Below are 72,089 nucleotides of genomic sequence, written 5' to 3'. Positions count from 1 at the left end.
TCTTGATGGGAACTTGCTTAGTTTACTTTTGGCAATAGATGAGTGACTCATTAGTTTAAGTTTCAACTTCATCTAGTCTAATTCATTTTATTCCTTACAATTTTGATTTTCTTATTTGGTTTCTTAGTGACTAATTTAGTTTTACATTTTACTTTATAGGACACCATGCCGCCAAGGAGACCTGCATCTTCCCAAAACAGTCAAGCTAACGATGATATACCTCCTCTACTTGAGGCTTTGCCCCCTATGAGTACCGAAGGGCTTTATAGATATTTAGGGACTTTGGCTAGCTTGGTTGAGCATTAGGCTAGAGCTACTGGAAGTAACGGTCAAGGACAATCCTCATCTACTAGGGGTGACTCATTTGACGACTTTAAGAACTTGGGTCACCCTTACTTTTCTGGTACTTCAGATCCAACAGAGGTAGAGGCTTGGATTATGAAGATAGAGAAATTCTTTGATGTCATTGATTATTATGTGGAACAAAAAGCCTCTTATGTAGCATTTATGTTAGACAAAGAGGTAGACCATTGGTGGCACATGACTAAGAGGCTTTTGGAGGATCAAGGGCCTATTGTTTGGAGTCAGTTTATGGAGGCTTTTTATAAGAAATACTTTCCTGACAGTGTTCGACGACAAAATGTGGGAGAGTTTGTCCATTTGGAACAGGGAAATCTAACTGTGGCCTAGTATGAGGCTAAGTTTACCGAACTATCACGTTTTGCCCCACAGTTGATTGATACAGATGAGGAAAAAACATTAAAGTTTCAGGATGGACTGAAGACTTATCTAAAGAATAAGATATCAATTCTGAAGCTTAGTGTTTATTCAAAGGTGGTAGACAAAGCCCTTATTGCAGAGAAGGATAATGAAGAGCTTCACCAGTATAGGGAACAACAAAGGAAGCGGAATAAAAATGATGGTGCTCATGGTAACCAAGCATAGAAAAAGTATGCTCCAAGTAGAAATCAAAATAAAGGAAAAACAACACAAAATTTAGATGGGATTTGTCTTACTTGTGGCAAGAAACATAGGGGTAGGCCATGCTATAGAGAGACAGGAGCTTGCTTTAGTTATGGAAAACAGGGACATATGGTTTCGGGATTGTCCAAAGAATAAGAAGTTTGTATTTGGGAAGCCTAAGGAGGAGAATAAAGAGGATAGACAAAAGTCCAGGGCTCAAGGGCAGGTATTTGCTATGCCTCATAGAGATGCTCAGGCTACTTCTGATGTTGTGACAAGTACTCTTCGAATTCACACCTTATTTGCTAGAGCCTTAATTAATCTTGGTTCAACGCACTATTTTGTTTCCGTATCTTTTGATAGTTTGTTGGGTATGCCGATTGATAACATGGACTTTGATTTATTTGTTGCTACTCCTTTGGGAGATTTTGTTGTGGTTAATAAAATACTTAGAGATTGTTGTGTGATGATTGGGTATAGAGAGATGACAGTTGACTTAGTACTTCTTGACTTCCAGGATTTTGATGTGATTTTGGGGATGGATTGGTTAGCTTCATACTATGCATCTGTTGATTATTTTGGGAAAAGAGTGACATTTAGCATTCTTGGTCAGCCTGATTTTAGTTTTGAGGAGAAGCATGTGGACAAACCACTGTATATGATCTTAGCCTTGCGAGCTAGTTCTTTGCTTAGGAAATGTTGTCAAGGCTTTCTAGCTTATGTTGTGAATGAGGAAAATGATTTAAAGTTGGAAGACATACCCATTGTAAGGGACTATCCTGATGTCTTTCCAAATGATCTACCTATTTTGCCACCAGAGAGAGAGGTGGAGTTCACCATTGATTGGGCACCAGGGTCAGTTCCTATCTCTAAGGCCCCTTATAAGATGGCACCTATGGAGCTTAAGGAGTTGAAGATTCAACTTCAGGAGTTGTTAGATAAGGGCTTTACTAGGCCTAGTGTTTCACCTTGGGGAGCTCCTATTTTATTTGTAAAGAAGAAGGATGGATCTATGAGACTCTGCATTGATTATAGAGAGTTTAATAAGGTGATGGTGAGGAACAAGTATCCTCTTCCTCGGATTGATGATTTGTTTGATCAACTTCGAGGTACATGTGTGTTTTCTAAGATTGATCTTCATTCTGGTTATCATCAGTTAAGGTTTAAAAGTGAAGATGTACCCAAGACTACTTTTTGAACTAGATATGGGCATTATGAGTTTTTGGTTATGCCTTTTGGTTTGACTAATGCACTTGCTGCTTTTATGGACTTAATGAATAAGGTATTCAAGCTCTATCTAGATCAGTTTGTGGTGGTTTTTATAGATGATATTTTGGTGTACTCAAAGAGTAAGGAGGAGCATGAGCATCATTTGAGTATTGTATTGCAGACTCTCAAAGATAAGTAATTGTATGCTAAACTAAAGAAGTATGAGTTCTGGTTAGACAAAGTCTCTTTCCTTAGGCATGTGGTGACCAAGGATGACATCTTTTTTTACCCTAGAAAGGTAGATGTTGTGTCAAATTGGAGGAGACCTAATACTGTGACTGAGATTTGAAGTTTCTTAGGACTAGCTGGTTATTATAGGCGATTTATTGAGGGGTTCTCTGAGATTGCCCTACCTCTGACCAGGTTGACTCAGAAAAGGGTTAAGTTTGAGTGGTTTAATGATTGTGAACGTAGTTTCCAAGAGTTAAAGAACAGATTAGTGGCAGCTCCTATTTTGACTATCCCTTCAGGCTTAGGAGGGTTTGTGGTGTATATTGATGCCTTTCATCAGGGTTTGGGTTATGTTCTTATGCAACATGGGAAAGTTGTAGCTCATGCTTCTAGACAGTTGAAGCCTTATGAACGAAATTATCCTACTCATGATTTGGAGTTAGTTGTAGTGGTTTTTGCACTTAAGATCTGAGACATTTTCTTTTTGGTGAAACTTGTGAGATATTCACGGATCATAAGAGTTTGAAGTATTTATTTTCCCAAAAGGAATTGAACATGTGATTACTACCCAAAAAGTGCTATTTTGCGCCTTTAATTCATTATGTTTTAAGCACTTTTGTGTAGTAGTTCTCCATTCTTATTCCAATTGGCATGTTAAGGACCTAGCAATGACTTCTAATCATATTTGTGGCTAGTTTTAGTGTTTTGACAGCTTTTTGGATCATTAAGACAAGCCAAGCAAAGGAGAGAAGCAAAGAGAAGCAAAGAGGAAAACAGAGGACAGCAGCTGCAGTCTTCCTTCGCACTTTTGGAGCACTTCCCGAAGTCCATTTTCTACATGCTATATACCATTTCAAAGCTCAGGAAGTCAAGAATCCAATGCTTCAAACCGTGTATGATTTGGAGCTGAAATGAGGAAGATATGGCCTTCGGAAGACAACTGCATCAAGCCATGGGAACACCATTTCGCAAGGTGAATTTCACCTTGCGAAAATTTCGCAAGGAGATTTTCTTCATGGTGCGAAATTTGGCCATTTCGCACCATGAAGAACGACCTTGTGAAATTTTGCAAGGTGGATTTAGGCACCTTGCGAAATGCCAAAATTTGGCAAGGTGAATTTTCACCTTGCGAAATTTGGACCCTTCATCTTTCCCCTTGTGAAAATGCCTTTGAAATCCCCTGTTTTGAGACGCTGTTGATGATATTCCACTGCCGGTTCTCCAAGATATTTTCCTTGATTTTTAGCTTTGTAAATACCTATTTTACCCTTGTAATCAACCAATGAAAAGGTTGCTTTTGTAATAGCTCTTGTAATTTAGCTTGTTATTGTCTTTAAATAGAGGTGAGGAGTCTCAGACAAAAATATCTTGTAACCTGTAACTTTATAAGTTATAAGAGCACTTTTGTTCATACGCTTCTTTTCTCTTTTCTTTCTCATTTTCTTAGTAGCCAAACATCCTTGGAGGATGAAATCCCCAAGGATGAGAGGCTAAAACCTTTTAGTTTCTTGAAGTAATGGATGCCATGTGAAGCTCCCGTGTCAGGATGGAGATTTCCAAGCCATAAATGTAAGTAGCTGAGCGTCATAAATGTTTTCATTTAAAGTAAAGCTTTTAATCCCTCTGACTTGCTTTGAATGGCCAATACTTGATAACCTTTTGGTCTCAGTGGATTCTTATTGTTAGATCTACTGACGTTCATTAGTTATCTCCTACGAGCCATTGTATTAAAAGTCGAGGAGATGACCTATACCAATAAAAGAACATTTATGAGGTTCAGCTACCCTTTTTGTAAGTTTTCAAGGACTAAAACTCAGTTGTTAAACTCATACCGGTTTGGGAAGTAAGCATCACCTTAGTTGCTTCCCCAACTCGAGGTGAAAAGTCCCAAAATCTCCATTTTTACACAATGAGTTAAGCATGGCTATCCAAAGCTTTGAGAAACTTCTTTTTCCATCTTTTAACCTATTTTCATGTTAGTTTAGTTTACAACACCTTCATCTTTTTATGTTTTCATCTTAACCTAATTTTTATTAAGAAAAGTTCACTCCATCCTCCGAACTTCACCAGTTAAAGTAAAAATCTTTCCCAGTGTTCGATCCTAGAGCCACTATGCTATAGTAGCGTTGCTACTTTAGTGTAAGGACCTTAGGTATAAATTTTGTTGATACCCTTACATGCCAAGCTACCAAGAGTCGGGTTATCAACATGAGACAGAGAAGGTGGATTGAACTACTTAAAGACTATGACTACATTATTCAGTATCACCTTGGGAAGGCGAATGCTATGGTTGACGCCTTGAGCAGGAAATCTATTGGTTCCTTAGTAGCTATTAGAGGTTGTTAGAGGCAATTATTGGAAGATTTGAGGAGTTTGCAACTCCATATAAGAGTTTTGGACTCGGGATCTCTTGTAGCGAACTTTAGAGTGCAACCATACTTGGTTGGGAGAATTAAGACTCTACAATGGAAAGATATGCAATTAGTGCAACTTATGGAGAAAGTTAAAAGGGGTAGTAAGCCTGACTTTGTCTTATCAGATGATGGGATTTTAAGATTTGGGACTAGACTTTGTGTCCTAAATGATGGAGATTTAAGGAGAGATCTATTAGAGGAAGCTCATTGTTATAAGTTTATGATCCACCTAGGAAGGACGAAGATGTATAGAGATTTGAAGCAAAATTATTGGTGGCCATGTATGAGGCGAGATATTGCAAGATTTGTGGCTCAGTGTTTAGTGTGCCAATAGGTGAAAGCTGAGCATCAACGACCAGTAGGATCATTACAACCACTTTCTATTCCTAAATGGAAATAGGAACATATTACCATGGACTTTGTGGCAAGGTTGCCAAGAACCTTAGGGGGTAATAATGTGATTTGGGTAATTGTGGATCGACTGACAAAGTCCACTCATTTTTTGCCTATGAAAGTCAATTTTTCTATGGATCGTTTGGTTTCTCTTTATATTAAGGAGATTGTGAGAATGCATGGTGTACTTGTTTCTATAGTATTTGACAAAGTTCCTCATTTCACTTCTAGATTTTGGCATAGTTTACAGAAAGCATTAGGTACTAAGTTGAGTTTTAGTACTGTTTTTCATCCGCAGACTGATGGTCAATCAGAGAGGGTAATTGAGGCCTTGGAAGATTTGTTGAGAGCTTGTGCTTTGGACCTAAAAGGTAATTGGGATGATTATTTGCCCTTAGTGGAGTTTGCCTATAATAATAGCTTTCAAGCTAGCATTGGGATGACACCTTTTGAGGCGTTATATGGTAGGAGATGTCGATCTCCTGTTTGTTGGGATGATGTTGGAGAGAAGAAACATTTGGGGCCTGAACTTGTGCAGTTGACTTTTGAAAAGGTCTCTTTAATTAAAGAAAGATTGAAAGCAGCACAAAGTAGACAGAAGAGTTATGTTGATAATCGCAGACGAGATTTGGAGTTTGAGGTGGGTGATCATGTTTTCTTGAAAGTTTCACCTATGAATTCTATAATGAGATTTGGAAGAAAAGAGAAATTCAGGCCTTGTTTTGTGGGACCATTTGAGGTATTAGAAAGAGTAGGCACTTTGGCTTATAAAGTGGCCTTGCCCCTAAGTCTATCTAAGATTCATAATGTATTCCATGTTTCGACTTTGAGGAAATATATTTATGATCCCTCTCATGTTGTGGAGTTGGAGCCTATTCAAATTTCTAAGGACTTGACCTATGAAAAGGTGCCCGTTCAAATTGTGAATGTGATGGATAAGGTACTACGACATGCTGTTGTCAAGTTAGTAAAAATCCAATGGAGCAATCATAGTATTCGAGAAGCCACTTGGGAATTAGAAGAAGATATGAGAGAAAAACATCCTCAATTATTTCAAGACTCAGGTATGTCAAGTTTAGAGGACTAAACTTTTGTTAAGGAGGGGAGGATGTAACGCCCAATTTTTTTTTTTTTTTTTTGGGATAAGTTAGGAAAATAAAAATAATATTTAAATTAATTAATTTAATAAAATGAAAGAGGGGTAAAAATTTAATTTTATAAATAAATACCCTAGGTATAAATTAGAAATTTATGTTCTTCCTGTTCTTTTCTGAACAGTGTTCCTGTTCACAAAATTCTAGAGAAAGTAAGGTTAGAGTCATAATTTAGGGTTTGAAGAACAAATCTCTATAGGTAAGATTTTTTTTTTCTTCTAATTCTTCAATTTTATGTTCTTAGATTCGTCACTTTTTATGAAAAACTTTAGGTAATTTTTTAAGAAACCTCAATCTAGATTAGAGTTTGTTTTTTTTAAAAGAAGAATAGATCTCTATAGGTAAGATTTTTTTTCTTCTAATTCTTCAATCTTATTTTCTTAGATCCGTCACTTTTTGTGAAAAACTTTAGATAATTTTTGAAGAAACCCCAATCTAGATTAGAGTTTGTTTTTTTTTTTAAAAGAAGAACAAATCTCTATAGGTAAGATTTTTTCTTCTTATTCTTCAATCTTATTTTCTTAGATCCATCACTTTTTGTGAAAAACTTTTGGTAATTTTTGAAGAAACCCCAATCTAGATTAGGGTTTGTTTTAAAAAAAAAAAAAAATTGAAAATTTTGATTTTTTATTTTTGTTAGTACTATTGAAGATTAAAAAAAAAACATGGAAGAAGTCTTTGAGGGAGGACTTGAGACGTGATTGGGTATATAAAAGAAAAAAAAAATGAATGAATGAATGATGAAGAAATTTTGAAGATGGTGTCGTTTGGTGTGTGTGATTTGGAAAGTCAAATGACATGTAGAGTTGGTGTGTGTACTTTGAAAAGTTAAATGACATGTAGAATCTGGGATGAAAAAAAAGAACCTTATATTTGTTTACAACAGAGAAATGTAGAGATATTATGTTTTGCAAATTTGAATAATTAAAATAAGTGTTTGACTCTGGTTTGTTTAGCCCTTGTCAAAGGGATATAATAGTTGACTTATGACTTTTTGACCCTTGTCAACATGATATAATATTTGACCTTTACATTTCTTGGTGGGGAATGTAATTGATTTGGACCACAACCTCTAGGGGTTTGGTTAGAGGTTACTAGTACTAGTAGTGTTTGGTTTCGTCCACCTTAAAAGAACAATTTGAGGCTAGCCACCTATTTGAAAAGTCTCACCCTACTAGACACTATTTGATGTTTGATGACCAGAGTAAATAAATGATTTGAATGTTTTAACTGAATTTGATATGAAAATGTTTGAATAAAAAATGAAAGTGTACGGTTAAAAGTTTTGAATGTATTGGCAAAACTGACTCAAAGGTTTATGAAAATAATTAGTTATAATATCTTCTATTTTGCAAGTGAACTTGAAATATTTGATCTATAGACTGCATTAATGTTCTTTATTGGGCTTTGAGCTCATTCCTATTTGTTAATTACTTTTCAGGTACCCTTACTTCAGGAGAGGAGTGATGGCTAGGTTGAGGAATGGTCATCATTAGGATTTTGCTTATGAGGTTATTTTTGGACTTTGTTAGCTTATAAGTTTATGTTCATTTGGATTATTTGGTTTTTGGAAGCTATTTAGATTTTAAACTTTAATTTTTTTTATTTTTTATGATAGTCTGAAGTTGAGATTTGGAGATTATGAAAATTTTGTTAGCACTTGAATGGTTTGAGTTTGCAATCTATTTGGATAATGGATTTTGGTTGATAGATGTTTAGTTTTAAAGTTAAGTTTTGAAGATTTTAGAATTTTGTTTCGCTACTCTGAACATGTATTTTGTAATTGGTAACTTCCAGTTACAAGATAATTATTTGGGTCAGGTTACACTTTAAGCCTTTGGGTTTGAGGTGTGAAATGACCGTCACGCCCTTGGAGTGGGTCTTGGGGTGTGACAATACTAATATAAGGTTCCAACCTTACTTAGAAAATTGATTTTTAAACCTTAAATCCTCAAATCTTTAATCCTACAATGTCCTGTTCTTTAATCTCTTTAATTTTTGTGCAAAAAAAAGTTTTGTAAAGAGAAGATAAAAAAAATATAATTTATGCTTAAGGTTTTTAATTATGAAAAGACATTTTTTTTCCTTATTAAATTTATTTACTATTATTTTTTTATTCTAATTTACTGTTTTACCCTACCAATAAATTTGGGCCGTTACAGAAAATCTGTGACATGCCCTTGTTGCATCTATGTTTTGCCCTATCGAAGTGCGTTTACTATTATAGCAGGTACTTGATTAAGGATGCCTATCATCTTGTTGTAAGTCGAGTAGGACGCAGTTGGAATCGACCATATGGACCTTACCTTGGCCTAGATCCGCCCAGGTCAAGGAATTAATGAGCTTCAAGCTACACATCATTTTGTTCCTCCACCACCGAGTTCCGCCCGTTTGACTTGCCCTAGCACTTTTTGGAAACTTTACAGCTTCTGACAGTTGGATAATAGTTTTAAAAGTCAACCAATCATGCTCGTCTTTCAAACTTGGACTCAACCTCATGATGGCTTTCACTTGAAAGCTGCACTCACATACAAGGCAGCCATGAGAAGATCTTACAATATAACATGGATAAAACCACAAGGAAATTTGCTTGGTAACACAAAGAAACTGCTTGCTGGGTAAGTGTTGAAATTCCTCTATCTCTTATTCTTATAGAACAATCCAGGGTCACCCATTTATTATCTAAATTATTTATCAAGTTTTCCTAATCATTTTGCTATGATAATTTCTTCCTACTGATGAAATTTTGACTTTTCAATCCATTTTGCCAAAAATCAGACATGACATGCATTATTAATTTTTTTTCTTATGATATCATTCAATATATAGACTGAAACATAGCCTGCTATTCATCAATTTTGTCTTCTTCCAACTCAAGAAAACTTCTGTTCCTCATTGAAATTTCCAATTATGACTCTCCAATTCCAAAACCAAAACTATTTTTCTTCTGTTGTTTCAATAGTCATAGATGAATTGAACTTCATAATTGTTCAACAAACTCTAAATCTAACAAATAAAAAATAATGGTAAGAGAGAGAGAGAGAGAGAGAGAGAGAGAAAGAGGAGGAGGAGGAGGAGGAGGAGAAAAAGAAGAAAAAGAAGAATTGCAAACTGAGATAAATAATTGCCACATGCATGCAAATAGATTGTTAAATTCAAATGAGTGGTTGATATTATGTATGCTGATCAGAGCCACAGGCATCAAACTGGAGATATTTCCTAGTTGCATGTTAAAGAGATTCACCTCTAAAGCATTTTTATGCTTCGGTCATTATGTATGTGTGTGTATATAGATAGATAGAGAGAAAGAGAGAGAGAGGGAGAGGGAGAGAGAGAGAGAGAGGGAGAGAGAGAGAGAGAGAGAGATTTGAGAGATTTGGAAGTGCTCAAACCACGGTTCTCCACTACCAATACTCATTTTCTGGAAATATATACATATATACTCAGAATTTCAAAATCTGCTGATGATATACTTAAACCAATTACATTCACCATAAAAATATAAGCTATATTTAAAAATTATAGATCCATGTGAATTAGATATAGCATAATTGAACTTGAAGGGTAGAACTAACTCAATCTAAACTTGAAAAGAAGAATATGCTGGTTGACATACCCACCTGATGTAAATTCTCTTATTTGACATGAAATGGATGCTATTTCCAGTGAAGCAATTGGAAACTCTAAGTTTAATTACAAGCTCAACAACATGTAACTGCTAGCATTTAGATTAATATAAGCCAAGTATATATGATTATATATCTGTGATTTACAGTATATTATTGAGAAGTAGCACACCATAAATCAACCTCAAAAGACCCTTGAACCCACTCACTTTCAACTATTTCAAGCCTTCATCCATATTTTTCAGTTTTTCTATCACCAAACTGTATATACAGTTCTTACTTGAGAAGCAGGAAAAGAAGGGACATGGCGTTGCTGAACAAAATTCACCCCTTATCAGTTATGAATTGGGGGCTTTTTCCTTGCTGGAGTGTAATCCACTGAGATTAAGTCTTCCGCGTCTGGTACACCTTCTTCTTTTGGTACAAACGCATCATAGCCTTTTTCAGCTTTAATACCATTGCTGAGAGTCCTCAAACTCCTTGCTGTGAGAACAAAGAGAAAAAAAAACGCAAAAATGACAAAAATTCAGAAACTGCTTGGTCTGTATCAAAATTTCAAGTTTTGCAAGAGAAATTCATAGAAGTAAAAGCATACCACTAGTCATAGTTGAGATGGTGCAGAACAAGAAGAAAGCCACCAGAACAAATCGCTTGCATGGAGCCGGAGCCATCTTGCTTTCTTTTTTGCTTTTAAGATTGCTTCTTCTTTGGTGTATATAGCCTCTTCATCTTGCTGTCTTATATAGACTGATGGACTTGGAGACAAGTTCATTAATGGACAATGACCTCAATGATATTCTAGTAATTCTACATAGATAGCTAATATTTGTGGAAGAACTGCATCTGGGGTGTGGAAAATACGCTGCTATACCAACGATCATCTGACTCAATGTTTACCATACACATTACATCCACTTCAAAGATGACTTTTTATTTTTTATTTTTTATTATTTATTTTTTGTTTTTATTTTAACAGGTATTCTAGACATGCTTAGCAGAGAGTAGAATAGCACTCGAGAATTTTAAGATCGGCTAACTTGAAATGGATCAAAAAGTACTTCAGTCGCACGGAGTTTCTTTTGGCAGATTGTGTGAAAAGTAAACTACATCACATGATTAAATTTTCAACCTTAATCAAAATTATGAATCAAGTAAAAGTTTTTTGTAGAAAAACAAATGGTTGTACGAACCTCAGCTTAATTAAACTACGTACTGATCAAACACAAAGTTTAAATTTTCTCCTCGAGGGAAAGTGCCATGATAGCGTAAATATCAAAGCCTGTGGTTGGAACTTTAGGTCACATCTGTCGGCAATTTTTTGATGTATGAGCAAGTCCCTTGTATATTATTTACATCCAGGTTTGGAGAAAAGCACATTGGATGTTAGATTTGGTATGAAGTATGGTGCATCTCAGGTGAATTTTTCTAAAGAATGTGCTTCTCTCCTTGCCTTCTCGCGTTTTGTTGCCATAAAGAGTATCAATTAAGCAATAGGGGCCAGGAAACAGCTTAAAGCATGGAAGATCTGTGGCACCCACTCATCTGAGTGGCATTCATGGCCTTGCACCTCCATACAAATGGCGATTTGAATTCCTTCCTAGCTTGCAACTAACATCCTGTTGTTGTGGCTAATGCATCTACTCTATCAAAATCTACTGCTATCCAAGATACCAGTAAGTCTATAACCCAATTCACAATGTTAGCTAAATTTGTTACAATTTTCTTTGTATATCCGAATAATCCAGATGCCATTTTATTGATGGTGATATCTGGATTTATCATGAGATGAAACAATTCATTAATGAGTGATGAGAGATGACCGACACCAAATCGACCAAGCTAACTTTTAGATAAGGCGAACCACAATGTTTTCCAAGAAGTTCACATGGGACACAATGTGGTTCTCTCACTTGGTGGGCTCACCATGTCCTTGAAATTTATATGCACTAAAAGTCTTTCAAAACTTCACAATTAGAGATTAAGACAGAGACATAAATGCATACGGCATATAGGGGAAAAAAAAAATCTTCAATTACTAAGAGGGCATGTTGAGGAAAATCTTCACCAAGAGAAATTAATCAGAGAGTTATGAACTGTTGTGCTAGAATTAACTGCCTTGGTCCCTTCGGGTTGTTCACAGTAATGATATTTACGCTGGCTCCATGTCGGCCAGTTTATATTTATATTGGTGGGGAGAAATCTGCATTTTGGCTTCCACTATCCCCACCACCAGCACTGCCTATGTTTGAATTTCAATATCTCTAGCAAATGAATTGATGAATAAACTTTGTTTCCTTCGAAAAAGAATTCACTTGTCTTAAAACCGACAGTATTTGCTCATCTACAACATCATTTGGACATTATTTTTTGTTTAGCTCCAAGTCTAAAAGGTAAGCGTGCATGAATCAAGAAAAAATGGAAACCATCCAAAACATCGAAATTGTGACATGAATTCTTTTTGGCATTATTAGTCTCTTCCTATAAACATCTTGAAAAGGTGAAATTATAAAAAAAAAACAATATCTATGACTTGCGTACAAAGAATGAACTATCTAACAGGGTCCAATCCCGGGTTTAAACTAAACATTAACTTTTAAAATCTTGGTCTAGTCGTAAAAGAAAAGCCGACATGTTGCCCCACTGAAATTAATGTAAATTCTTGCTCGATCTAGCTTGTGTAGGTGTAATGAAAAATAATGGAATGAAGACAAGAAAAATAGGGCATTTTGCTAAATCTTCATACCATACTTCTAGTGAATGGTTTGGAGGACGTTCCTCTCAACAGGAAATCATGTCCCTACAATGTTCAAAACAAGCCCAACAGCTTTTCTCAGGCCAAGTTTTACTTGTGGCACAAGCAGCTGGGGGCCCATGACTGGTCCGAATGACCGTGGCCCATCATTCTGGCCCACCCAAGATATCCGACGAAGCACATGGTGTTGCCACAATGTGCTGCTGTGGGGCACGCTAGTCATTCAGCCAAAAAGCAGAGCCTTCAAAAGTGCGTAATTGCCCCTTGTGTTTCATGGAATTATTGATATACCCTTGTCTTGGTCACGTGCCATGCATGATGAGATCAGGATCTTTCTCTCCCTGATACCATGCCTCTAGTTTTTTTTTTTTTTCTTCTAATTTTAGGCGTTTTCTTTTTTCTCATCTTTATTTTTGTCTTCAAGGATCTTTACACCTTTATTATCAACAATCTACCCTTAAATTCTTCACAACAATAACAAAAAAGAATCTACTTATTGTCTTCAAAATACGATTATTGTAAGGGTGAAATAATCCATTGATATGTGGGACAACCAGAAAATAGTATAGGGCAATGCATAATTTGAAGAGGTCCACTTGCCAATATTATCTTAATGAATCCTTCCTTATCATAGCTCATTAAATGCAAGTTGATCTTTATCACTACAATGAGGGAACATTCGCTACTATTGTAGCAACACCCTCTCATTCAAATGAAGACAAGCTTGTCCCTTCTAATGAAATATCCCATACTAGTAACTTCAAGGTATGACCTCTTATTGATGTCGAAACTAACGAGAATATGACTAGAAAGGAAAATATGAAAGAAAAGTATTAGGCATAATTTCAGGAATATTATTGTGTATATATTTGCTATTAATATTTTCCTATATTAGAAGATTTCTTATTGTACTCTTTTAGGAGTTTACCTTATTTAGGACTCTAATGTATATAAGATAATCAAGGTGAATGAGAAAGGCAAAGTTTTTCTCCCAATTTTCTTTGTTCTTTACATGGTATCAGAGCCATGGTTGATCCACCAAAAGAAGGGGAAAAATTGTCAAATCCTTATTCTCTCAATTCGAATGACAATCCTGGTAATATAATTACTCAGGTTCAATTGAGAGAGAATTATGATGAATGGGAACGGGCTATGCGGACTGCACTTCATGCCAAGAAGAAATATGGATTTGTTGATGGAACAATCAAACAACTAGCTAAGAATGCACTAGAAATCAAAGATTGGTGGACAGTTAATTCAATGTTGGTTTCTTGGGTGTTTAATACCATCGAACCCAAACTTCGATCAACCATCTCACACATGGAGATCGTGAAAGATCTGTGGGATGATATCAGGGAGAGATTTTCAATTAGCAATAGACCATAGGTGCAACAGTTGAGATCAGATTTGGCAAATTGCAAACATAATGGGCAAGTCATGATTACTACTCAAAAAGTACTATTTTATAGCTTGTAATTAACTCTTTTAAACACTTTTGAGTAGTAGTTATTGCCTTTTAACCCAATTAACATATTAAGGACCCTTGCAATCAATTCTAATCAAATTGTGTCAAGTTTTGGTGTTTTGATAGCTTTTTGATCACCAAAGCAATCCAAGATTGAGGAGAGTTATTTGGAATCCATGGCAAAGCAATGAAGAGCTCAGAAACATGAAGAACCAAAGCTTTGAAGTCCTTTGCCATAAGCAAATCTGGAATGCAAGGAGAGAAGCAAAGAGGAGAAAAGCAAAGAAGAAAACAGAGGACAGCAGCTGCAGTCTTCCTTCGCACTTTTGGAGCACTTTCCTAAGTCCATTTTCTACATGCTATATACCATTTCAAAGCTCAGGAAGTCAAGAATCCAATGCTTCAAACTGTGTATGATTTGGAGCTGAAATGAGGAAGTTACAGCCTTCGGAAGACAACTGCATCAAGCTGAAGGAAGGATTTTGCAAAGTGCTGCGAAATCACCCTTTTGTTGCGAAATGATTTCGCAGCCTTTTTGCACAGTGCTATGGATTTCCCCTGAAGTTTCACGACGCGATGGAAGCCAAACACCACAAGATGAAAGCCAACTTCACAGCGGTGCGGATTCAGCCATTTGCTGCGAAGTGATTTCGCAGCCCTTTTTGTGCGTCTGCGAAATCTCGCAGACCTCGTTTTCACCTGCGAAATGGTCCTTAGTGCTTCCCGATATTTGTGACCGACACTTTGAGATATTTTTCTTCAGATTTTTGTGTCTAAATTTCCATTTTCTCCTTGTATTCAACCACTCATGTAATTCCTTAGCTAGGAAGTATCCAAGGAAGGGTAAATTACCTTCCTATATAAACTCTCTTGTAAACACAAAAAGAGACTCTCGGGGTGGTTACGAAGGATCCTTTGTACAAATTTGCAAGGAAGTAAAATACAGAGCACTTGCTCTGCTTTTCTTTATATTTGTGTTTTCTCATTATTTTTCTTTCTAGCCAATCAAACTCTAAGGATTTTTCCTCAGAGGATGAGTGGCTAGGCTTTTTGTCTCTTGGAGTGAAGAAAGCCGGGTAAGTTTCCGAATGCATAAATTGGAAGTTTTGTTGTTTTAGTTTTTAATGAAGAGAAAGTGTGACCCGTTAATGGTTTTTATCTTTTTAGTTAACTTAAAACGCCTTTAAATCACCTAGGCCAACACTTGGTAAGGCAAGTGATCTTTATCCATGGAGATGCACTAGTTTACCCCTTGCGAGCCTCTGAGAGGTGACTTGAAGGTAAGATTTTCTAGAATAGCCAACACTTGGTAAGCTTTTGGACTCCAAGGAGACATCCATTAGTTATCTCTTGCGAGCTTTTGACGGGTAATCCAAGGTTAAAGATCACCTTGAATGGCAAGTGCTAGGTGAGAGGCACGAGTCATTGCAAGATCCATCAGTGAGAGGGATTTAGTGTTTGAACCCATTAATGGGAAGCATCTGTACAACACAGGTTGGAGAAGGAACTATATGTTAATTCTCTAATGAGAGGAAAAGAAACAAGTGACCAGAACTCCCTTTTTGTATGAGGAATCTGAGTCCAGTGATCTAAACTCCAAGAAACACTTTTCTAAGTAAAATCCAGTTACTACTATTTTTGGTTAGTTTAAAACCAAACCTTTTTCATTCAAACATCTTTTTGTTTTCTTTTAAAGCTAACTTTGAAATGAAAAGGCACCAATTCATCTTTGAAATAATATCATTTGTGAAGTGAAAACCCATCCCAATGAACGATCCTAGAGCCACTATGCTATAGTAGCTTTGTCTTTGCTACCCTAGTATATGGTGTAATAGGTTATAAATTTTGTTGATTAATCCCTCAATCAAGGAGCACCAGCTGGACACGAATCAGCTGAGACACCAATTAGGCATGAATCAAGCCATTGTCACCTATTATGATCAGCTCAAAATGATTTAGGATGAATTGAATAACTATGACAAGATGCCGGTATGTAATTGCACTGGATGTAAGTGTAATCTAACGATCGTCTTGGAAAAGAAGCTTGAAGAAGAAAGGGTACATCAGTTCCTGATGGGTTTGGATGAAGAAGGATACGGTATTGTGCGTTCGAATATCCTTAGCACTGAAACCTTGCTGAACTTGAATCGAGCTTATGCTATGGTTGTGCAACAAGAAAGGATGAGAATTGTGACTCGTACAAAAGAAGAAAGAGGGAATCCAATGAGTTTTGCAAGAAAACAGGAGGTTAAAATTCAAGGGGGTGAAGCAAAACATAGAAACATGGTGTGCACAAATTGTAAATGAGAAGGACATGATGTAGATATTTGTTTTCAATTAATTGGGTACCCTGAATGGTGGGATAACAAACCAAGAACAAGATGTGGAGGTGGGCGTAAACATGGTGCTCATGGAGGACATGATAAAGGGGGAACTGCTCAGGCAAATGCAACTACAACAAACGATGCAGATAAAAAGGGAATTGTGGGCTTGAATGATGAACAATGAGCCACATTGATGGGAATACTGAGTGCTCATAAAACTAGTACTAATGAGAGGTTGATGGGTAAGCAAAGTCAATTACCTTGGATCATTGATTCAGAAGCTTCCAATCATATGACTAGTGTGTATACATGTATGAGAGAAGTAAGAGATATTGCTCCATGTCCGGTTGGGTTACTAGATGGAGTAGAGATCATGGCCTTGAGAGAAGGAACTGTTTGTCTTGGAGGATAATTGAAATTGCATTTCTTTTTATGCCAAAATTAAAATGCAATTTGATTTCTGTATCTCAACTTCTTAGAGATTTAGTTTGGTGATTCAACTAACTGAATGAGAAAGGCAGAAGTTTTTCTCCCAATTTTCTTTGTTCTTTACAAAAAGTTTTCATTCTCTTTTCTTTATTTTTTATTCTTATTTTATTACATTGTTTTGATATATTTTTATATATACACTTAAATTGGAGCATGAGGGAGAATATTTATCTGTCATCAGCGCTTGAGCTCTCCTATCCAACACGTCAAGCACTCAAGCACCACCAATTATATCTAGCATTGCTTCAAGTGGTTAAACCGCTTGAGCACTATAAGTCATTTCCAACATTGCTTTTAACTCTTGCGATGCTTAAGCACTAAGCTACATCGAGCGATTGAGCAGGATGCTCTAGTTCCAAAGGTCAACTTTTCAAAGTCAGCTTCTCATACACGCTCTAGTTATAATAGTGCTAGTTCATCCTGAGCTTCTCACTCTACATCAATTTTAGCCAACCTAACTTCTTGAGAGATCATGGACTCTATGACCCGTTGTCACATGAGGATGGACTCATAGGACACTTAGCTCTGTGGGATCTAGGGTTAGCTTACGTATATTATATCTTGGATCCACTCTCAGGCAGCTTCGAGCTCTACTCCTCCTCCTAATGCTTATAGATTTTATATATCTCTCTGTATTTTTGTTTTATGGTCTAGATTGCTTTACTTGTATATCTTTTGTATCTAGAATCATGTTATATATATGATGTCTCTTTCATTTTTATCTCTTTTGTGCTTTCAAGTTCTATTTATCTATCATTTGCCATTTTTGTGACAAAAAATAAGGAAGATCGCTTCATAATTGGCCAAACATTTGATACACTTAAAATGAGGGAGAATATTTATCTGTCATCAGCGCTTGAGCTCTCCTATCCAACACTTCAAGCACTCAAGCACCACCAATTATATCTAGCATTGCTTCAAGTGGTTAAACCGCTTGAGCACTATAAGTCATTTCCAACATTGCTTTTAACTCTTGCGATGCTTAAGCACTAAGCTACATCGAGCGATTGAGTAGGATGCTCTAGTTCCAAAGGTCAACTTTTCAAAGTCAACTCCTCATACACGCTCTAGTTGCAGTAGTGCTAGTTCATCCTGAGTTTCTCACTCTACATCGACTTCAACCAACCTAACTTCTTGAGAGATCATGGACTTTATGACCCGTTTTCACCTGATGATGGACTCATAGGACACTTAGCTCTGTGGGATCTAGGGTTAGCTTACATATATTATATCTTGGATCCACTCTCAAGCAGCTTCGAGCTCTACTCCTCCTCCTGATGCTTATAGATTTTATATATCTCTCTGTATTTTTGTTTTATGATCTAGATTGCTTTACTTGTATATCTTTTGTATCTAGAATCATGTTATATATATGATATCTCTTTCATTTTTATCTCTTTTGTGCTTTCAAGTTCTATTTATCTATCCTTTGCCATTTTTGTGACAAAAAATAAGGAAGATCGTTTCATAATTGGCCAAACATTTGATACACTTAAAATGAGGGAGAATATTTATCTGTCATCAGCGCTTGAGCTCTCCTATCCAACACTTCAAGCACTCAAGCACCACCAATTATATCTAGCATTGCTTCAAGTGGTTAAACCGCTTGAGCACTATAAGTCATTTCCAACATTGCTTTTAACTCTTGCGATGCTTAAGCACTAAGCTACATCGAGCGATTGAGTAGGATGCTCTAGTTCCAAAGGTCAACTTTTCAAAGTCAGCTCCTCATACACGCTCTAGTTGCAGTAGTGCTAGTTCATCCTGAGTTTCTCACTCTACATCGACTTCAACCGACCTAACTTCTTGAGAGATCATGGACTTTATGACCCATTTTCACCTGATGATGGACTCATAGGACACTTAGCTCTGTGGGATCTAGGGTTAGCTTACATATATTATATCTTGGATCCACTCTCAAGCAGCTTCGAGCTCTACTCCTCCTCCTGATGCTTATAGATTTTATATATCTCTCTGTATTTTTGTTTTATGATCTAGATTGCTTTACTTGTATATCTTTTGTATCTAGAATCATGTTATATATATGATGTCTCTTTCATTTTTATCTCTTTTGTGCTTTCAAGTTCTATTTATCTATCATTTGCCATTTTTGTGACAAAAAATAAGGAAGATCGTTTCATAATTGGCCAAACATTTGATACACTTAAAATGAGGGAGAATATTTATCTGTCCTCAGCGCTTGAGCTCTCCTATCCAACACTTCAAGCACTCAAGCACCACTAATTATATCTAGCATTGCTTCAAGTGGTTAAATCGTTTGAACACTATAAGTCATTTCCAACGTTGCTTTTTACTCTTGCGATGCTTAAGCACTAAGCTACATCGAGCGATTGAGCAGGATGCTCTAGTTCCAAAGGTCAACTTTTCAAAGTCAGCTTCTCATACACGCTCTAGTTATAGTAGTGCTAGTTCATCCTGAGCTTCTCACTCTACATCAATTTTAGCCAACCTAACTTCTTGAGAGATCATGGACTCTATGACCCGTTGTCACATGAGGATGGACTCATAGGACACTTAACTCTGTGGGATCTAGGGTTAGCTTACATATATTATATCTTGGATCCACTCTCAGGCAGCTTCGAGCTCTACTCCTCCTCCTGATGCTTATAGATTTTATATATCTCTCTGTATTTTTGTTTTATGATCTAGATTGCTTTACTTGTCTATCTTTTGTATCTAGAATCATGTTATATATATGATGTCTCTTTCATTTTTATCTCTTTTGTGCTTTCAAGTTCCATTTATCTATCATTTGCCATTTTTGTGACAAAAAATAAGGAAGATCGTTTCATAATTGACCAAACATTTGATACACTTAAAACGAGGGAGAATATTTATCTGTCATCAGCGCTTGAGCTCTCTTATCCAACACTTCAAGCACTCAAGCACCACCAATTGTATGTAGCATTGCTTCAAGTGGTTAAACCGCTTGAGCACTATAAGTCATTTCCAACGCTGCTTTCAACTCTTGCGATGCTTAAGCACTAAGCTACATCGAGCAATTGAGCAGGATGCTCTAGTTCCAAAGGTCAACTTTTCAAAGTTAGCTCCTCATACACGCTATAGTATAGTAGTGCTAGTTCATCCTGAGCTTCTCACTCTACATCGACTTTAGCCGACCTAACTTCTTGAGAGATCATGGACTCTATGACCCGTTTTCACCTGAGGATGGACTCATAGGACACATAGCTTTGTGGGATTTAAGGTTAGCGTACATATATTATATCTTGGATCCACTCTTAGGCAACTTCAAGTTCTGCTCCTCCTCCTGATGCTTAGAGATTTTATATATCTCTCTATATTTTTGTTTTATGATCTAGATCGCTTTACTTCTATATCTTTTGTATCTAGAATCATGTTATATATATGATGTTTCTTTCATTTTTGTCCCTTTTGTGCTTTCAAGTTCTATTTATCTATCATTTGCCATTTTTGTGACAAAAAAATAAGGAAGATCATATCTTAATTGACCAAACATTTGATACACTTAAAACGAGGAAGAATATTAAAAATTTGGAAATTTTTAGGAGATATATATATATCTTTAATTTTGAAGGGAAATTAATTGAAATATTAAAGGAAATTAACTAATCCTGAGACATTAGAGGAAACCAAATCAACTGTTGAAAGCATACCTTAGAAGTTTAGGAGAGATAATTGACATATTTGTTTGTTAGAAAATATTTCTTTTTGATTTTCTATCTCTCTAGAACTATTCTACATCATAGAAGCTTCTTCTCATGCTCTTCACTACATATATTCTATTGGGTGAAAAACTTTTATGCTTTACTGTTGATCTATTGTGTATTATCAAACTTCTATTATGTTTGGTTGATTTGTATGCATCTATATTCCTCTCAAGGTTTGCTTTGTACATTGGTGTTGCTACAAAAACCTATTCCTTTTTCATACTTTCACAATGCATCAAGGAAAATCACTAACTATCATGTTTTGCTTTCTTGACATTATTTTATTCCAAACATTGCTTTACTTTGAGTATAGTTTTCTTTATGAGTGCAAGTTATAGGAATGGAAGATTAGTACTATAAAATGATGTGATGCCTTCTCTTGGTTTATTTTTTATTGAGGGTTAATGTGGTTATGTAAACTCCTTTATGAGGGTTTAGGTGGGTTTATATAACAATGTTTTGTCACAAAATTGCCAAAGGGGGAGATTGTTAGGACATTGAGTCTTTATTATGTGTTGGCAATTTTATTCCAAGTTAATTATGGTCTTAGAAATCTTTTTAGATAGTGACTTACTCTTTATTGAATATCAAGGGTTGTTGTTCATCAAATCGGAACGTCATAGGTACATCTTAGAAGGTTTGGCTTGTGACAAGTTAGACTCCTATAAGGTATAAAAAAGGACCATTTTTTTTCTAAAGTTAAAATACATTTTATTTATAAAAAAAAAATAAGAATGCATGTGATGCTCGAATAGATAGCAATGCTCAAGTGCTGGGATCACTTAAGCGCTTAACACCGCTCAAGCACCCAAGATACTCAAGTAGTGGCTATGTGTACTCAAGCGGTTATACCTATTTTGCCAAGTTTTTGGAGAATATTTTTGAGAATTTAACGCACATTCTATTTGGAACTCGTATGATACTAAATCTTTTCTGAATATTTGCTTATAAATACCTCATTATAGCCCTTTTAAGGTTAAAAATCATAAAGAGATTGGAGAGATTTTTTTGTGTGGGATTCATTGAGAAAAAAGTCTAACAAGCCACACAATTCCCAATCTCTCATTCGAAGGATTCAATCATGAATTTAAGGTTGAAGACTTACATCCCTTTAGCAAGGTTTAAGCATATTCACTAGTGCAATTGGAGGTTGTTGCGTCATGGACATGGATCAAGTTGTAGGTGCTGAAGAGTAAGTCTTTAGGGTAAAGTAGCTAGGTAAATCCATGTAACTTAATCTCATATGGTGGATTTAAATTAGTAGTCTTAGTCCTCGTTGTTTTTTATCTCCATAGTTAGTATGAGAGTTTTCATAAAAATCTTTGTCTCATTACATATATTTTTTTTTTTATTATTTTGCTTATATTGCCTATCTTGGATTGAGTTGATTATCCTTGATTTTTTGTAGGAAAAAAATGGCTAGAATTGGGCCCAATTAATTTATTATTAGTGAGAATCAGGGTAATAGACATGATTCTCGTAATACAAAATAAAAAAAATAGTTTATGCTTTAATAAGGAAACTAAGCATTTAAGGCAAAGAATGTAATTAATTTAGCAAAAATGTGATGCTTTGAAACTACATATATCCATGCAAAGTTTCCTAGTTGTTGGGACTAAGCTCCTTTAAAGCAAGAGATGATGTAACAAGGTCAAACTTGACTATCCCTTTTATGCATTGACATTGATTTGAGCATTCAACCCATATCTTTTAAATTGTACATAACTTGGGTACATTAAGAGTTGCATAGAGGATATAAGTCATAGGTTCCTTGTAAGTAGATAAGTTGTCCATAGTCAATTCATGGATTTGGGAAATTCAATAGAGGTTGTAGTGTATTACCTCTTAATTAGAGGAATAACTTGTCTTGGTCGTCAAGATGGGTTACCCATGGTGAGTACACTAGTGTATGTGATGCACACTATACAAGATCTACTATGAATTATGACATAAGAATATCAATTATCGTGATTCACCAAGCTACTATACTACATGGCCTCTCACCCTTGTGAAGATATTAAGCATGTGCCAAAATCAATAGGAGGCTTTGACCTATGGATGAGACCCTACAGTGATTATATATCCCTATAAAGTGGTCACTATTGATAGAGGTTGGTAACAATAGGTATTCTCAATAGACGTATCATGATATCTCAAGGGTTGGGTTTGAGATAGTGTGTTCTCTTAGGTGATCCAAAAGACATGTCATCATAATATGTGGTCGTAGTAATTCCTTTAGTGAAATTTAACCTATACTCCTTAGAGCTAGAGTATATCAGTTGATCCTATAATAAGTGAGATTTGTAACTCAACGATTTGAGAGGTAATCTTGATAAGTGATAGTACTAGCTTGTTAGATTACAGACACCAATTCATGGGGAGTCTACATGTAGTGCATAGTAGGTCATGAACCCAAGCTTCCTCTCATTAGTTACATAATGTACTAAAGTGCAGTTGATTCTCTTTAGTGGAATGTTGAATCAACTTCAGAATTGGATTCTAAGAAAGCCAATACTCCTATGGATCTTAGTGGTCCTCGCTCTGAGCTCATATAGCATGATGACATGATTTATGAAGGTTGAATTAGCTTTAGGTTCACTCTTGTGCATAAAGCCATTTCGGTAATTACACAAGGTTGCATAGGGGATAGTGAACAAGGTCTCTATATTGAGCTAATTGATTTACTAGGTAGCCTTATGTGGTTAATTAATCAATTAGAACCTATTTTAGGCTAGATTAAGTGACCAAGCCCATATGAGTTCAATTCAATTAACTCTAATAAGGGAACCTTATAAATAACCCCTAAGGGTTTAGGTTTCTTATGATTTTGGTGTGGCTATCATCTTCTACTTCTATAGAGAGAGAGAGAGAGAGAGAGAGTGAGCTAAAGCATCCTCCTTTCCAAAGCCCATCTTTTGGAGTAAGGTCATGGTTAGAGTTATTAGGCAGAAGGCTTTGGGTGTATGAGGCCTCTACAGACTGTAGGCTTCTTTATCTCCACATGGATTTGATATTAAAACGTCCAAATCCAAGTATGAGTTTCTTAATCTCTAGGTCTGTATTCTAATATGGTTTTTGATATCATATTTTTCCATTACGTTAGATCTAGAGAACCTTAGGGATATATGCATGCACCATATGAGATTCATGGCATAGGAATAGAGTAATCTGTAATTCCCAACTAGTATCAAAGGCTTAGGTTAGGATTGTGCATGATAAATCTGTTCTAGAGTGTACTCATGTCTTTTTTCTAGGGTTGGTTATTCATTCCATAGCCTAAAGGCTAGGGATGAATAAATTTCATTAATTTATTATATATTGAATTTGCTAATAATTATTGGTTAAAAGTTTTGCTTTCTAGCTTAGAATGTAAGCTTCGTGGATAGGAGCATGGGAATTTCTTTTTAGTTGTAAAAGTTTTTTTTTTTTGTTGCTAGATTGATTGTAAACTTCGTTTTGAAGAGTATAGTGTTTTTGTTTATGTAAAAGTTTATTTTAGGTTTTTTTTAATCTATTTTGCACACAAAGATGGCATGGAAGCATTCCAACTAATCATAGCAGATCCATGGACATTCCCCAACTAGAAAAATGTGAGTTTTTTTTTAAAACTTAAGGTTGTTAAAAAAAAGTGCAGAAGAACCCTTGGGCACGTAGTTCAAGGATGTAGTACTCAAGCGCTTAGATTAGTGCTCAAGTGGTTGTAATGCTCAAGCATTTGGATTGGTAATGTTGATTTTGCCTTAGGTACCTTTCATGGTTAAGGCAGGGAGATCAATCTTAGAGTTTCTCTAACTAGTAATAAGGTCATATCCTACCCCACATAGGCTTGATTATTATAATACTAAGATACCTAGCAAAAGAATATCTAGTTTGAGAGCACTAAATTTTTGTTAAATTAATTGCCAACTACCTTGAATGGTTAATTATGCCATATGCATGGTTATTTTCTTTGTTACAGATATTATGTTGGTTTACTTATCACTCTCTTTCTCACTTTGGACTGAGCTCAACTATTCTTTTGGACTAATCTATATATAGTAACTAATTGCATAAAAGCTAGTTTAGGTAGAGCTAGCTATTCCTTATGAACTAACCTAGCAAAAAGAAAGAGTGGTATATTTAAGTGTTTACTACTTGAATCTTTAGATAATGTCTTATAATAGAAACACATGTATATTACCAGGGTGTTTGATATTCTCTTTATAGTCTACAAGGGTTATTTGGTGATAAGAATTAGGTTATCTTAGATAAGTTACCTTTAGGACTGTTATGAACCCCAACATTCATATTATCTTAAAGATCTTGTTAGTTTCCTTTGGGATGGCTAAATAGATTCTCAAAGACCATAAATGTATTTATGTAAGAATTAAGGGTTCTTTTACCAAGAAGAAAAAAAAACCAAATAAAGAAAATTTAGGAGAAAAACTAAGAAAGTAAGCCCAAGGGCAAGTGATTCTCTTATGACCTTTTAGGAGAATAGAAAAGGAATGCTCGTTTTACCTAAGCAAAAAGAAAAGTATGCATCATATTCTCATTGTTAAATGTATAGTAGTGGATTTCACCGTTTATAGTGGGTAGATTCCAAACCCATTTTTTAAGTTTGTTATAGAGTTTTCAACAAGTGAGAAGATTAAATGATGAGATTATACTTACCTTAACTTCAATTCCAAGGTTAGTTGTGCAAGCTAATAAGAGGTAATATCTTCCTCTTTTATAAGTATTTCATTATCACTTTGTCAAGTAAAAAGAAGAGTCAGATCTTAAGGTTAAACCTAACACAAATTAAATATTCGGTATCTACCTAGGTCATATTAATCTAAATAAGATCCAAAGACTGGTCAATTCTAGATTGTTTAATTCTAAAAAATCTTCCAGTCTATGAATCTTGTATAGATGGTAAAATGACTAAGAGGACTAGAGCTAAGGAATTTTTTGGAGTTAATTCATAGTGATGTGTATGAACGTTTTTATGTTTATGCATGAAAAGTGTGGGTATTTCATCATTTTACTATGAATACTTTAGTTTTAGATATGTGTATAGGAAATCCCATGCCTTATATAAATTCTTTGAAGTTAAAGTGGAATTGGATTACCTATTGGGTAAACATATTAGTTACTTCAATTAAGTTGAGGTGGTATGTTTAGTATGTTTGATTCTTTCTGTAAGAGCATGTGATTATTTTCCAATTATGTGCACCAGGGGCTCCATTTCAAAATGGAGTAATGGAAATAAGATATCGAACTTGATAGACATAATGAGATCAGTGATTGATTTCTCATTACTTCCCATATTCTCTTAAGGATATGTCTTAGAGACTATATAATACTTTTTTTTTCTTAATAGGCATATTAATTTATAGGATCCTTAAGAGGATTTTTAGGTTACTACCTCTATAGTCAGGATCACCAGAAGATCTTTGTTGGCACAAATTTCAAATTTTTGATGAAGACTATATGATAAGTAATAAGTCAAAGAGTGATATAGATTGGATGATACATTGGAAGATAATTCCACTTTTGCACAAGATACTATAGATCCAAAAGGTTAGAGATATACCATTCTTACGATTTCTAGTACACTAGTACCTCATCATAGTGGGAGGTTTATATCACATAGATTATGTTGAAGCGGTGAGTAGTGTTGTGCTCATTTTAGGTAAGGAGATATGAAGGTATAATTAGAATCTTTGTATTCTAACATAGTTTGGGTTCCTATAGAAGCACTTGAAGGGATAAAACCCATGGGTATAAGTTGGTTTACAAGAGAAACAAAGGAGTTGATGGAAAGCTTGATTTTTATGTGGTTAGAATGTAGTTAAAGATTGTAGTTTGAAACTTTGTTTCAACTACAAAAAATCTTTTCAATAGTATCCATACTCAAATCCATCGGAGTACTTTTTCCATTGAAGTGCATCTCATTTATGAGATACAACAACATGACATTTTCATAGCAAAGGGCCTTGGGTGTATAAGAAAGGATAGGGAAACATGGTAGTGCTTTTAGATCTTGTAAGTAGATGAGGATTTACTCATTAGGAATGAGGTAGGGACATTGTCATCATTCAAGATTTTTTTTTCTACTAAGTTCTAGATGAAAATCTAAAAGGGGTGTATTCTTAAGCTTAAGGTCCTTTGGGACTGTAAGAATAGGAAAGCTATGCTATATCACCTACATTGATGAGCATTTAGTCAAGTACATGATGCAAAAATCTAAGAAGGGTTTGCTACCCTTTAGGTTTAAAGTTTTCTTGCTTAGAATCAATTTCCTTGGACATCTAATAAAAGAAATCATATTAAGCCAGTATCTTATGCTTTTGCTTTAGGTAGCCTTATATATGTGATGCTACATGCTAAACTGAATATTTGCTATGCTATAGGAATAATGAGTAGATATTAGTCTAATTCAATATTAGAATTTTAGGAGAATGTTAAACATATACTTAAGTATATTTCGAGAATGAGGGATTATATGTTTGTGAGTCTTTGCATTGAGTTAGTACTCCTTAGTACTAGGAATTAGACTTTTAGTTTGATGAAGACTTTCACAGGTCTACCTCTAGGTATGTGTACTCTCTAAGTGGTTTTTATTGCTTCTAAAGCAACAAGGAAACCATTTGGCTTAAGGGTAGTTCCATTGGTTGTATTGTCCAAGATGCTATTTTGTGATAACAATAGGATAGTGGCACATTCTAAAGGAACTAAAGTACCACTAGAAGAAAAACACATAGAGATAAAGTACTATTTTTAGTCGGATAGTTAAGAGAGGTGTGTGACTATGGAGTATATTCTTTCTACGATGTAAATCTTCTTAGGTTAGTGGGTGTTTGTTATGATTTAGCCCCTAAAAACAAGACAAGATGTAACAAGGTCAGACTTAACTATCCCTTTGTTATCCCTTTTATACATTGACATTGATTTGAGCATTCAATTCATATCTATTACATTGTACATGGCTTAGGTACATTAGAACATAAAGAATACAAGCAATTGATTCTTTGTAAGTAGATAAGTTATCCACAATCAATTCATAGATTTGGGCAATCTAATGAAACTATTGTACACTACTCCTAATTGGATGGATGACTTTTCTGGCTGTCGTGATGGGTTTCCCATGGTGAGTGCATTGGTGTATGTGATGCACACTAAGCAAAACCTACAGTAAATCATGACATAAGACTATTGATTATCATAATTTACCAAGCTACTATATTTTGTAAACTCTCAACCTTGAGAGTTATTAAGCCTAAGCCAAAATCAATAGGAGGCTTTATCCTATGAGTGAGATCTTAAAGTGGTTATATATCCTTATGGAATGGATCACTATTGATTGAAGCTAGTGGCAGTAGGTATTCTCAATAGAGGAACCATGATATCTCATGGGTTTAAGACAGGGTGTCCCTTTGGGTGATCCAAAGGACATGTGATTATGAAATATGTGGCCTTAATAATTCCTTTAGTGGAATTTAACATATGCTCCTTGGAGTTAGAGTATTTTTATTGATCACATAATAATTGGGATCTATAACTCAAGGATTGGAGAGGTAGTCTTGATAGGTGATAACATTACCTTGTTAGATTATGGGTACCAGTTCATAAGGAGTTTGGATGCAGTGGATAGTAGGCTTTGGACTTGAGTTTCGTCCCATTGTTATTTAAATAGGGTATTGGAGTGCATTTCATTCTCTATAGTGGGATGTTGACTCGACTTCATAATTGGATTATGAGGGAACTAGTACTCCTATGGGTCCCAATGGTCCCACTCTAAGCTCATATACCATGTTGCCATGGTTTATGAGGGTTGGATTGGCTTTAGGTTCACTCTTATGCATAAGAGTGTTTTGGTAATTACACAAGGTTTCATAAGGTATAGTGAACACGGTCTTTATATTAGCTTAATTGATTAATTGAGTGACCTTGTGTGGTTAATTAATCAATTAGGACCTATTTTAGACTAGATTAAGTGACTTAAGCCCATATGAGCTCAAGTCACTTAAGTCTAATGGGGGAACCTTATAAATACCCTCTAGGGGTTTGGGTTTCTTATGAATTTGGTGTGACTATTGTCTTCCACCTCTAGAAAGAGAAATCAAAAGCTTCCTTCCTTCCAAAGGCCACCCTTTGAAGTGCCAAGGTCGTGGTTAAAGTCATCAGGTAGAAGGCTTTAGGTATACAAGACCTCCGTAGATTGCATGCTTCTTCTTCTCTGCATGGATTTTATCTGGAAACATCTAGATTTAGGTATGAATCTCTCAATCTCTAGATTGGTATTCTAATATGGTTTTTTATACCGTATTTTTTCATTATGTTAGATCTAGAGAACCCTATGGATAAATGCATGCACCCTATGAGATCTAGGGCTAGGAATAGAGTAATCCAAAATTCTTAGACTAATATCATAAGAATAAAGCCGACTCTAGGCAAGTCATGACTCTTATTACTAAGGTAGAGACCCCTTCTAATTAAGCAACCTACTTTAATCCTCAAAAGGTTATCCTAAGGTATTGATTAGTATAACTTTGTGTTAAGCCCTTAGCACATGCAAGTAGGACTACTTTAGGTAATTATCCCACTTCATGTCTAAGTTAAGTGTGTAACCAAGATCCTTGACATCGATGTTACCAAGTGAAGTTTTAGTCTTGTCATTTTAGGATAGTCCATATCCCTTGATTTCTTGGATCACTCCATCTTTATGGGCTTGATCTTAGAGGTTGTAGGTTTGCCTATGGCTAGCTCCCATTTAATATTTTGAATAAGAAACTTTAGATAATTCTGGTAACCTTCTTAAAATAAATTATATATTATAAGAATTTCCAATATTCTTGTTTATTACTTGAATTGGAAGTCCTATGCTAAGTAGGAATTGCATCCATTTTCTCTCAAGGAGAGGGCCTAAAGAACTTTGTGATACTTCTCTTAGGGTGGGGAGCTAATTTCTTGATCGGTCTTTAATGTTGCACTAAAATACTTAAGCCTAATATGTAGTAGCTTTGACCAAGAAAAATTAGAGAAAAAGTTACTATGACTCGTATAGTATTCCGGGTATCGTCCTCAGGGATTGACTTATGGAATTTGTCAATACTAGGATAAATGAATCACTTGTACTTAGATCCTAAAGTGAAAAGCAATATGGGAATTAACTTTTATGAAATAGAACTAAGGAAATGAACCTAAATTAATAACAAAATGAATATTGATTTTAAATTTGATTGATTTAATCTAAGGTTTTCCACAATCCAACATAGGGTATAGAAATTAAAGAGAACAAGGGTCTTTTAAGTAATATGATCTTAAGGTTTTAGGATCCTTGGCCACTTGCGATCAACCCGAGCTCTAAAACTGAAATTGCATCTGAAACCTAATTTTTTTTTTTAAAACAGACTCCTAAACCCATCAAATAAATGAGATGAATTACTAGTTTTAGATTTGACTTTTTAACTCTTCCTACTCCCTAGAGTTTTGTCGTGGGGTAGATAATGATAGGGAATACCAAGATAACTAATGATCAAGAGTTACCAACAATCACTAGTATCGAGTAATAACCTACCATATCATTCCCTAAACTAACTCACAAGGATAGGGTAAAAACAAAATTGATAAATTGTAACTCAACCAATTATTAATCTCATTGTTATAATGATTTACTCATTGTTCTTATAAGTTTCCTAGCCCTTAGGTTTTTATACTTCATGCCCCAAGTTAGCTTTTAACCTCTCATGAGGATGATGTCACAATCACAATCCATAAAAGAGAAAATTTTCATAATTTGAAATAAAATAAAATAAAATAAAAACAATATACTCAATAAAGAAGAAAACAAACAAACCAAAATTCTTGTCTTTTTCTACCTTCAATGTCAAAAATCCCAGAAAAAAAAATCCAAGATGCCTAAACCCTAGAACTAAGATATTTTATATAATGTCATCAATTACCTAACATGTGGCACACTCTTATTGCCTACTTATTGCAAAATAATTGCCTAAAAATGACTAAAAAAATAATAAAATGATGATATCTAGTTGTGTAGGGCCCACTTAGGGTGAACGGAGTGCCCATAGATGTAATTCACGAGGTGGAGGAGGTGAAACACCAAAGTGGCAGTAGGTGAATTTGAAATTAAGGTAATTTCGAATTGGATTTCGAATTCATAAGTTGAATTTCAAAATCATGGTTTTTCAACTCTATGCAGTTGTCTTCAAATGGCCATAACTTCTTTATTTCAACAAGGATTTGCACACCATTTAAAGCATTGGACTCCTAACTTCCCAAGCTTTGAAGCAATAAATAAAATGACTAAATGGACTTTGAAAAATACTCCAAAATTTTGCTTAAATTCAAAGTACATGTTACTATCAAATTTTGAGTTCTAAATTCCCATACAACTTGATGAATCTTGCTTCATGCCTCATTTCCCATGTTTGTGGGCCTTCTTTATTACTTTGTAATGTTCATTCTTCATCTCCCAAACTCGTGACATCCTCTTCTTGCCTTTCCTAGTAGTCCATCAGTCTTGACTCACTCATTTCCTCATTTAACCCTTTCTAGATCTTTAAAAATCTAAAGCGATTCGACTTGCACTTTTTTCTTCCATTAAACCTGAGATAAATCTCCAAAATGCAAGTTAAACTCATGGCTAGGGCCTTAGCATCAATTTAGGTCAAGTTGGATGATTTGAGTGTCTTATGGTGCATAAATCATATCGAATATGTGCCATTAAAGCACATATTTTGGCTCCAATCAGCTGGAAGACCACCTTAAGTATTGTTCTCTTTCTCTCAAGAGGGTAAGAGCCTAGAGAACTGACTAACCTAAAATTAGAAATGTTCCAAAAGGAATTTTTAATCCAATTAGTTGGAACTAAATAAATAAATGAAGCAATCTTCATGAAAATTCATTCTTTTAAGAAAATCCAAAATCACCAATTGTTGGAAAACAATGCAAGAATATCTCCTAACATATGTAGTATTGTTAGGAACCTCGGATTGCTCCATCTGGGTCCTTGGATCAATAAGGTGGATGTAATATTATTTTAAGCTTCTCTAGATCTAAGCACAATGGAAACATAGTATTAAAAACCAAATTAGATACCAAAGATCTAGAAATGAAAACTTAAACCTATTATCTAAATATTCCCATATCAAATCCAAACTAATGAAGATGTTAAAGCATTGTAGAACTCATCTACTCGATTTCTCCCTTCATGGTTTCTGGCATAAGAGAAAGGTGGGCTTCTCTCTTTCTGTCTCATTAAGGGTGGCTAGAGTTTCTTTCTCTAAAATTTTATAAAACTAAATAGGAAAACTGAAGTTCCTAATCCCTAAGGGGTTTTATATAAACTTCTATATGGGCTTCAGTGACATAAGAGAATGGTGGGCTTCTCTCTCTCCTAAAAGGGTTTCTAGGCTTTCTCTTTCTAGAATCTAAAAAGTAAGGAGATTGAATCTCAAACCCTTAAGGGGGTTTATATAGGCTGCCATGTGAGCTTCAGTGACTTGAGCCCAAATTGGGCTTGGGTCACCTTATCCAACCCACTTGGGTCCTAATTAATTTATTAGTCATATTGGGCTTTAATTAATTAATTAGCATAATCCAAAAAAACCATTATAATATCTAGTGCAACATTATATTTTTACAAAACGTCCTTATACACACTTATGAATTACATACCTAAAATACCCTCAAAACGTGTGCCACCATGAACTAAGAGCTCGAGTGGGGAACACTAGGACCAATAGGAAAATACTAGCTCTCTCATAATCCAATTTAAAATTTGACTCAAAACTTTACTAAAGAGACTCAATTACACTCTAATACCCTATGTAAATAATAACGAGATAAAGCTCGGGTCCGCAACTTATTATCCACACTATATGCAAATTCCTTATGAATCGGTACCCGTAATCTAATAAGGTAGTGTTATCACCTATTAAGCTTACCTCTCTAATATTTGAGTTACAAATCTCACTTATTATGGGATTAACTGACAAAGTCTAACTCCAAGCTACATATGTCAAATTCCAATAAAGGAATTACTACAACCACAAATTTCATGATCACATGTCCTTTGGATCACCCAATGAGATACACTGTCTCAACCCCATGAGATATCATGGTGCCTTTATAGCGAATACATGTTCCCACCAACCTTAATCAATAGTGACCTAATCTATAGGGATATATGATAGCATTAAGGTCTCACTCATAGGTCAAAGCCTTTTGTTGATTTTAGCATAGGTTCAATATCCTCTTAAGGTTGAGAGTTCATGCAACATAGTAGCTTGGTGAATCATGAAAAAATTATATCCTTATGTCATGATTCACTTTAGGTCCTATCTAATGTGTAACCATACACACTAGTTTACTCACTATGGAGAACCCATCCCAACAGTCAAGATAAGCCACCCCTCCAGTTAGGAGTTAATGTACTATAGTCTCTACTAGATTACCCAAATCTAAGAACCAAGTGTGAAGAACTTGTCATCTTACAAGGACCATGATTTTGTATCTTCTATACAACTCTTAATACACTCAAGTCATATACTATGCAAGTGATATGGGTTTCATGCTCAAAATAATATCAAGGCATAAAAGGTATAGGAAGGGGACAATGAAGTCTAATATTGTTACATTATGTATTTTCTATGGGCTTAATCCTAACAAATTTCCACTAGCCTAAAAAGAAAATTTTGAATTATAAAAAGAATCTACTCTACAACTATATCACAACTCTAAGTTCTCATAAAAAGGCAACACTTCTTATCTCCGTGTTTTCTTTTCTTGTGGTACTTTGATTATTTAGATTGTTCATCATCCCACTATTATCACATAACAATATCTTGGATGATACAACCAAGAGAACAACCCTTAACCTAAAAGACTTCCTTTGTTGCTTCAAGATCAACAACAAATACCACTTAGAGTGAACACATACCTAGATGATGGTCTACAAGAGTTGTTATCAGATTGAAAGTCAAATTCTTGTTACCTAAGGAGTACCAACTCATCACAAAGACTCACAAGCATAAAAACCTATGTTCTTTCAACATACTTGAGTATATGCTTGGCATCCATTTGAAGCTCTAATAATGGATTGGACTAATATCTATTCACCATCTTTATAGTAAAAACAAATAATTAGCCTAACACATGGTATCATATACATAAGGCTACCCATTGTAGAAGCATAGGATATTGCCTTAATGTGATATCTTTCCTTAAATGTCTAAGGACACTAATCCTAAGAAAGACAACTCTAAAACTAAAGGATAGTAGACCCTTCTTAGAGTCCTGCATCATGTAATTGACCAAATGTTTGTCGGTGTAGATGACATAGTGCAATTTTCCTATTCTTGCAGTCCCAAGTGGGTTTAATCCTAAGAACATATTATGCCCCTTCTAGATTTTCATCTAGAATTGAGTGGGAAACTAATTATTGATTAATGAAATTATCCCTACATCATTCCCAATAAGTAAATTGTCATCTACCTACAAGAGTTAAGAGCACCACCATGCTTTTCTTCACCTTCTTATAAACATAAGGACCTTTGCCATTAAATTGTTTGGTTGCATCATATAGATGCTAACATCAAGATGACCATTCTACAACACTATCTTGGTATCTAATTTTTATATCTCATAAATGAGATGCACCACAATGGATAGGAGCATTCTAATGGATTAGAGTATGGCTACTGGTGAAAAGGTTGTCCACTATCAGAACAATGTTTCTAACTATAATCTTTTTCTATACTCTAGCCACATAAAACTCAATCTTTACATATACTCCTATGTTCCTCTTGTAGACCAACTTACACCTATGGGTATCCCTTTAAGTGCTTCTATAGGAACCCAGAAATACAAGGATTCTAATTATCCTTTTATAGCTTCTTGTCAAGTATGAGCATCAGTGCTACTCATTCCCCTATCATAATTCGTGGGATACAAATCTCCCACCATGATGAGATACTTATGTATTAAAAGTAATATGAATGATATATGCTTATAACTCTAGATGCATAGTATCTTGTGCAAAAATGGGACTATTTTCTAGTGTATTCCAATCTATATCATTCTTTGTCTTATTACTTATCTTATATTTTTCATTAAAAATTTGGTATTTATGTCGATTAACACCTTTTGATTATCTTGACTATGAAGTAATAACCCTCGAAATCCCCTTAAATACCCTATAAACTGATATACCTCTTAGTTAAAGAATGTATAACATAGTCTTTAAGATATATTCCCAAAAGAATGGGAGAAATGATGTGAAACCAATCATCGAGCTTAGTATGTTTATCAAAGTTTGATTTCTTCTTTTCATTACTCTTTTTTGCAATAGAGTCCCTAGTACAAACAACTAAGATATAATCCCATGCTTCCTAAGGAAATAACCAAACTTATGAAACACCACCTCAATCTAATCGAAGTTCCTTGATATGTTTAGCCAAATAGGTTATGTTATTTCCACCTTAAATTCAAAGAATTTATCCAAGGCATTGGATTTCCTATACATATATACAAACCTAGAGTCATAAAAAAAAAAAGATGAAGTACTCATACCCTCCCATGCATGAACATTAAAAGGTTCATACATGTTAGTATGCACTAACTTTAACATTCATTGGCCCTAAGTCCTTCAATAGTAAGGGTCATCTTGGTCATTTTACCATCTATATAAGATTTGCATATTAGAAGATCTTGTAGAATAAAAAAATCTAGACTTTATTAGTCTTTCGATCCTATTTAGATTAATATAACCTAAGTTTAAATACCAAAAGTTTGATTAATACTATGTTCATTATTGAGATCTAACTATTCTCATTACTTGGTAAATAATGGGCACACATAAAATATAAAATAAAATAAATAGCAATAACTCCTACTAACCGGCACACTATCCTTGCAACTAAAGCAAAGGTAGGTACAATCCTATCATATAACTTTCTTATTTTTTGAAAACCTTTTTAAAATTATAGATAGTGTGGGCCTAGCATCAATCCATCATAATTGGTGAAATTTTCATGTGCTTTTCAAAATTGGAAATAAATTTTCATGCATTTTTCAAAATTGAAAATTTACTTGAATTAGAATGTGCATGGATAGAAAATTTTATTTTAAGAAAAAGATAAGTTGGAAAAGGATTAAGAGCTCTCTTTCTTTTTCAAAATTAATTTTTATAGGTTTTACTTCAATTTAAAATCTTCTTAAATCCTTGAGATCTCTAAGAATAAAAATTTTCATTTTAAGGAAAAGCTCTCAAGTTTCTAGAGCTTATAAAATGAGTTTTTTTTCTTATTTTGCAGAAGATTCTAATTTAGGAAAATAAGTTAATTTTGGAAATTTATAATTAATAATTTATAATTAAGAAGGCTATAAAAATAAGTGTTATAAAGAAAAGTATTTTGCTACTTTAGTAAATTTTCATGAGAAGATTTTTCCAAAGTTATTGATGTAAATTGGTTGTTGCTAATAAGGATTTTATTCTTTTTGGAACTGCCCTATTGGTTTAGATAGGTGGTTCTTTAGGCTCCCCTTTCCCAAGAAAAGAAGGACTATGTTTAGATAAGGAAAGTTCAATAACAAAGAAATTAAGAGCAATTTTCATTTAGCACAAGCATTCCAATTTAGGTAATTAGGTTTTGAAAAATCTCATGATATAGATTTTATGATAAAAAGGGTTACCAAAATATTCTTTGAAATTTTTGGTAATTTAATGGGAAAAATATATTTTGAAAGTACTTTTTGAAATAAAGCGTTTGATTCTTTTTAAGGAAATAAACATTTTTTGAAAGTTTTTCATAGAGAATATTTTATCAATTAAAGAATTACTAAATGTTTTGTCTTTTCGTAGTATTTAATGGAATAAATTCCTATGAAGTTTTTATCTGTAAGAATATTTATTAAATTGGAAAAGTATAGGAATAAGTAAATTTGTGAGGAATTTTGAATATGAGAACCGAAGTTCCTTATGGATAAGGTACTCTCAAGATTGTCAAAATCTCAAATTGATAATTTCTTTATTACATTAGGGTTTCTAGTTTGGAAAATAAATATTTTGAAAAATTTAATTAGAGATAATTTATCATTAAGGGTTATTACCAAAAGGCTTAGTAATTTGATGGAAATAAATTTCTTTGAAAATTTTTCCTAGATAAAATATTTATTAATTGAAATTGTGTAGAAAATGAGAATTTTTATAAAAATAGATTTAAAAATTTTAAGAGTAGATATTTTATCAAAATTTATTTTTGGACAAAATACTCTCATGCTAATTTTAAATTTTCCATGTAGACGTTCTCCTATTACATTAGGTTTCCAATTAGGAAATAAATATTTTTAGAAAATTTCAAAGAAGGTAATTTATTCACTAAGATAATTATTAATGTTTTTTAAATGCTCTTATTTATTGCAAAAGATTAAGTGGCAGAGGGCCTTTGGCAAGCCCACAACTTCCATTGTCAAGCTCATCTTGATTGGGTTCATCATCACCAGTCCTACTATAGGTTAGGTCTCAGGAATCAAGAAACATGGACTCTTCAAATGGATAAGACTAGGCATGTTTGTAGTGGAAGCAACCACCCTCAAGGTGAGGTTCCTTGGTGACATTCTCCATTCTCAAGCTCTGAATATACTCAACTAATTTATTAACTCCCAATGTTTAGGTGATATCAATTCCTAATAGACTATAAGATTTTAGACAAGTAGTTTCATTGCAATTTCTCCTTCACCCAATCTTACGTATAAATACCACCTCCCAATTTTCATACAATTGGACCCAAAAGGTTAGTTCAAGGTAGACAATCACTTAATCTTTTTCCACTTTTTTAATGCAAGATTTTTATTTTATTTTTTACACTGATGCATGGAAAAATGCACATAATTACCATTCTTTTGCTTTTGTAATGGATTTCAACTTATGACTCCTTGACCAATTAGTCTAAGGCAAATTGATTAAAACTCATGGAAATATTATGAAAAACTCTTATAAATGATATAAGAAGTATAATAAATATTTTGACATTATTTTGTTGAAAAAATTGATATATGTATGATATAATTTGTGATATTCACTAATAACATTCAAATTTTGAAAACATATTTTATATCCATCTATCTAATTTTGATATATTCAATGACACAAAAGAAATGATGATCCATGTAAGTATTTTTTATTTTAAAATATTGATAATTTTATTTATAAATTTATATATCTATCATATGAAAGACGCGAAAAATAAAATTATTTATTTATAATAATTTTATTCTAATTAATTTATAATATTTGTATATACAAAAAATATATATTAATTTATCCATATATAATTTATAATATAAATATATAAATTTAATAATAAGTATATTGCTAGTGTGGTGGCATAAATATCCTTTTGTAAACTAAAGGTCTTGGGTTCAATTCCCATCCTTCCAATTCATTTCAATTCTTTTGAGCACAAACTACAATCCCACATCAACTATACACAACACCCAAAATGGGTATTTAAACATCAAGCTAAGATAACCCATGAAAGTCCAAAGCGTAGTGGGAATAGGGATGGCAATAGGGCGGGCTTTTTCGGGTACCCGTCCCACCCCGCTCGCCCCTAACGGGATGGGGTTAAATTTTATTAAATAGGTTTGGGACGGGTTTGGGAATGGTTTAAAAAACCCGGAGCTGGTTCAGGGCGGGTTCGGGTACTGCCCCGCCCCGCCCCGGTTATATATAAAATTAATCCAGCGTGGGTATTCCTTGATTCCTCGTCCAAGCACACTTTTGCCCTTTAACTCTTCCACTGTTCTGGGTATAGTAGCTCACTAGAGAGGACACGAAGAGATGAACCAGAATAGGAAGCTGGCCCAGAAATCTTCGTCGTTCCACTCCGGTATTCCGATGACTATGGCCCCGCAGGCGGAGCTTCGCTGTCCGAAGACCTTACCAGACCTGCTCATAGGAGTGTCTCTGGCTAAAACAACTTTCCTCGAAAACAAAAAACAGCTAACAAAAGAATAACAAAAGTTTGTTTTTTTTTTTTCTCGGTTCCCAAACAACTCTACTGCTCATCTCAATCGCCTATGCCAATGCGATTAATGGCAACATTTATGATATTTCCCTCACTCTATGAGCATATCCTATTGATTTCAAGTCCTGACATGTAGTTCCTCACTTCAGTCTTGATCATGTCTTATACTATAAGGAAAAAGTTTGTACCAAAGGTCATCGACTCAGGATTCTCCGGCATAGCGAAGGTTAGAGCTGATTGATTATCTGGAGACGCCACCTTGTTATGGTGAGGAGCAGAATCGAGAGGTGGAGATTCGTACTCATTCTCGTAAGTCTTAGTTCTTGGGAGGGAGAGGGTGAGCACTGTTGGAGGATCGTCTTTCTTCGAGGATGGCTCAAACTGCTGAGGAGGCACTTGGACCGCTCCAGTTCTTGCCATAGGTCGATACAAATTTGGAGAAGAAACTATGGGAAAGCCAGTGTTGTTTACATCAGATCCAGTAGGACTGCTAGGGCTTAAGCAAAGCCCCGTTGTTGCCATCGAGGGGCCGCCACTGCTCGATTGCCTCTTCTCAGGCCGCGATCCTTCGTTATCAACCGGCACAGGCGTCAACACTTTTTCTATCTCCACCGCGAACTTCCTCTTCAAAGTCGAGTTCTAGTGGTTCTTGATTGTAGTTCAGTTTAGAAAGTAAGCCCTCTCTCATCGGTTTCAATTATGAATTAAAAAAAAATTAAATGAGACAGGACGGGGTAGGTATGGGAATTTATCATACCCGCCCCGCCCCGTTTAATTTTTTAAATGGGACGAGGATGGTATTTGTTTTGAATAAACGGGGTGGAGTTGGGATGGGGGCGACCCGTCTCGAACCCGCCCCGTTGTCATTCCTAATTGGGAAGTTCAAGGGGTTGTATGGGCCATATAAAATTCTGTGGTGCAAATCGGGTCTTAAACCCAAAATATTAGGAAAATATTGGTATTCTATGGATAAATTGTCAATAAATTGGCTCTTTCATGGAAATATCAACCCAAAATATTAGGAAAATATTGGTATTCTTTGGATAAATTGTCAATAAATTGGCTCTTTCATGGAATACCACCAAAACCTTACTAGATAGAGTCTCCTATTCTCAAGGGAATATGATAGGTGTCAAATATATTCCTAGTCTACTTTGAGAGATGCTAGAAGAAGATTGTAAGGAAAAAGCCTTAAAAATAGGGACTTTGTGTAACATTTTGATTTCATTATATTTGATATCTATTTTTTCCTTTACCATCATATTTTTATAATGATATATCTAAGCATTCTATCTTAATTACTTGTACTATACATGACAAGTGTATTAGGAATTTCACAAAAAAAAAATTCAAGTCATGGGTTCTTTACAAGTTGATAAGCTTGTTCAAGGATAGTTTATGGACCTAAGTAATCCATTAGCATAGCGCACTACTTTCTAGTTAGTGGAATGTCTTTTCTTGGTCATCATAATGAGTTTTCTATGGTGAGTGTATTGGTATGTATCGTTACACATTGAACAAGACCTACTAATAGTCATGAATAATGGTTATTAGGTTGTCATGACCTAGAATGAAAATATCGATTTTGACATATATATCAGTAACTTGATTTTACGAATATATTATAATATATTGGGAAATAATGATGGATATTTTGATATAAAATATCAATATGGTGAAAATTGATCAAAATTTGTGAAAATATTGGAAAACTTCTTAAAAATGATGTATATATATATATATATATTATGTATTATAATTGATACATGAAGAAATTAATATATGAATTATATAATTTGTAACATATTATAATAGTCGGTGGTATTTAAAAATCCATTTGAATACTAAAATGATAATTTATTGAATTTGAAAATAAATTTAATATTATAATGATGATTTACCTACTTTATAATATATATGTACAATTATTATATGTGTATTTAATTCATGATTTTTATGCTTTTAATAATAAATAAATGGAATTTAATTTGAAAATAAATAATTAAAATCAATATATTTATTAAAAATTTATTTCAACATTTTATTTTTTAAAATACATATAAAATATGTGTAAACATAAAATACATTATATATATAAAATTTAGGTAAAATATATAAAATGTAGGACACAATATTAAACAAAGGCAAGGTTGGCCTAATGGCGTGTGGGTTGCCTTTTTAAAACTTGTAGAACCAAAGTTTGAGTCCCCATGCCACAAAGCAAAAATCTCATTTTTCTAACTTTAACACTTAATGAGCTTTGACTTTCGAAAAATTAGGAAAATCTTAATAAATCAATGGAAAATAGGTGAAAAAAAACGCAATAAATGAGGGAAAAAATCTTGAAATATCGAGTGTTGGATATATCCACCCCCATTTTGTGTTGGGATCCATCGACACTCAAAATATTGAGGATATATTAGTGATATATCTCGATATTTTAAACTCTGGTCATGACTTCTCCAAGCTACTATGTTGCATGAGTTCTCACACTTGAGAGAATATTATGCAAGTGTTGAAGTGAGTAGTTACTTTAACCTATGGGTTAGATCCTAGAGTGATCATATATTTCCTATTAATTGGGTGACTACTGATCAAGGTATGTGACAACATATATTCTTAATACAGGTACCATGATATCTCATGGGTTTAAGACAATATGTCTCCTTAGGTAATCCCAAGGATTTGTGTTTGTCAAATCTATTATTATAGTAATCCCTTATGTGGGATTTAACATATGCCTTTTATGGACAAGAGTATATCAGTTAATCATAATATAAAACAATATGAGACTAAAAAATTGGAGGTAATTTTGAGAAGTTGATAGCTATTACCTAATTGAATTCCAAATATTAGTTTATGGTAAACTTGCATGTTATGAATAGTAGATTATGAACCTAAGTTTTATATCTCAAATTAATGTCATAGGATATTGGAATATAATTGACTCTCTTTATTGAAGTATTGAATTAACTTTACAACTAGATTTTGTGGGAGCCACTATTTTTCAATGGGTTCCAATACTCGAGCTCACACCCTTTGGTGTTGTTGTTTTGTTTGAAAGAATTTTCTATTTAATTACAAGTGTACATAAGGGTGTAAAAATATAAGCAAATAAGTGCTTTTGCATATTGCGCAAATTTGCTCAAGTACATATAATTAAGTAGCTTGTGGGCGTCTAATTAAGCGATTTACTTCATTGGAGCCCAATGAACTAATTAATTAAATAGAACCCATTTTGACTAAATTAGGTGATCTAAACCTATAGGGCGGGCTCAAGGTACTTAATCTCAATTTTAGTTTATATAAACTCTCTTAAGGTTTAGGGTTAAATGCACTATTATCTTCCACATCGAGACCCTAGCCTCCATTCCCTCAATGGGAGAATACCACCCTTCTCTAGTACTTAAATCTAAAGAAAGCAAGACATCGGGTGGAAGATTTACTAGGTGTTTGAGACATCCTTAATGGATTGGAAAAATGAATGGGACCATCCAAACAAAAAGGTATGTTTATAGTATACACTCTAGTAAATTGTTACAGTTATTTGTTTCCGTTTACTTAGGATCATGGGCACATACTTCCTTTTGTGATCTAGGGTTCATCCCATAAGAAGATTTATAAAGAAAATAACTAACAAAGACACTAAACTAAAAATAGAAAAAGAGGTAAAATTATTGATACTAAATTTGAAAACTTGGATAATCTAAAAGATAATTCATAAAAGCTAAGTTCCTAAGATAACTCAAATTTCAGAACTCTATCAATTAAAAAAAAAAAGATATTTATCCTCAACAATGATGCCATTTTTTTTTATACCAATTACTCTTTTTTGAAATATAATAATATTTATTATCATAGAAATCCTAGTCAAAATACATAAGAGAGAGCTACAATGTGCAATATCCAAATATCATCCTCTAAGACCGACATAGATTATTGTTTTAACTAATTATAAATCAAACAAAGTGATTCCTAATTAAAAGATCAACTCTTGAATTATTAATTAAACTTAATTTAGATTTGGGAAGCAAGATGGAGCAAATCCTAGGTCTAAGATTTAGGACGAAGGTCACTTTGAGATCAAATTAAGTCTTACGACCAATTTGCATCCAAAACCTAAATTTATTCCTTTTATATGTTAATCACTAGACTAAATGAGTTAGATAGGCTAATTTAGTTTCATGTTCATATATTCAAATCACTGGTACATCTTGCAGATTTGACTTTAGATTTAATAATAATATATTAAATTAAGTTAATTAATGATCAAATGGTGTTGAATCCTTATATTGTATCTCATCTAATCCAAACTACATATAGGATCTCATTCTCTCAAAATAATCATCAAACCCTAATAAACTAAACTACATTATAGATCAAGGATCTTCTTGTCTCATGTTTAAGAATTCACATTCAAAATCTTAATTGAATAAGAAATCTAAAAGAAAAGAGCAATAGTATCCAAAGTATGAATATGCAATCAAATGTAAAAAGAAGATTGTAACCTAATGATGAAAAATACATATAACCAAACCCTAAAAAGACATGTGCCCTAATCCCACATTGGCCACCTAACAAAAATAGAGTTTAATAAGCTAAAATTACAAAATAAAATGTAAAATTCAAATTTTAGTTGACACTAGTAACAAACTTTGGCAAAACCAACTTTAGCATGTTGAAATTGGAATTTTGATGTGGAAGGCTATTTCTCTCCAAGCTTGATATTTAAATTCAATTTTGAATCTTCCAAAATCGGTTTTCTAACATGAGCCTCTGCCAAATCACCCATCATTCTTCTCCCACATCAGTTCTGAAATCAGTTGAATTGAGTTTAGTTTTTGGCATTTGTAACGTCTAGATTTGGGCACCAATCAGGTGGCTTCTAGTTTAATGGAATGGCTGCACGTTCTGTGAGGCTCTTTCCCTATACATATATTCGGGACCCATTTCCCCTCATTTTTCGCATTCAAATTGGAAGTGAATGCCTGTTAGAGGAGCGTCTTTATAGTTTGGGCGTCCCTGCAGTACGGCTTGTTACAAGTTACAACATCGCAGTGCTTTTACTTTAGTGTAAGCCTATTGATTCAGATTGAAAGGTGAACTGCTCGCTATTTCTTTGTATAGTTAATCAAATTAATCATCGATATTCTCAAATAGTTTATGTTTTAAAACTCCCTCTTTTTTCGCTTGTTTTCTTCCCTATCAATTTGCACTGAAAGAAAGAAAGAAATTTAGCATCAATTCAAGTATTCAGATGAACAAATTACAAATTTATTTTAAGTCAGTTGAAAATGATACATACCGTGAGACCTCAAGGTCAATAGCTAAAACAAAAATGAAATTTGAGACGTTTCTCATTTTGAAAATGTAAAATAATAGAAAAGTAAATTAATTTTCAGTCTACACTGATCTTGATATTCTTGGATTCCTTTTTCCAAATAATTTTCTACATAATAACCGAAGGGGTCAATCTCATGCAGTGGGGGAGTTACATCACAGGTGCATTAATAGATAAACCATATTCCAATCAATAGGTTGGTATGTCACTGAACACTGACAATAAAATTGAGTACCCAAAACCAGGACTGTGTCAGCTGATGACATGGTGAATAGATGGCGACTAGACCATGTCCCAAAAGTTCTCCCTCCTGCTCGTAAAGGGGGCCATGCATACCTCATCTTAGCGTTCGACAGGTGTAGGTTTCAGGCTCAACCACGAGTTGGGGAAGCCATGGCCATGCACTAATTGACCCTACATTGCATAGACATAAAACCACTTGAAATGGCCTTAGAGGTCCTTATTTTTCAGGGTACTTGGTCTGTTAATGTCCTTATCCGGCAGGAGCCGGAGTTTCAGACGGCATGCATGATGCGTCACGTGTGACACCATATGCCATAAATTGTGTTGTCATTGTCTAGGATATTAATTAGGTATAGGCTACTATGTAGTGTTTTAATACTGAGAGAGTAAATTAATAAACGTGGTGTTGGTTTGTCTATGTGTTGATATATTATGTGTCATTTTCGGTGTCTTCTGTTATGTGCACACTCTAGGATATGTGCAAGTAATTAGTCTTTTGTGCCGAGCCCTGGAAATGAGAAGAGGAATAAGGGTGCAAGCTCACGTGTACTGTTGGCCATCTACACTACTTGTTCCAGACAAAAGTGGGATGGTTGAAAAGCCATGCCCAACCGGCCTCCCTCCATTATAGACATCCATTCAATTTATGGCTGACAATGATTTGAGTAGGGACGACTAAGAAATAATTTTGCAGTTGTACAGGTGAGTTAAATAATGTGCATGCTGTTTGAAGCCTTTGAAGAACCCCCATCCAACATCCAATGCTTGGCTAACTTGTAGGCGGATTTGGTAAAACTTATAAATAAATAATGTTTAATGAATTAAAATGATTTAAGTTAAAATATTATGTTTAAAGTATTAAATTATGTTAAATGGTAAAACTAATTTATCAAAACCATTTTTAATTTTAAATTGTAATTGTAACATCCCTACCTTGATTTTAGGGGTGTTTATGTATTTTGAAAATTTAGAAAGACCTAAGTTTAGTGGTATTTATTTTTTAAAAAGACCTAAATTTAGAGGTATTTATTATTTTGAAAATTTAAAAAGATTTACCTTGATTTTAGCAATATTCATATTAAAAAAACAATAACAATGGTGCCTTGGCCTCTAAGTGTGGGGTGTTATAGAGTGATATTAGAGCCATGGGATAAGGTTTATAGACTTATTTGCTTATTTGGGATTGAGTTAGAAAATGTGTAACGATTCGTTCCCACTTGTTCATAAAATTTTTCACTTGTTTATAAGTTTCCATTTTTTTTGAGTAAATAAGTTATCCTTATTAAAGTTTTTTCATTATACCATGTAATAAAGTTATTTGTAGGAAAGAGAAAAGAAATAAATGAAAGATTAACCAATAAAGAAATATAACGTAAAAAGATTATGAAATAAAATCAAAGTAATTAAGAATTTTTTAATGATATATTTTTTTAAAAATTATTATTATTATTATTATTATTATTATTATTATTTTGTGAGATACTTGATTTCTTAATGAAAGTGTTATAATGATGTAAAATATAATAATCTGAAAAAAAAAATTGTAATGAGGAAAGTATGTAAGATACTTTAATTTTAGAGATATTTATGTATTTTGAAACTTTTAAAATATTTACCTTGATTTTAGGATATTCATTTTTTAAAAAATAAATTATAAGTAAGATATTTGTTGTCTTTAAAGTCTATCATCCTTATCTTGTTATGTCATCTCCATATTATGAAAAACTGAAAAGATCAAATATAAAGAAAGAGAGAAAAATTGTTTATACAATTTAAAGGTGTGGATTAATTCTTTCAAGAATTTGAGTGACTTCTTAGAGGTAAGGGTTAATATTGCAAGAAGTCATTTTTATAATTCTCTACCTATTTTTCATCTAATTTTGGAAGTATCAAAATATTTGAATTCTCTAAAGTGGATGAACTAATATTTTTCTAAAATATGTTTTGATTTGTTCCTTAATTTATTAAATAAATTGGGAATGTGTGGACCCCGCATTTCGTGCTCATGCGTTTCCCACTCGATGGCGAGCTCGATTTTAATTTGAAATTTTGATTTTATTTATTGTTTGAAAATGACTTGGAGTCGCCACTTATTTTTGTTTTATTTTTGAAGGGTAAACAAAATAAGAAAGAAAAACCCTAAGTGTGACTCCTTGTTTCGGAAAAGGTGGTCTGTGAAAAACCGGATCGGGTTCGAGGGTCAAGTTACTTATCGGGAAGGTACGGTAAAGACCGTAACACCCTTCTAAGTCCCTAAAGTCGGGTCTCTACTAATAAAATGAAGCAATCATGACAATTGATGAGGGAATCAATGAATACTCAGAGTGATCATGCACATGTGAGAATCGGGACACTCAATAAAGAATCGACCGAAGTGAGAACGGGGCATACCTTGGCATCAATCAATCAATGCGCTATCAAGAAAAAGGGTTAGTACACAATTAAAAGAATAATCTCATGCATGTCATAGAGCAGAATCAATTAATCATGTGTGATAATCAAATCAATCAATCATAAAATCACTTATGTAGGGTCCCCACCAAAGCCCATATCGATCTTGCATGAATTAATATCACAAATTCCATTATTTTGGAATTATGAAAATTGTCTCCGTGCTTATTAAAAATTAAGAGAAACATAAAGTTATTTGAAAACCAGAGTGGAATTAAAAACGTTCGAAAGAAAAACTAGATTTTTGAAATTTATTTAAAAATTGGAGTCTCGAGAATTATTTGAAAATTGGAATTTAGGAATTAACTTTAGGAATTGGAATTTAGGAATTAAATTTAAAAGAAATTGGAATGTTGAAAATTATTTGAGAGTTTGGAACTTTGAAAATTAAACTTAAGAATTAAAATCTTTTTTAAAAAAAAACTTAAATTTGGGAATTGAAACCTTAGAAAATTATTTTGGGAATGGAAGTTATAAAGATTAAATTTAGGAAATAAAACTTTAGGAAATTAACAATATGAAAGTTAATTGATATCAAAACATGAAGAATAACAATGATAATAAAATAAATAAATAAATAAAAACGTGGTGGTTGAATGGTTTTACCAAGACAATGTACCCTTTGACCAAAAAATGATGGATTAAGAGCATGGCTTTTTGGGTTGCATGGGAATAAAGGTGGGCACGTGTCTTAAGCCAACTTTTGTGTCTTTTCAGCATTCATCCATTTAAAAGGGCCACAACAGTACATGACTTTTGCTCCAGTTCAGGTTATATAGGCTTTGCAGCTAGCATACAAGCACTTTGGTGCCTTGTGTTCCGAGCTCCCTAGTAGACACCACAATCAGTGCTTGCAGATTATTTTATTTTATTATTATTATTATTATTTCAGTGTTCACCACTGAAAATATCAATAGTAAAAGCCTTTCCAAAACCTGTCTGAGCATGAAGTATGCTATCACGAATAGAAAGAAGAACTGAGCAGTTGGAAGATAAGCCATTAGACTCATAGAAATGAAGAAGGAATCGAGCCATTTACAAGAGTAAAAATCAAGGACAGTAGAGAGAACAAAAACAGAACATGTATATAAGAGAGAGAAAAAAAATAAAAATAAAAGAAACATCATCTCCAAAAATCAAAGCAGTTATGGATCTTTGCCCAAAATATTCCAGAATAGAGAAATGCATAAATAAACTTCAAAAGTCAAGAGGAAACCCATGAACAGAGGGAAACAAGGGAGAACCGCTCATAACGGAAAGCGTAAAGCGGATTAAAAAAAAAAATACCTGGACTCAGAAAATGGTGGTAAATGGACCCTTCACCACCTACCTCAGCCTGCTCTCTGTTTCTCTCTTTCCTCCAGATTTTTTTTTTCTCTAAAAAAAAACCCTACTTCTCCCTCCCGCTCACTCCAGCTCTCCTTTCCTTCCTTGATCCTTTTCTCCCTTACAGACATTCCCCCTCTCAAAAGATATCCACTGCCTCCTAAAATCCGCTCTCCCTGGAAAAGCTGCACCTGTTTCCCTGTTTCTGCAATCAGCAGCATGGCTTCCTTCATCAGCAGCATGGCGTCTCTTGGAGTTGGTCCCACGCATGGAGAGGGGTCCCCCCCACACCTCTCGGGTGCTGCCAACTCCTCTAATATATATAAAAAAAACTAAATACCCCTTGGCTCTTCAAAGGGGGTCTACAGAATGTCATGATTTTTTATGTATTATTGTACAAGTGATCATTAATTTATTATAATGGTTTTAAAACTCTAGTTATTAGTAGCTCAGATAAGTTGTTGACTTTCATTACACTTGATGGGGATAATGATGTCGTGCAACCCTAGCCTATAAGTGTGTTATTGGTCTTTGATATACCATTGACTGGAAATTGTTCCCGTAAGAAGAATAACTAGAGGCTAGTCATCTAGTGCAAATCCCATTTTTTGTGCATAGTGTTATCGTAAGTGGACCATAGGAAAATATTTGCTTGTAAAGTTCTTTTGAATATAAATTGATTTTTCCAAGTGTATTATGTTGTTTTATCTTTAAATTGAAAGTGTTGAATCTTTCAAAAAGATGAATTAAATTAGCTTACTTGATAATTGATTTTTATAAAAATGTGATATTTCTCATGATTTAATTTTGTGTTACACTTGATCCTCCTTATTGAACTATTTTTCCTTAATGAGTTGTCGAACTCACTCTCTTCTATTATTGCTCTTTTCAAGTACAAGTGACATCGATGAGGAGAGATCAAGATGACAAGCGTGCTTTTTTTAGAAATAGTTTTAGAGTTGATTATCTAGCATTCTCTATTTAAAATTGAATTTGATACCGATTTCTAGATTTTTTTTTTTTAAGTATTTGAGAGAATCATTAATTTATTATTCAAATATTTTAAATAGTTTTGGTTTTGTTAATTAAACTCATTGACACACATTAGACTCTTGGTTTAATATGTCAAGTGATTGTGGTGCCCTTGTGTAGACCCCAAAATTAGTCCTAATGTCTTTTTCATCAAAAGTTTCAAGCCCAATTTTTATTCATAGATTTTTAAACACGTTAGATTAGAAACTTTAAGTTATTTTACTCTTTGCACATACACTTTTATTTGTACTTTTATTATTTTATTGTTTTTTTTAGGAAAAAAATAGGAAAAAAAAAGAAAATCATAATTTTTTAGGGTAAAATTAGAATTTTTGAGAGAAAATCAATTTTTTTTTAATGGAAAACCATATATATATATATATATATATATATATATATATATATATATATATTTATATCATTCTAATCCAGCTAATCCAGTCAAGGCCACCCAGTACCCAGCCATTTCAGGGTCCCAGACCTTCAAACAAGTCACTAAGGCTAATCCCTCTCAAAAGGAATTAACATCAAGCTCCTCTTTTTCAAACAAGCAAATTGTGGTGGCTGCCAACCCCACACCTCTTTCAACAAAATCAAAATATTGGCAAAATGATTTAAATTAACTCTTTTGGTTATTGAAAGATAATTTTTCTCTGAAAACCCCAGAGAGATTGCTGCAAAAGCTTTTCAAGAAAATTTTCATTATCCCTCTGGTGATATTTTTTTCATTATTCATCTTGTTTGATTTCTAACCCTCTTCTTTGTTTTGAAACATGGCATAATTCCTGTTTTCATTGCATATGACCTATCCTGGGTGTCTATGGTATTAGAGCCACCGGGAAGGGAAGTTGGGTTTGTTTTGGGTGTTTTGACCTATCCTAGGATAGGTAGCAGTGTGCCTAGGAGCGTGAGCCCTGCCGGTTGAGTCGTTGTTAGCCGTGGATAGGCGTTTGTTAGGCTGTAAGAGGGTTGGGGTGATGTCTCATAAGGTTTGTCAATTTGCTATTAGGCTCTAGATCAAAACCCTAAAATGAGTTCAATTTTCAGAACCATGTCTAGGAGATCCAGTGATTCTCAACATACCGTTGTAAACAGTGAAGAGATCAATTATCCTAAGATCCAAAATGATTTAGATGATTGGAAGTTACCCAAGGTGTCTAATCAAGAAATTTATAAGAAAGGAACCTTTAAGTTCTTCACAGATTATACCATCAAGACCTTTAAAATGACAGTTAGCTTATAACAAGACGACCAAGTCATAAGACTTCTAGAAAACCGTTCCATTGAAAAACATAAGAAAAATGGCTATAATTTCATACACTTTGGTATGATTCAAGTAGCAGCTAAGCCTTTGACAAGATTAGGTTTAAACACCTCTATTGTCATGTGTTTAAGGGATAATAGGCATCTCGAATATAGAGATTCTATTATAGGCGCAGTCCAAGCTCAACTGAATGATGGCCCAGTTTATTTCCAGTGTTATCCTAACTTCACAGTTAGAATAAGAGATGCAGACATCTTAGATTCTATTGTCCTGCACATTAAGACCCATGACTTTAAGATCAAACCAGGAAATAATCATGTTTCAATTATAACCAGGTTTGCCTATAAGAGCATGAACACAAGCGTTGGATCTGGGGCTCTTTACACCAGTCCTAAGGGTGAGACCACTTACTTTCACTCAGATATGCTAGATAAGCCAGATTTCATTATTCCCAAGAAGATCTTGTGGAAATATGTTGAGTTTCCTGAAAACTGGCATTTTGCTAATGTTGTTCCAACCATTGCACATCGATCTGAAAGGATTTAACAAATTGTTCAATATCCTGATGGAGGAGGAGAACTAGTTTTCTCCAACTCTTTCAGACATTCTAGTAGCCCTAGAGTTTCGGTTTATGAACCCTCTAGAGCTTCAAGCTTTTCCATCCTAGTTAGAACCACTATGGAAGAAGAAGGTTCCAGCTCAGGAAATCTTAAGAATATTAAGCTAACAGGTGTTAGAAGTCACACCAACGTGGCTAGACCATTTTACACAGAGGAAAATGAGTCTACTCAGGAATCCCAATAGGATGAGTCCCCTGTGATGTCTCCTACCTATTCCCAGATGATTAACACAATAAGCCTAAGTGATGAGGACTTTGAGATCAACAAGGATCTCTTAAGAAAGGACTTCTATTCTGAAGTCAATAAGCAAAGAAATGATTGGTTCTTTAGCACTGTCCCTAAAGTCATTAGAACCATTTACCAAGAAGAATTCTATGCCTACTTAGGACAAGAAAAAAAAAATATTAAGTTTTGGATTTGGTTTGAACTCTTCAAACAAGAGGATTATCCAGATTATCCTTATAAGCGTGTTAATAACACTAAGAGCACTGATAAAATTAAGTCCTTTGAATTTTCTAAGGAATTCCAGGAAAATCCCCAAATCAACCAGGCTTTTGTTGATAGGATTAATCAGAAGATTACGGATAATCTTGTTGCCCCTTTGACTGTCCAGCCTCATAAGAGAATCAATATGGTTAAAGGTGATATTAGTTTAGAAGAAGAAGCTGATGAACTAATTAAAATGTTTGAGAAACCCCATAATCAAATTATTTCAAAAGATATTAACAATTTAGAAGCTTTTAAGACTAGGAATTACTATCCTAGACCTACATTTCCTGACATGCAGTTTGAGGAAAGAAATCAGTATACTCAAGCCTCATACACCAGTGGTACTATCTATGAATGGAACATAGACGGTATGACCGAGTATAACATACTCACTAAGCTTCAAGAAATGACCATGGTAAGTACAACCTATAAATTAAACAATAGACTGCCAGATCATGTTGTAGCTTAGACCATTGTTGCTGGGTTTACAGGTTAGCTTAAGGGTTGGTGGGATAATTATCTCACTTTTGATGATAGAAATAGTATCCTAAAAGCCTATAGGATTAATGAGAATAGTGAAGTTGTTAAGGACGAAGATGGCCAAGATATAAAGGATGCAGTGGCTACTCTAATCTACTCAATATCCAAGCACTTCATTGGAGATCCTGCAAAAATTAAGGATAAAACTACAGATCTCTTGACCAAACTTAAGTGTCCCAAACTTCATGATTTTAGGTGGTATAAGAAAGTCTTCCTAACCAAAGTCACGCTAAGACCGGATTGTAACCAGTCTTTTTGGAAAGAAAAATTCATCTCAGGATTACCCAAGCTTTTCTCTGAGAGAATTAAGATTAAGATAAGGGAACAGTATAATGGTCAAATCCCTTATGATAAGCTAACCTATGGTGAGATTATAAGCATTGTCACAGCTGAAGGGATTAAGTTGTGCAATGACTTCAAGCTAAAGCAATAAATGAAGAATGAACAAAAAATCTACAAGAATGAATTTAGATCATTCTGTAGCCAGTTTGGTTTCAGCCAAAAGGAAACTATGCCTCCCTCTAAGCAAAAACCAAGCAGGAAGCCTAGCAAAGATAAGTTTTACCACAGTAAGAGAGGTACCTATGACAACTATAGGATGAATGATACTAAGCAGTCAAGACACGTCCAAAGAAGGGTCAACAAAGATACCCAAAAAAAGATAGAAACTCCTTTAGATGTCAAGCCAATTATCTATTTTAAATGTGGCAAAGTTGGCCATTATAAAAAAGATTGTAGAGTTAAGCAAAAGATTAATAACTTAAGTGTCTCAGATGACCTAAAAAATATGCTTTGTAAGGTAATGTTAAACTCCACAGATTCTGAATCAAGGACTGATTCAGATAATGAAGATGACATTAATCAACTAGACAGTAGTGGTGAAGTTTCTAGCCAATCTTCTAGTGACCAAGCAAAATGTATTAAAGGTAATTGTAATTCCAGACCTAAAACTATAAATGTCATAAGCCAAGATCAGGAATTTATCCTAGATACTTTAAGAAAAGTTGAAGATGAAAAGACTAAGTAAAATCTTTATGAAGTTTTTAAGAAATCTGTTGTTAAGGTAGAAGCCAAGAAGACTGTAAATCCTTATAACCTTAATGATATCTTAAACAGGTTTGACCAACAGTCTCCCAAGGAAATTAACATTAAGGAACTTCATGATGAAGTTAGGCAGTATAAAAAAGAGATTAAGGAATTAAGACAATTCATAGGTTTAGGTCTCTCTGATCTCCAAGAACAAATCAATAGAATTGTCAACCAAAGAAACCTTATGGATATTCCAGAATCTTCTTATGTTAATGATAATGAGACAGATACTTTTTTGAATACTGTGAATAGGGTTATCTTCCAAAGGTGGGAAGTCTCCCTTACTATAGTAGTCAAAGATAAATTTGTCTTTGATATTATTACTTTGATTGATTCAGAAGCAGCTGAAAATTGCCTTCAAGAAGGTCTTATACCTATTCCTTTATGTGAAAAGACTAGTCAGTCTCTATTTGGAGCCAATGTGTAGACCCTCAATTTTGTTCCTTTAGCACATGTCTTTAAAATTCGTTTTCAATGCTCCACAATAGTTCCTTGGTGGCCCATGGCTACTCATACCACTTACTTTTTTTTTTTAGTCACCTCGGAGACTTTGGTTGAGGGATTATTTGATCCCTTATTATGACTCTTAGCACTCTTGATTTAGACTTAGGCTTTTCTTGCTTTTTTTAGGATAGCCTTTAGATACACTTGGCCCATTAGGCACCACCCTAGGCCCACTTAGTCTCACCTTAGGCTCGTTTAGGTACACTGGGTTTATTAAGATTTTTTTTTAGCGTGACTTATATGACTTGTGTGTTTGCATGGCTCGTGGGGCCCAATTTTTGTTAATTTGTTTATTTTTATTTATTTATTTATTATTTTATTTTTAGTTTTAGTTTTATGATTATCATTCACTTCTTATTGGTTATCTTCCTCTTTATATTATTTTCCTTAACTTATTTATTTATTTATTATTTTTACCATTTTCTGATTTTTTTTTTTTTACTTATTTATCTATTCATTCAATTATTTAACTTCTAAAATTTCATGTTTTTTGCAAGGAAACTTACCATTGGAGTTTAAGGAAAGTGGGACTCTTCTTGGAAGGTTTTGGAGGGAAATTTGAAATGGGAAAGATTGCCTTTGAATTGGAGGATTTAAAAAAAAAAAGAAAAGGGAGAAAAAATAGGGAACAAACAACAAAGGAGATGGGAGGATTTAGGGGGAGAGAGGGAATTCTGGTGATTTTTGGGATTCGAAGATCATCTTGAGGAAAAACACAAAGGAATTGGAGAAGAGAGCAATTCCAACCAAGGCTGCCCAGGTATGCTTCTCGTCACTCTTGGAAACATTAATAGATCCTATTGCTAGCCTATTGAGCCTCATGCGGTTTGTTATGCCTATTCATTCACTTAGCCTTACATACCTTTTCTCACCTGGGTTGGGGCCTTGCCCTTGTGCGCTTTGCATTTATTGATTGGATCTATGAGTATCATGAGTTTTGTCTCATTGTTCATGTGTTCTTTCTTTGGTCATTCATCGTTTTTTCTTTCGTCCATTGTGCATTTTCATTTCATCTGCCTTTGAGTTCTACTTCTATCATCTCGACTCTATTCGCTTCTGTTTTCTCTTATGTGATGATGACATGCTCTTGTCCCGGAGCTACAGGTCAGGCCTATCACACCCTTCAGTCCATTTGTAGGCTTTGATCCAGGATTCTTAGTTTGAGGGGGGACCATTTAGGATGAGAGGTTTGAGGTTCTTTTGGTTGGTGATTACTAGCCAAAAAGTGCTATTTTGCGCCTTTAATTCATTATGTTTTAAGCACTTTTGTGTAGTAGTTCTCCATTCTTATTCCAATTGGCATGTTAAGGACCTAGCAATGACTTCTAATCATATTTGTGGCTAGTTTTAGTGTTTTGACAGCTTTTTGGATCATTAAGACAAGCCAAGCAAAGGAGAGAAGCAAAGAGAAGCAAAGAGGAAAATAGAGGACAGCAGTTGCAGTATTATTTTGCACTTTTGGAGCACTTCCTGAAGTCCATTTTCTACGTTCTATATACCATTTCAAAGCTCAGGAAGTCAAGAATCCAACGCTTTAAACCGTGTATGATTTGGAGCTGAAATGAGGAAGATATGGCCTTCGGAAGACAACTGCATCAGGCCATGGGAACACCATTTCGCAAGGAGATTTTCTTCATGGTGCGAAATTTAGCCATTTCGCACCATGAAGAACCACCTTGCGAAATTTCGCAAGGTGGATTTAGGCACCTTGCGAAATGCCAAAATTTGGCAAGGTGAATTTTCACCTTGCGAAATTTGGACCCTTCATCTTTCCCCTTGCGAAAATGCCTTTGAAATCCCCTGTTTTGAGATGTTGTTGATGATATTCCATTGCCGGTTCTCCAAGATATTTTGCTTGATTTTTAGCTTTGTAAATACCTATTTTACCCTTGTAATAAACCAATGAAAAGGTTGCTTTTGTAATAGCTCTTGTAATTTAGCTTGTTATTGTCTTTAAATAGAGGTGAAGAGCCTCAGACAAAAATATCTTGTAACCTGTAACTTTATAAGTTATAAGAGCACTTTTGTTCATACGCTGCTTTTCTCTTTTCTTTCTCATTTTCTTAGTAACCAAACATCCTTGGAGGATGAAATCCCCAAGGATGAGAGGCTAAAACCTTTTAGTTTCTTGAAGTAATGGATGTCATGTGAAGCTCCCATGTCAGGATGGAGATTTCCAAGCCATAAATGTAAGTAGCTGAACGTCATAAATGTTTTCATTCAAAGTAAAGCTTTTAATCCCTCTGACTTGCTTTGAATGGCCAATACTTGATAACCTTTTGGTCTCAGTGGATTCTTATTGTTAGATCCACCGACGTTCATTAGTTATCTCCTACGAGCCATTGTATTGCAAGTCGAGGAGATGACCTATACCAATAAAAGAACAGTTATGAGGTTCAGCTACCCTTTTTGTAAGTTTTCAAGGACTAAAACTCAGTTGTTAAACTCATACCGGTTCGGGAAGTAAGCATCACCTTAGTTGCTTCCCCAACTCGAGGTGAAAAGTCCCAAAATCTCCATTTTTACACAGTGAGTTAAGCATGGCTCTCCAAAGCTTTGAGAAACTTCTTTTTCCATCTTTTAACCTATTTTCATGTTAGTTTAGTTTACAACACCTTCATCTTTTTATTTTTTTATCTTAACCTAATTTTTATTAAGAAAAGTTCACTTCATCCTCCGAACTTCACCAGTTAAAGTAAAAACCCTTCCCAGTGTTCGATCCTAGAGCCACTATGCTATAGTAGCTTTGCTACTTTAGTGTAAGGACCTTAGGTATAAATTTTTTTGATACCCTTAGATGCCAAGCTACCAAAGGGGATTTCAAAGGCATTTTCGTAAGGGGAAAGATGAAGGGTCCAAATTTCGTAAGGTGAAAATTCACCTTGCCAAATTTTGGCATTTTGCAAGGTGCCTAAATCCACCTTGTGAAATTTCGCAAGGTGGTTCTTCATGGTATGAAATGGCTAAATTTCGCACCATGAAGAAAATCTCCTTGCAAAATTTTCGCAAGGTGAAATTCACCTTGCGAAATGGTGTTCCCATGGCCTGATGCAGTTGTCTTCCGAAGGCCATATCTTCCTCATTTTAGCTCCAAATCATACACGGTTTGAATTGTTGGATTCTTGACTTCCTGAGCTTTGAAATGGTATATAGAATGTAGAAAATGGACTTCGGAAAGTGCTCCAAAAGTGCGAAATAAGACTACAGCTGCTGTCCTCTATTTTCCTCTTTGCTTCTCTTTGCTTCTCTCCTTTGCTTGGCTTGTCTTAATGATCCAAAAAGCTGTCAAAACACTAAAACTAGCCACAAATATGATTAGAAGTCATTGCTAGGTCCTTAACATGCCAATTGGAATAAGAATGGAGAACTACTACACAAAAGTGCTTAAAACATAATGAATTAAAGGCGCACAATAGCACTTTTTGGCTAGTAATCAGTTGGCTAATGCTAGTGTGGCATTCAGCTAGCTTTGGTTGTTCGGCACAAAAAAATAAATAAATAAATAAATAAAATAAAATAAAAGATTCAAAAAAGAAAAGTGTTTGTTTGGTATTTGTTGTTATACTTGGGATCATCAGAGGTCATTTGGGTTTGAGAGATTTATTATTCCTCTGAGAGTTGGGTAGAGCATTGTACGATCTTTCTCCATGGATTTGGGTGACACATTGGGAGTGAGGTTTGGGTTTCTTTGGCACTCAGTCCCCTAGATCATTGTTTATATCACCTTTCCCATCTTATAGTGACTTGCTTCAGTCTGGCATTCTTGGGATGAGTTGTTCATTGTTGTCGAACATTGCTACATTTCTATCCCAGTTTGTTCCTCCATTTTCTACTACATCCATTCATCATTTGTCTTATCCCTTTTCGTCTTTTTCTATCCTCATCGAACGTTGTCTCGCTTTATGAACGACGAGTTCTTTGGTGCACATCACCTATCGTTTGATGTTATTCATTGGGTTGCAGGTTGAGTCACCTTCTTCACATGATTCTATGATATTTGGCATTGTGTACAGGGGTTTGGCATTTAGTTATTGGGTATTTAGGCCTTTGTTTCCCATCATTTCATTCACCTTTCACCCCTGGCCTATATTACGGTCCGAGTCGTAAGACCACCCTGAGGCCATGAGATCTCGTGTCTGCTTCGACGCGGTTCATTCAGACAGGTTCCGTTTACTGATTGAGTACGGGATGTCGATAGGTCTCCATTGCTTCGGGGATTATCGAGAGTCACATATTGTCTTTCCATTCAGTTTGCTTGCCTCAAGTCCATGATCAGAGGCAGATGATACAGAGAGTTGGGACCGTTGAGGGCGCCTTTGCTTGATGCTTTGACATGTTCATACTGGGGCATACTCCCATCCTTGCATGCTAGCTTCGGCTCTTACATATGTACGCAGGCAGTCCGTTTCACCTAGAGATGTTTTGGATATCAGAGCTTGAGTAAGCCCCACATTCAACTTGGTTTCTTCATACAACAGAGTGCTTCTGGGAGCTAACCTGATATCAAATTCACGGTATTCATTGACCCAGTAGGGGTGTGCACACCAGACCATACCCCATTCATTGTCCTGTTCGCTAGCTCACACAATTGGGTTTTCAGTGATGTATTTCAAAGTTTTCATTGAGATATTTGAGTTTTAGATGTACACATTGGGGCATACCCCCTATCAGTTTTTTGTGGATATTGGATGTTATCGATTAGAGTGGAGGGTTTTTCCTCAATGATGGATGTTTGTGATATTTCCAGCTTTTTGACTTTGACTCTATGTGCAGTTGTGGGTTTCTAACATGGTTTTGATGCCTCACACTGGGGCATACCCCATTTCTTTCGTCATGATTAACGAGTTTGACTTTTTGCTTATTTGAGTCATTTATTGACATTTTCTGGACGCCACACTGGGGCATACCCTTCTCTTTCATGTTGCCATTACTTTTCATTTCCTTTCATTTCGGCGGCTCTCCGGCATCATGCCCAGATCCCCTAGTCATTCGGCGGCTCTCCGACATCGTGCTCGGATCCCTTAGTCATTTCGGCTGCTCTCTGGCATCATGCCCGGATCCCCTAGTCATTTAGTGGCTCTTTGGCATCGTGCTTGGATCCCCTAGTCATTTTGGGGGCTCTCCGGCATCGTGCTTGGATCCCCTAGTCATTTCGGCGGCTCTTCGGCATCTTGCCCAGATTCCCTAGTCATTCGGCGGCCCTCTGATTCATGCCTAGCTGGTGTATGCCCTATTGATTGGTGTTCAATCAACTGGTGTACTCTGATTTCAATTCTCAGTGGGAGTGATCAACAAAATTTATAAACCTATTTCACTATATACTAGGGTAGCATTAGCTAGCATAACATAGTGGCTCTAGAATTGTCCACAGGGATGAGTTTTCAAATTACAACTGATATTAGTTCAAAAACTGAATTGGTGCTTTTTCTTTTCAAGGTTAGATTTAAAAGAAAACATAAATATGTTTGAAAATGTAGGTTTTAAGTGAAACAAAAAATAAAGTAACTGAAATTACTTACAAAAAAAAGTGCTTCTTGGAGTTTTTGATCACTAAGCTCAAGTTCGTCATACAAAAAGGGAGATTTTGGTCACTTGGATCTTTTCCTCGTATTAGGGATTTAACATATGGTTATTTCCCGAACCAATGTGGTACAGATGCTTCCCCTTAATGGGTTCAAACACTAAATCTCTGTCACTGAATCATCTTGCAATGGTTCATACCTCTCACCCAGTATTGGCCATTCAAGGTGATCCTTAACCTTGGATTACCCATCAAAAGCTCGTAAGAGATAACTAATAGATGTCTCTTGGGAGTCCAAAAGCTTACCAAGTGTTGGCTATTCTAGATAATCCTACCTTTAAACCACCTCCCAGAGGCTCGCAAGAGATAAACTAGTGTATCTCAATGGGTGGAGACCACTTGCCTTACCAAGTGTTGGCCCAGGTGATTTTAAGGGATTTTAAGTTAACTAAAAAGATAAAAACCATTAACGGGTCACACTTTCTCTTCATTAAAAATTGAAACAACAAAACTTTCAATTTTGCATCCAGAACCTTACCCAACTTCCTTCACTCCAATAAACAAAAAGCCTAGCCACTCATCTTCTGGGAAAACATCATCAGAGTTTGATTTGCTAGAAATAAAAATAACGAGAAAACAAAATGAGAAGGTAAGGCAGAGCAAAGCTATGTGCATTACTTTCTTGAAAAACTATACAAAGTGTCATCTCTGATAAAAACTCTCGAGTGATCTTTTAAAAGAAAATTACAATAGATATTATATAGAGAGGCTATTCACCCCTCCTGCTAACTTCCCAACCAAGAAAACTTGTCATTGGTGGGTTATAAGGATAAAATAGGGATTTACACACAAATATTTGAAGATAAATATCAAACGGAGTTGGTGTGCAAATATCTCAAATTACAAGTGGATTCGCAAGTTCAAATGCAACTTGTGTAAATTTCGCAAGTTGAAATGATCCATTTCGCAAGTTACGAAATTGTCCTGCAACTTATCAGCTCTCTGTCCTACAGCGATTCCTTTCCCCTTCCTTCTTCACAAGATGCGAAATTTTTGCAAGTTGGATTCTACAACTTGCGAAATTGCTGGATGGTTGATTTCTTCTGTGTTTTTCTTTCTTGCATCCTCGTTTGGCTTGGCAAAGGATTATGAAGTTCCAAAGCTTAGTTTCTTCAGGAATTTGAGCTTCAACTTGCTTTACCATGAACTATACAAAGATCTTCCTCATTCTTGGATTGCTTTGGTGATAAAAAAGCTATCAAAAACACCAAAACTTAACACAATTTGATTAGAAACAATTGCAAGGGTCCTTAACATGCCAATTGAGTTAAAAATCAATAACTACTACTCAAAAGTGTTTAAAAGAGTTAATTACAAGCTATAAAATAGCATTTTTTGAGTAGAAATCACTCTCCGGCATCGTGCCCGGATTCCCTAGTCATTTCTGCGGCTCTTCGGTATTGTGCCCGGATCCCTTAGTCATTTAGCGGCTCTCTGGCATCATACCCGGATCCTCTAGTCATTTAGCGGCTCTCCGGTATCGTGCTCGGATCCCCTAGTCATTTCGGCGGCTCTTCGGAATTGTGCTCGAATCCCCTATTTTCCGACATCGTGTTCGATTTTCCTTTCATCTTTCCCGGCATCGCGCCCGGATTTCCTTTGTTTTCTCCAACATCGCACTTGGATCTTATATTTCTCTTGAAAACGCGTCCGATTTTCTCCTATTTTTTCTAGCACCGTGCCCGTATTTCCTTTGTTTTCTTCGGCATTGCACCTGGATCTTATATCTTTCCCGAAAATGCATCTGATTTTCTACTATCTTTTCTAGCACCGTGTCCAAATTCCTTTAGTTCTCCGGTAGTGTGCCTGGGTCCTTTAGTCCTTCAATCATCATGGCTCATTCCTTTAGCCTCTTTATGGTTGTGTAGGGACAAAATTGTTGGTCATTTGAATTCTTCACTAGAGTTCATTTCACTCATTCTTTGCTTGCACTTTGCATTCGCGACTCACTTGGTCATTCACTCTACTGAAGAGGGGCATATTTGTAGACCCTCAATTTTTCCCGTTGACACTTGCATTTTATCCTATGGGTGTCACATGCACCCATGTTTTCATATGACCCCACCATGGCCCCCTTTTGGCCTTGATCGGTTTCTGAGCCTTGTGTAGGTTCATTTGCGGTCCAATGTAGTGCGGGTGTGTATTTCATTTTGGAGTTCCGTCATGGCCAATTTCCCTAGCTGTTCACATCATGCTATATGGAAGGAATTGAGGCCCCCCGAAAATTTCAGTTCAATTGGAATTCATAGGAGCAGGTTCAAATTCGAAGCACTTGGGCTTGTTTTGATCATATCTCCTTCATCCGAAGTTGGAATCGCGTACCAATTTTTTTTTTATGGACTTCTTATTCATCAAGGAACATTTTGTCAAAATTTCAAATTTTTTCTCAACCGGCTCAACCGGTTCCCAAAGTTTCAGTTTAGGTAGAATTCATTGAAGTAGGTTTGAATTCAAAGCACTTGGGCTTGTTTTGATCATATCTCCCTCATCCGAACTCGGAATCACACACCGTTTTTTTTATGGACTCCTTATTCTTCAAGAAACATTTTTCAAAATTTAAAATTTTTTCTCAACCGGCTCAGCCAGTTCCCAAAGTTTTAGTTTAGGCATAATTCATTGAAACAGCTCGAATTTGGAGCACTTGGGCTTGTTTTGATCATATTTCCCTCATCCAAACTCAAAATTGCGCACATTTTTTTTATGGACTCCTTATTCGTCAAGGAACATTCTGTCAAAATTTCAAAAATTTTCTCAATCGAATTGATCGGTTACCATCCGATTCATCGAGTCAGCTTGTATGAAGCACTAATTTTTGTGATTTTGGAGCCCAATTCCTACATGGCTTGGGCCCATGGGCTCCAGATCAGTTTTGGGCTGTATTTTGGATCCATTTTAGGCCTTATTTCAGATTCCTTGCAACCCACCATCAATCTATATGGATCCTTCGTGGGGAAGCAAGTTGAAAGCTTAAGATAGTCAACTTGCATGGAGAATGAGGAGGGGAGTTAATGGGGAATCTGATTCCAAGACTAACTGGAGCTCTTTCCAGAGCTTGAAGGAGATAAAAACGGAGAGGCTTTGATGGTTGGAGGTTTGGGACTATAAAAGAGGAAAAAAAATCATGTTTGAAAGGACTTCTAATTTTTCGGAGAGAATGGACTCTGTGGAATCGTGGGGAAGGAATTTTATAAGAGGTTTTTGGAGGGTTTCTTTTCGTGAGTGGTCTGAGGGAGTGGAGTGAAGAGGTCCTCAGACTTTTGGGGGTCTTGGATACGTTTGGAGAAGCTTTGCAAGTTGAAGGAGCATATCCTTTATTTTTAGAAGAAAAACAGAGTAAGGAAACACTGCTTATATATAGATCAAGGTTGCCTCTCTGGGCCCCGCTTGAAAGTAGGAATCTTTTGACATTTGAAAGGCTCTGCACGTGAAGGAAAGAAGGAGAAGGAGAAGGAGAAGGAGAAGGAAAAGGATGTTTGAGTTTGGATCTTTACTAGCTAAGATTCATTAGGAAATTTCAGGAATTTCATTTGTTTGATTGAATTGTCTTTTTTATGCTCAGCCAATCTTTAGATATCATCTTCTGATTTAAGTAGATTATTCTAGCTACGTGGATTGTTTTAGACTTGTTGTGTTTGTACTCATGCTCCCATTTATGGATTTCAATATTCTTTGTGTTTAATTGATGCATGGGTGTCAGTTTCTTTAGAATCTGATGCATGTTATGTAAGGGCATTGCCACTCTTAACTATTGTCATCCCTCAAAGTATTACATGAAATGAGGATAAGGATGAAGGCAGTTTGGTTACTTTTTTTTGGCACACTCATTCTGCTGTGTTTCTTATCTTTTCTCTATTTGGGAATGCATGAGAATTTGGTATGACAGTTGTGGTTTCCTTCAGATTATCTCTCTATTCATATGTTGGTGAATATGTCTCTCCCATTGGTTGATTGATGCTTGATGTTGTTGGGTAAGGAGAGGAAGGCCCAGGTTGTGAGACCCTTTTGTTTTTTATTATTCAAATGTTTTCTAGGTTCAGTACAATTTGGATTTAGGTGGGATTTAAGCCCACCCCTGAGTGTTGTTTTGGTACGATATCTCAATTGAAATGTGAAAGGGTCTTAATATTATTAGTTTGCTTGTTGAGAAAATGAGCCACCATGGCCACTTAGTGTGCTAAGGGTAGTGACCTTTGGCCCATTTAGATCTCAGTTCCAAATTTGCCCACTTGGGGCCTAGTCTTTACTTGAGCATGAATGAGTGGTTAAAGCCTAGGTTGTGCATTTGAGGAAATGTTGAATAAAATTCTAATTGCATGTTTGTTTTGAATTTGGGAAATGGGAAGGGTATTGATAATTGATTATGGGAACTCAGGCCATTCCTATCACATTTCAGTTGATTAAAATCAAAAGACAAAGTAAAGCTTAGGCTTGGCTTGCTTGAAGTCAAAGTTCTCCTTAGCTTAGGATTTGGGTAGAGGACTTTCGCCCTCCTCGTTTTGTCAATGGATGAGGTCTCCATGGCATTCTTTGTGTTGGATTTAAGGGCTGCCCATCTTGGACGCCCGATTTAAACTTGAAGTCAGGGGCACTTGGTTGTGTATGGGAGGGTGCCCTCAGTCATCATTGCCTCCTAGGGTCATTAGTTTAGTTTGAGAGGGTGGATTTCATTTTAGTATGATAGCGTGGCTCTGTGGCAACCTCGGTTTTGAAGCATTTTGCATTGTTTTGGCCGGTTCTCCCTCATCCGGGCTCGGAAGTGAGCACCATTTTTTTTTAGATTCCTTATTCTTCAAGGAATCTTCTGATAAAGTTTCAGATTTTTTATCAATCAGATGAACCGTTTGGGAACCAGTTCAACAAGTGGCTTGGTGGCAGCCCCATTTTATAAACACTTTGCATTGTTTTGGCCGATTCTCCCTCATCCCGGGTTCGGAATATAGCGTCATTTATTTCGTTGGATTCCTTATTCTATGAGGAATCTTTTGGTAAAGTTTCAGATTTTTTCTCAATCAGTTGGGCTGATTGGGAACCGGTTCAACTGGTTCGAGTTTTAGCATGTTTTGACCCCCATTTTTGTTGTGGCTTGGGCCCTTAGGCTCCAAGGCACTTGTAGGCCACCTTTAGGGTCTAAATCCAGATTTGGTTTGAATTAATATGGGCCCACCTATGAGTTGAGGGTATTATTGGCTAGGAAGGTCAGGGGTTTATTGTGAATGTTTGGCTTGGGCACATTTTGATGTTTGATTAAAAATGCTTGTGTCAATTGATTTGCCCCTATTTGAAGCACTTGGCTGGGGACCCGAAGTACATACTTGACTTGTTGGGAATTGGATTCATTTGCATACGCGAGGCTTGGATATGTTTGCTCATTGTGTGTTTATATTGCTTGCCTAACCTCTTATGTAATGCTTGGCTAGGGACCTTAGGTACGCACCTTTTAGCTTTGATTTGTGGAGACTAAGTGCACGCTAGATACTGAGCAGGTTTGTGTGATCTATGTCATTTGTTTAGCCTGATTGATCGATTGATCTTTGACCCATATGTTCCCATGTACCCAATTCATTAGTAGAGACCGAGTTTCAGGCCTAGAGGGGTGCTACCTCGCATGAGGTACCTTCCCAATAGGTAACCTGATCCCCGGACCCAGAATCTAATTTTCGCAGACTGCTTTTTCCATACTAGAGTCATTAAGGGTTTTTGTTCTTACTTGATTTTCCCCTTTACAAAATAAAAATAAAAATTAAGTGACAACTCCAAACAAAACCATTCCTCACCGGGGACGGATTTTCTAAAACCTGAAAACACACTTACTTTCTTATTCTTTTAAAAAGCGAGTCGCGCCGACCTGTGGATCAGGTAAGGATCCACAGTGGCCTTAGTTGCCTCATTTTTCTATGGGATAATATGGATTAAGGGTCAAAACACATATACCTAATTAGAGTTAGAGGTATCAAGTCCATGACAAAGTCATTTGCTCACCTTTATACCTTTCGATTTTTTTATCAAAAACTTTGTCACACTTGCAACCATCTTTAGAGGCATCTATGACTCTTTAAGTTTTTGTCATGAATCCAAGTCTTTGCATTGCCATCTTAGGACCATCGAGTCTTATGTTGTACTTTATTTATTATGTATTTTGTATGAGAATTCAACTAAATGAGCTAAACCTAAAACACAACTAAGTGAATTAAACCTATTATGCGACTAAATGACATAAAATAAAGTGTCGCCAAGGTCACATTTGGGATCCACAAAAATCCCTTAACAAAGGATCTCCAAAAGTGCCTAAAAAATAATATCAAATTAGTGACAATGGACCACCATGGGATGACTATAAGGCAACAAAAAGTGAAGGAAAACACATAGAATAACATGTGCTACTAGGACAAAATGGAGGTTCTACACCATTATTAAAATTATTTTGGAGCAAATAATTTATTGGAAACAATAACTATTAGAGGCATGAAAAACAAGTAGAACAAATAAACTAAGTATAATTTAAACATTATTGTAATTTGATAACCAAGGTACAAAACTATATGTTAGAAAAAGAACAAAAAAATGATGAACTAGTTGATAGAGCTAATGAAGGGAAAAATGGTAATCTAACTTAATTAAATAAATTTATAAATTTGCTAACTTATAAAAGAAAAGTTCATTAAAAAAGTGTTAATTTTATTAACCTTCCTTGAGGTTTTGACTAAATATACATTATCTCATTGATTTGAAATTTCATCAAATATCTCCTTTATTTTGAGTAAGAAGGGGAGGTGAGTGAAAATGACAAATGAAAATAGTAGGGGAGGTATTTGATAAAATTTCAAATTAACATGGATTAGTCAAAATCTAAAAGAAGGTGAATAAAATTAAAATTCTTCTCTCTCTCTTTCTCTCTCTCTCTGTATCTCTTTATACATATATAAATGTGTGTGAAGCTACACTATTTAATTTATCATTTGGAAAGAGAATAAATGTTTGTTGGGTTCGTGAAAGAATGTGAGAAAGTGTGAGAAAATATTGAAGATTGGCTCTATAAAGATGATTATGCCTTTTAGAAAATATTGAAACTTGACAACATGTAGGTAATTGATCACTTTATTTAGAATAAATAAATGGTGACTCCAACTTTAAAAAAAAAAAAGAATCAATTTTTTACAGTAAAAACAAGTCATGTCATTAAGCGAGGACACACGTGAAAAAAACATGTCCACACCTTGGCCTCCGAGTCTGAAGTGTCATAGTATTATAATTAAATTATTTTATGGAAATATATTTAATGTAATTAATAATTTAAATTAAGTCATTAAATCATATTAAATCATCAAATTGACTTATCCAACACACTCCTTGTTAAAACAAAATTAACTACTCTCACTTTTAAGATTAAACATGTAGGACCTGTTTGGTTCCTATTTTCAAGAACCGTTTTCTGTTCTTGAAAACAAAAAACACAAAAACCTTGTTTCGGGAAGGGGGTGTGTTTTTGTTTTTTGTGTTCTCAAAAACCACTTTTTTGAGGACAATAATAAGATGTTTTCAATGTTTTTTCAATGTTCAAAGAGTAGATTGTTTTACGTTTTTTTTTTCTTAGCTGTTTTTTGTGTTTCCACAAAGGTGAGCTCCACCCAACCACCACACCCTCACCCGCAAACCCTTTATTCTTTCTTAAATTATTAAAATTAATATACTTACACATGGTGACAAAGTCATTCTTTATTTAAGAAAATTATAACTGGTGTAAAAATTTCAAAATGGAATAACTTTTTTTTATTTAAATGAATTGTGCATATGAAAATTATTTATATATTTATAATATCAAGTTAATGGAAGAAAACACTTTATTAATTAAAAAAAATAACTTTCAAACATATTTTTTGTTTTACTTATTCTAAAAAACCTTTTTATTAACTCAACCAAACATGTTTTTTTTTTTTTTTTTTTTTTTTTGAAAACAAAAATTGTTTTCCAGAATTCAGTTCCCAAACACAATTTTTGTTTTTTTTTTTTTAAAACACAAAAAATTGTTCTCAAAAATTGTTTTCCAGAACAGCTTTTTAAAACAACAACCAAATAGGCCCGTAAAGTTTATTTTCAAAAGTCATAGAAATTACCATTGTTGAAATTATTTTGGAGTGAATAATTTATTGGAACCAGTAACTATTAAAGGCATAAAAAACAGGTGGAACAAATAAGTGAATATAATTAAAAGATAATTGTAATTTGGTAACTAAGGTACAAAACTATAAGTTAGAAAAAAAAAAAAAAACAAAAGAACTAGTTGGTAAAAATGAAGGGCCAAATGGTAATCTAACTTAATTATATGAATTTATAAACTTGCTAACTTAAAAAAGAAAAGTTCACTAAAAAATGTTAATTTTATTAATTGTCCTTGAGTTTCTGACTTAATATAATTGATCTCATTGGTTTGAAATTTCATCAAATATCTCCCTTATTTAAAGTGAGAATGGGATATGAGTGAAAAGAACAAATGAAAATAATAAAGAAAGTATTTGATGAAATTTCAAACAGATACAAATCAAATTTATTTAGTCAAAATCTAAAAGGAAATTAATGAAATTAAAATTCTCCCTCTTTTTCTCTCTTTCTATATATATATATAGATCTATAAACATGTGTGAAACTAAATTACTTAATTAATTTATCATTTGGAAAGAGAATGAAAGGAAAGAGAAAAAATGTTTGTTGGATTGGTCAAAGAATGTGAGAAAGTGTGAGAAAATATTGAAGATAAGCTATATAAAGATAATTAAACCTTTTAGAAAATATTGAAACTTGACAATATGGAGGTAAGTAATTTTTTTTTTTATTAGACTTCACAATTCAAAGTAATTGATGACTTTATTTAGATAATCAATGAATCGGTGGAAATCAAGGCTACGTTTGGTTCTTGGAAAATTTTAGGAAAAATGCGAGCAAAAAGAAAATAGAGAAAAATAGTAGAAAGAAAGAAAAATTGATGGAAAATAAAAAATAGATTTAAAATCAACAAATTATTTTTATATACTTCGTCAAATTTATTTAACTTATTTTTCTCTATCATATAAAATAAAAAATTTATAAATTTATAGCTAATTTTCTTTCTTATTTTCCATAGTAAAACCAAACATGAGAAAACTATTTTCCCGATCATTTTTTTCTTTCCTTAGTATTTTTTGGAGATCAAACATAGTTTTAAGGAATTAACTTAAATTGAATTGGCTCTAGATTCTATTTGATCAGTTGATGTTTCATTACCAAAAGTAATGTAGATTTATGATGGATTAGTTTGAATATAAAGAAATGGAATGAATCAAACTGAGAGATAATGTGTTATTTAGGGAAAAACACTTCAAAATTTTTAATAAGAGAGTGTGTTTGACAGTGATTCTAGAAAGTGTTTTTAGCCTTTCTAACACTTAAAATTTTTTATTTTTCAAGTATTAAAAGGACTAAAAACACTCCCAATTACTATCAAACGCACTTTTAGTTTGTGTTTAACGGTGATTTTAAGAAGTATTTTTAACATTTCTAACACTTAAAAATACTTATCATTGAAGAATTAAAAAGGTTAAAAATACTTTCTAAAATCATAATCAAACATACTCTTAATTTATTTGAATTATTCTAAAATTTTTCAGTTAACCATTTTGATGTTTTTTAAAATATGAATCATTTAGAGTACTAATTTAAAATTTTAGGACCTTTCAATTCAATGTTAATTTATTTTTCAAATTCCAAAGCACATGCAACCGTAGTTTCGGAAATAGGTAAAACCAATGCAAATTAATTCATGTATAATGCATGTGGTTGAATTTAAGTTAACAGAAGAATTGGTATTTATTGTATGGAGGCTGATCAATTCTGATTTGGTCCTTATTAATATAGATTTAACTAGGTTAATGTGACATATTTGAAGTTGATTTTAGATGTAAGATGGATTTGAAACATTAAGGGTTTGTTTGGGAACTATTTTTAAGAACAGTTTTTTGTTATTCAAAACAAAAAACATAGAAAACATGTTTGACAACCAAAAACTGCTTTTTGTTTTCCATTTTCTGATTTTAAGAATAGAAAATATGGTGTTTTTAGATAACATGTTTTGTTTTATGATATTTTCAATTGTTTTCTAAGGGTTGTTTTATAAAATAATCATACAAACATATAGAATGATTAAAAATAAAACACTAGATATAAAAATTATTTTTAAAACATATTTTAAAATATTAAAAATAGGTTAAAAACATTTTAGGTTTCCAAAAAGACTTTTGTTCTACAAAAATCACAGAACAAATTTTAAAAATTGTTCTAAAAAACTATTTTTCAGAATTGTTTTTTAAAACAATTATCAAAATAGGCCCTAATTGTCTATGTTTGGAAACATTTTGGTTTAGTTTCATGAACTTTGGGATTGAATTTATAATAGGTTAATAGCTCAGATCATTCTAGAAAATTCCAGATTGATCCAAAGTCTTGTTTACCTATGAGAATATTTTGCTTTTAGTTGTTGTTGTTGTTTTTTTTTTTTTTTTTTTTTTTTCTAACCTAAATAGATTCCTTACAATTAAGTGACTCTCTTAAAAATATTTATATAAAAGGAATTTCAAATAAAAATATTTTGAATAAAAATACTAACATACTTTTAATTTTACCAAGCTTAAAACCATTTAATCTTATTAATGATAGTAGGGGTCTCTAGCTTCCCATTCCCACTAAATCTGCTAGATTTGATGGATATGCCTTTGCTCCCAACAAAATTAACTATGACTATAATTAGTCTTTTGAATCATATGTTGGGAAGATAACGGAAGAGATTTAGAGTATTCACATGCTAAGGTTAGAAGATTCCTCCACAATAATAACAACCTAACAAGAATCAAGAATGATAATCAAGAGCATTCAACCAAAAATGGGACATCGAATATAATATGGAAGAACCCTCCAAATGGAGGTAAAAAACGATAGAGAAAATTTCTTCCAATTCAATAAATGGGGATACAATAATTAAATCCTCATGTATCTTCACCTTGAAAACTTATATAAATATATCAATACTTGAGGTGGGAATCCATCACCCTAGGAAACATGAACAGAAAGAAATCAAGGAGAAAACATACCATAGGGACTTTCCCAAAAGATTGATGAAAGAGCCTATAAATTCACCTTGAGCCTAGAACAATGCCTAGAAAATAATCTTTTTTTTTTTCTTTTCTCAATCAAATCCTCTTCTCTTATCATAATACCAAAGACCTAATGCTATTTATATATCTATATTTGGGCTTAGAGAATACCCAAATATAAAATAGTCTAATATATGGGCTCATGGGCTAGACAAACATAGCCCAACAATCCCCCCCTCTAGCACATGAGGGAGGAATGCCAATTTATAACTCCATCACATGGAGTTCAAACATATTGTCTTAATGCACAACTAAAGCTTCTGCTTGAGAACAACCTTTGTCAACATGTTTGAGGCATTCTTGTTTATGTGAATTTTCTTCAACATAGTTGTATTTTCTTTAAACATATCCCTCAACCACTTGAAAACCCATTTGTTTTCCAATGATTTTCTTCCTTTAGGTAGTTGTACCAACTCATAGTTTTCATTTTTCTGCAAGCAATCTATCTCATCTTGCATAGCTTCCTAAAAACTCTGCGGCTCTCTCTCATCAATTTCTAACACATACTCAAAAGATGGATATCTAGTAAAGGGACGATATTCTCTTGTAGACCTTCCAGCTTGGGCTATCAAATCCTCCTGCTCCTCCTGCTCAACTAGCTCTTGTGTAGGTATGTCACTTGCACTATCATCTCTTGGTAGTTCATCCATTTCCTCCTCTTCATTTTTTGGTTGCTCTAATGATAGAGGAATAAGTACCAACTCAATGAAGTCATCACTTTTACCTTTAGATTGATTAGGTTTGTCAAAATCTCCCAAGGTTTGATCTTCTTGGAAGACCACATCTCCACTTCTTACCAATTTCTTCTTGGTTGGATCCCACAATTTAAATCCAAACTCTTCATCACCATACCTAACAAAGACATGTAGAATTGCCTTATCATTAAGTTTGAATCTCTATTCTATGAGAACATGCACAAAAGTTTTACATCCAAAAACCCTCAAGTGGGAATAGGAAACATCTTTTCCTGTCCATGCCTTCTTTAAAAGCTCAAAGTTCAATGGACCTGATGGAGATCTATTTATCAAATAGTAGGCAGTCCGAGTAGCTTCACCCCAAAACACCTTATACAATTTTATAGTCTTCAACATACACCTATCCCTCTCAATGATGGTGTGATTTATCCTTTTAGCCACACCATTATGCTATGGAGTGCTAAGGATTGTTTTCTCATGCTTTATACCATTCTTAGTGTAGTAAGTTTCAAACTCCCTTGAAGTGTACTCATCTCCATTATTAGACTGAAGACACTTCAATTTTTTTCCAGTCTCTCTCTTAACAATGGCATGACACTGTAGAAAATACTAAAAGACTTAATCATTTGATCTAAGCAAATAAATCCATGCCTTCCTGATAGCATCATCCATAAATATGACAAAGTAACTATTTCCTTAAAGAGTTTCCATATCCATTAGGCCACAAACACCAAAGTATACCAACTCCAACTTCTCTAACTTCTTCTTAAATTTGCTACTAAATGAAGCCCTATGTTGTTTTTTAACCAAATAATGATCACAGGAAGACAAGGATTCATCTTTGGCCAAGAGAATTAAGAACTTCCTTGCCAAAACTTGCAATCCTTTCTCACTCATATGCCCCAACCTTTTATGTCACAACTCTAAGAAAGTACCCTTTATAGCATATAACTCATCATTACAAACTTTTCCTTGGGTCTTGTACAAAGT

The 72,089-nt window shown here is 34.5% G+C and overlaps 1 protein-coding gene across 1 annotated transcript; it reads right to left on the bottom strand.

Moving 5' to 3' along the window:
• Positions 1-38,541: 38,541 nt before the first annotated feature.
• LOC117913229 (transcription factor MYB44-like) lies at positions 38,542-48,350 on the bottom strand. Its single transcript, XM_034828188.1, has 3 exons — positions 48,177-48,350; positions 38,936-39,386; positions 38,542-38,699 (listed from the first exon to the last, which is right to left on the bottom strand). Exons 1-3 carry the CDS (start codon positions 48,348-48,350, stop codon positions 38,542-38,544), a joined length of 783 nt encoding a protein of 260 aa, XP_034684079.1.
• Positions 48,351-72,089: the final 23,739 nt, after the last annotated feature.

Source organism: Vitis riparia, chromosome 4, assembly GCF_004353265.1.
Source record: "Vitis riparia cultivar Riparia Gloire de Montpellier isolate 1030 chromosome 4, EGFV_Vit.rip_1.0, whole genome shotgun sequence".
Lineage (NCBI taxonomy): Eukaryota > Viridiplantae > Streptophyta > Magnoliopsida > Vitales > Vitaceae > Vitis > Vitis riparia.
Note: the sequence above shows the minus strand (reverse complement) of the source record. Positions and strands in the feature narration are given on the sequence as shown.

Coding starts and splice junctions, on each gene's coding strand:
- LOC117913229 (XM_034828188.1), bottom strand. CDS start 48,350: ATGCTGCTGATGAAGGAAGCCATGCTGCTGATTGCAGAAACAGGGAAA. Junction 39,387..48,176: donor GGAGTGAGCGGGAGGGAGAA/GTAGGGTTTTTT, acceptor AAGAACCACTAG/AACTCGACTTTGAAGAGGAA. Junction 38,700..38,935: donor TCCTGAGTCGATGACCTTTG/GTACAAACTTTT, acceptor TTTCGAGGAAAG/TTGTTTTAGCCAGAGACACT.